The sequence below is a fragment of the Fringilla coelebs genome, assembly GCF_963513975.1.
Source record: "Fringilla coelebs genome assembly, chromosome: 3".
Lineage (NCBI taxonomy): Eukaryota > Metazoa > Chordata > Aves > Passeriformes > Fringillidae > Fringilla > Fringilla coelebs.
The window spans coordinates 72,468,340-72,539,672 of NC_140030.1; the positions used below are offsets into that span (position 1 = coordinate 72,468,340).

The 71,333-nt window shown below is 44.1% G+C and overlaps 2 protein-coding genes across 3 annotated transcripts; one reads left to right on the forward strand and one right to left on the reverse strand.

The window, feature by feature from the left end:
- Positions 1–5,630: 5,630 nt before the first annotated feature.
- TAF5L (TATA-box binding protein associated factor 5 like) lies at positions 5,631–25,142 on the reverse strand. Of its 2 annotated transcripts, none has more exons than XM_084203033.1 (5): positions 24,941–25,142; positions 20,709–20,853; positions 16,069–16,173; positions 12,610–13,334; positions 5,631–7,613 (listed from the first exon to the last, which is right to left on the reverse strand). In XM_084203033.1, the coding sequence occupies exons 2-5, from the start codon at positions 20,848–20,850 to the stop codon at positions 6,816–6,818; spliced, it is 1,770 nt and encodes a 589-aa protein (XP_084059159.1). In that variant the 5' UTR covers positions 20,851–20,853; positions 24,941–25,142; the 3' UTR covers positions 5,631–6,815. The 2 variants fall into 2 exon arrangements, with proteins under 2 accessions (XP_084059159.1, XP_084059160.1); XM_084203034.1 differs by lacking the exon at positions 24,941–25,142 and adding an exon at positions 24,650–24,839.
- Positions 25,143–25,566: 424 nt separating this feature from the next.
- On the forward strand, positions 25,567–41,868 carry URB2 (URB2 ribosome biogenesis homolog; the record flags this gene model as incomplete). Its single annotated transcript, XM_084201588.1, has 9 exons — positions 25,567–25,692; positions 26,862–27,038; positions 28,285–31,657; positions 33,054–33,214; positions 34,410–34,520; positions 35,440–35,682; positions 36,056–36,146; positions 37,735–37,874; positions 41,592–41,868. 9 exons carry the CDS (start codon positions 25,567–25,569, stop codon positions 41,787–41,789), a joined length of 4,620 nt encoding a protein of 1,539 aa, XP_084057714.1. The 3' UTR covers positions 41,790–41,868.
- Between the last annotated feature and the right edge of the window lie 29,465 nt (positions 41,869–71,333).

Sequence of the window (71,333 nt, forward strand, 5' to 3'; positions counted from 1 at the left end):
CCACCACTGTCCCCTACACCAGCCCCAGGGTGGCTGCCACCCATCTCGGAGGGCTGGGGATTAAATGGGGTCTGGGACACAGGACAGAGCAAACTTCAAACCTGGGTGTGATGCCAAGGGCCAGGGCCTTGCCAGACCTGCCGCAGCACTGGCCTGTATGGGGTGCTGGAAGGTGCAGAGGGGAAACCCAGTGAATACAGGGGAGGATACAGGTGAAAGCACCACAAGAAGGGCACACCCTTCTTGTTTGTGTCTTGCAGTGAAGCTTCAGGTGCTGTCAAACCTGTACTGTCCCCAGGTTATCTTATTGGGCGTATGAAAGTTGTTGGGGTTATATGTTGTAGATTAAACTGCAAACATTAAACATTAAAAGTTAAATTCTATTTAGTTGTTGCATGTTACTGAAATAGTTTTGTAGCCTCTCTGCATCTTCAGGGAGAGAAAAACAGGCACTTCAGGAGTCTTTGCATTGAGTGAAGCAAACAATACAAAAGCAACAGAGCATTGAAATCCCATAATACATGTTGTTTCAAAGTGCTGTTTAAAGGAAAATGAAACATTTCCATTGTGAAATTAAGCCTGAATGAAGCATACAGTTCTCAGTGTACCTGAGCAGTGAGGTGTGCAGAGTAGGGCTCCAGCATCTCTGCAGGTAGATGTCACTGAGATGTGCGATCTCTCTTGTGCAATAAAACTATCCATGAAGACACAAACAGTGCTTCAGAAAGGCAGGTTCTTGGCATTTGTGTCTATCCTATGCTGGTTGCAGGATGAGGGTTGTTGGAAAACCCAGGATGTTTTCTCTTGAGAGACTTTGGGGAAGTGAGACTTACGGATGAATAATTTCAAAAAGAAAAGAGAAAGCCAAGCACTTCCCTCCTCCTGCACGACAAGATCTGCCAAGCAAAGGCACCAGAAAGTTTAGGTGCAGCAGAGCTTTACACTCCAGTTTGGTTTAGGCTTTATTTTTGGGTTAAAAAATAATATCTAAAAACACAACCACCACCTCCAAACTCACAGATGGTTCCACAGTCATCCTAAATGGTCATGAAATATTTGCACTAATGGAGTGGAGTTGCCACGGGGGAAGAGAGTGCCTAAAATTCTGGCTATTCTTTTCCAGTCTGTTAACCGCATGCAGATTGCTCTGCTATTGCCTTAAGCAAAAATGGCAAAAAGCAGCAGCAGTCCTGCACATGTCTCCAGCTAAGCTAGTCACCAATTAAAAAAAAAAAAACAAAAAAAAAGCTGTACAAACATGCCTTGTTTCAACTGCAGTAAACAGTAACGGGCTGAAGTTGTGATGTGTTAACCTAAAATCCTACAAAGTGACATGTGCACTCATGATTCCAGTCCCTGGGAGCGAATGTTTAGGGCTTGGCGGATTCCTGGTGTTGAAGTACATGCAGCTCCGGAAGGATCTGTGCCAGTTCTAAAGGGCAACTTGTCAGTACATGAGTTTTGTTGTGCTTTTCTGGATGCCAGACAAATGGCCATTCTCCACATGCAGTTGGCACTAGCTTGTCTGGAGTTGTCTTACAGCATGACCCCAGTTTATCACTGCAGCAGCACACAGCAGCTTCTGCCCTTATTTGCCCTGTCCCTCTCCATGAACGACAAAGCATCAGTGGCTGTTGCAAAGCCAGGCGCAGGGCTGGCCTAAGGCAGACATCAGAGAGCACAGGTAATATCACTACTGTCCAGAGAACAAGAAACACCTTCTGGCAGGAGCAGTTTGTTATCCTGCAGCCTTTCTCCCCTTACTGTCCACCTGCCTCAGTTCCTTCCAGGAACTTCCCAAGATTCATGTGCCATCCAGCCTTTGGATATTTCAGTGGGGTATTGCTGTATCTACGAATAGAGCTACAGCACTCACTGCTGTCTAGGTAGACTGCTTGTCTAAGTGTAAAAATGGAGTCTGATCTGGCAGCTTCCAAATTAGGGGCAGGGGGTTCAAGATAGTCCTGAATATTCCAAAGAATATCCCATGATCAAAGGTTTCTTTCAGATGGAAACAGGCTACTTCTGTTAAATAATTTTAAGCCATAGGAAAAACAAACAAAACAATAAAAAAAAGAGGCAAATAAAAATCGAACAAACAAAAGAACAACGAACAAGAAACAACCCAAACCCCAGGCTTGATATTTACAGGCCACTTACAAGGAATGCAGGGTGATCATTTCAATTAGCTGCCTGAGCAGACCATCCCCACTGCTGCCCTACCAGGGCTGCTGGAGTAAGTGCTGATGCATGATGTGCAGCAGTGAACAGAAGCATCACTACTCCGTTGGGGAAAGGAGTGATAGCAAAGAAACAGAACTGGATACCATCATGCTCCTTGTCTTGCCCTGACACTCGTGGCTCCTGAGCTGCCTCCCATCCCATTCTCCAGAGCTGGGATAGCAATTCCAGCATACCTCCTCCCTTTGGCAGTCCGGTAGAGGGACTAGGATGCAGTTACTTCCTCCTGTTCTCAGGCAGTGTCAGAGGAGCACTGCCCATGTGTTTGTACAGCATCAAACACGATAAAGCCCTGCTGTTAGCTGATCTCCCATCTGTATATGCTAAAATATTGTTGTTACCAGGTTTGTCATAAACAGAAGACCACAACTTCAATGAAGATCATAAACCTGTGCAAAAAGAAGACAATTTTATCCTAAAAGGAACTGCAAAGACCTGGACTAGGTAGGAAATCAGGGCTACTGATAAAGCAGGCTTCTGAAATTGTCTCTTTCCTCCCCTAACCCTCAACTTAATGCAAGAGTAATGCTTATAATATCAAGTTATAGAAATAACTTCTACACCTTCAACAACTTCCTTGTCCCAAGAGACTGCTTCTTCAGGATAACACACAGTAGATAACACCTTGCCTTCAACTGTGCACTTAGAATGTATCACCACCTCTGTTCACCTGCTGCTCAGTGCTGTTGTATAGCAGTGTCCATGAAACAGAAAGCCAGACAGAGGTTCAAAATTGTTGCAAAAAATTACCCGTCCAGAGGAAGTTTTATTAGTATTTTGTACTTGAAGTATACTGAGCAGGGTGAACGTTGTTATTTCAGTCAGTTTGGGCTCCTATCCAGTACTTTTTTTAAAAAAACCCCACAGCTGATGTGCAACATGCCAGGAGAGTCTATTATGGCAAGGGACACCCAGGCACTTCATTTTACTGTCATATCGGTGTCTTGTAGTGATACAGTTTTAGAGCCTGGCTTACCATAAGCAACTAGACACCATTCAGAAGAAAGGCCATTTCAGGACTTTTTTTAAGAACCCACAGAGCCCAGAGGTCTAACAAAAGGCAGCCACTGTTGAAACAATGTTAACAACATGGCGTAAAGTCCTTTTTATTTTTCTTGGCGAACCTGAAGGACCTGTTAATGGAAATACCATTTCTGTAAAATGTTTTTAGGCCTAAAAACACTTTTAAGAGACAATCTTTTCACAAAGTGACAAGAATGGGGAGGAATAGGATGAACTTTACCATTTCAGGAATTAAGACATTTAGACTCAACAGGCACATACTGCTTGGGAGATGCCTGTGTTGAAAGTGAGAAGGGCAACTTTAGTATAGACCTGTGAATGGGTATAGCAATTTATTAGAGCATGTACCCTTTTCTTTCCTCAGTATTCAGTGACTAAGCATGGACTTCTTGCTGCAGCAAATTATGTGGAAGTATACAGCTGATTAATAAAAGAGATTAATCTATTTTAGATGAAAATAAGTGCATCAGCAGCTACATAGCATGCAGTGCCAGGGGTCTACTATGACAAACCCCAAACCCCAGCACACCTAACTGTGAGAAGACAGGATTCTGTAAACCTGGAAAGGACCGCTGTCCTTTTGTCATCTTCTTCTGAGCATCTCCTGACAGCCACTGGCTGGTACCATGCAGTGCCTCGTGCCCTGTGCATCATTCAGGAGGCACATGAAGTAAAAAGTTTGGCGGCGGAAGGAGGACCCAGTTACCCAACTGAGAACTATGTTACACATGGACACACAAACTGCAAGATCCTGCTATGATGTTTCTCAACATTTGAGTGCTTAACTATGTCAACTTAAGTGCTTTTGTGGTTTTTGGTATATATTTAGAATAGGAAGTGGTCCATGCAAGTATACTTATTTGTGAACTAGATAGCTAATAGAGCCTACAGTCCAAATTTTGCTAGACTTTATGGTATTCCTTCCTTCCACTCATACTTTCCACCCAATTCTGCCTTAGAATTCAGCCTGTCAATCAACTTCAGACATTTTTTATAGTTTAGATTATTTCCTAGCTTCCTTGAAAGAGCACCAAAAACTCTCCACACAGTACATTGCTGCTTATACGTTTGAAGCACGTAACTAATGACTGTTTTTCCAACAATTCAGGAATCACTTTTACATCTTTTAGCCTATGTGCATATAACAGGACTTGCTTCTGAAGTCTCTTTACCCTTGTCACTTCTACATGCAATACTTCAGAGCAACCCAAGTAGTAATAAGCCCAATTCTGCTGTAGAAGTAAGATGTTAAAGGGAAACTTCGTTCTCAGCCCATCTCATTCTTACTTCCGCCCCCTACTCTTTCCCCCTCCCTCCTCCCCTTCCCTTCCTCCCCTCCCCTTTTGGTTGTTGTTTGCTGTCCTTCAGGACCAAAAAACTCCAGCTGCTCTAAATCTAAACACTGCTCAGGACATATGGCAACAAACAGCAAAATGAGTTCCAGCGAGCACTGGTGGGCCATTATCCTTCCTGGGTATTCACATAGGCATTCAGCCAAAACAGTCATTTCACAATAAAATCTTTGGGCTAGAATCTAAAGAATCCAGCAAAACCACTCAAAACAATTAGAGGGATTACTGCAGGTTGAAAAATACCATGTGTTTGGTCTGGTGAGCAGTATTGACTCAACAGAGCTGAAGGAGGTCTCTCTAAAGACCTGCACAGCACAGAGCATCAGCAACACAACGGCCTTCCATACATTTTTCCTCAACATGCTCAATCCTGGTCTGGCATTAAGCAGTGCCATTCAACTCCAGGTATACAGAGGGGTTTCTGGTACTCCCAGCTGCAGCAAATGCCAGTGTTAATGTCAGAAAGGTCAAAGACTTTTCTGGTAAAAGATTTTTGTAGTTTACTGTTTTGTAAATAGACAATAAAATAAAATGGCAACTGTGAGTTGTTGTCTGAACTCTTAGATTGTTTAGACATTCAAGAGAATTTTCTCATGAAAATCCAGCAGGGCTGAGGGAAGCTGATGGGAATTATCATTTAATACCCACAGCCTGTCTAGAAGACATCTGCTTGAAAGAGGCATTTTGACAGATCAAACCACAAAGTAAAGGTCATGTAGTACTACAGAATGAGGCCTTCTGGTGCACAGTGTTAACCTCAGGGGGTACCTAGATCTTCCCCATATATATCAGCTGGCCTACAAAGCTGTATCAATATCCCACTCTATGACGTGTCCCATCAGCTCTGTGAAAAGCAAGTAAGGTGACATCAAAACAGCACCAAGTGAGCGAGACCACCATATTCAGCCTCCAAGTGTCTCATGCAGTGTAGAGGAAGCTGCTGCCCTCTGCTTCTCATACAAGTCAGAGTGAACTTCCCAGAAAGGGACCAAACAACTTTTATTTTTCTTTTTAAACTAAATGCTTTTAATAGAAAACAAAATACAAAATAACTCTTTCCAGAAAGCAGAAATATTTAATCTCTCCAAATGACAAACTAGAACGTGCTTTTTCTGCAGATCCTTGTAAATGCTGATGATTTATCTCACAAAATGTTCATGAAACCGGTATTGCAACATTTGAGAAAAATCCAACACTGGCAGAGCTGCCTCTGTGTACACACAATAATTTAGTAATACTATTTTTTCCCATGTCACTTTGTGTGTTTCTCCTCATCCCCCTCTCCCTAGACTGCCAATTTCCATTTATGGAAATCTTTCTGTGAGGTGCAGTGGTGGGTTGCCATGCCCTGTTTCCATTAGGAGTGCAAACTTGGCTGTTTCCATTCTATGGTGTGCTCCCTCCAGACAAGGCAAGTTGTTAGTTATTCTTAAAGCCACCACTCTGTCCCCACTGTCCTCCCATCCTCAAAACACAGTGCAACCAGAGTCAGAAAATTTCCTAATTAATGGAACATAAATACACATAATCACAGCTAGTACCAGGAACCAAACCCAAACAACAATGCAGAGATGGGCCCCAACTGAGGTCAGATTTCCTTGCCCTTACTGAAAAAGAACAAGGGTATTTTCTACTTATTTAGTCCAAAATATTCCGGAAGTGCTATAGGGAGCTGAAATACTTAAGACTACTAATATTGTAGAAAATACATTATGTTCTTTTAATAGAAGGGTCTTTAAAATGCTGGTCCTCTGCAATACCAGGAAAGCAAAAGCAAAACAAAACAAAAACCACTGGGCCAGTAGTTCTCCACACACTCAAGCCGAATTAACAGTAGATAAGATGTGCCCATCAATCAATGAAAGATATTTAAGTGCAGGTCACCAGCTTATCTGGTTGGCAGTTTCACTTGTCTGGGCCAGGCTTTCAGTTTCTTCAAGTTACTGTTTTTACTCCCCTTTTTCCCATTCCTAAAAGTACAAAATTAGAATGTGTATGCATTTTCATCAATCCTCCTTTTTTTCCTTATTCTGTTCAACAGCACAGGTGTTTTTGTGACATCTTAAAGCATTTGCATCACTCTGAACATGCCTTTCAAGGGGGCAGAGGAAGAGAAGTGTTTCACAGTCAGTAATCTTAGTCTGCAATGGACTCTGGCATACAAGACACCCACCCACTTCCCTAAGCCAAAAAGCAAAATTAATGTTCCTGATTTTCTTGTGCAATTCCAGTCACTAGAAGAAGATTACAGGCCATAAACTGTACGCTCAGTACATTATTCATCTGTCCGGTATATACACCAACCAGTTCACTGGAAGACCCATCTGCAGGGGCGTTGCAGTAAGTGTTCCGAATGTCCCACACTCGAACTGAATTGTCCATTGACGCTGAAGCAATTAAACTACTGTCAGGGCTAAAAGTAAGGCTGGTTATGTTGTCTGTGTGCCCCCTCAGTTCTTTGTAAAGAGTTCCTGATGCCAAGTCCCACAGCTTCAGCCGCTGGTCTTCACCTGCCGATGCCAGGTACTTACCGTTGGGGGAAAACGCGAGCGCCAGCACGGGGCCCCGGTGCCCGGTGAAAAGCCGCACCGAGCTGCCTTGCTGAGTGCTCCACAGGCGCACGGTTTTGTCCGTGGAGCCCGTCGCTAAGTAGTTGGAATTGGGGTGGAACTTGATGCAGTCCACGTCCGCCAAATGGCCCGCGTATATTCGCAGCGGGTACGTCCGATCAAACGACCAGAGCCGTGCGGTGCGATCGTGGGAACCGCTGGCAAAGTACAGGCTGCAGGGGCTAATATCCAAATCCCAGACAGGATAGGCATGTCCTTGGTACAACACAGTGTTTGTAAAGCTTCCGAGGTCCCAGTACCTGATGGACATGTCCTCAGAACAAGATAAGAGTCCTGAACTGTCTGAAAGGAACCTTGTGCTATACACAGGTCCACAGTGTCCTCTCAGGATCTTCATTTCTGTGCCTGCATTGTCATCCTCTTCCTCCTGGCCATAAAGAAGAAAGAAACAAGGAAGAAAAGCATGTTTATCTGTTCAACAAATATAAAAACCTCCACGAGAAAACCAGGAGGGTGTGAATACAGAAGAAGTTAGATTATTTACTTTAGATGTGGCACAATTTCTGCAACTCTGAGACACCAACATTGCTGGTACACTTGCTACAAGTGAATACTGAAAGAGATGGTAAGATAAGACTTTAATTTTGGTAGCTTTATGCTCAGTCCAGAGGCATCTTAACCTGAGACTGCAGGCACAGAGGGGAAAAAATATTTAATGATATTTTTCCTTTTGCTAAAAACATATGCATAGTCTCTACCCCCTCTACTACAAAAAACATTTTGGCTAAGATGTTGAAAGCAGATCTTGGCATCTACTCCTTTTGTGTGGTCATTGTTGGAAGTGAATCTCACTGTAGAGGGAAACAATCACAGATGTCTTAAACATAAGGCAGGAGATGGAAAGACAAAACATATTTGACAAGCTGTCTGCTTAACATTCTTTCTCAATCCCACATGTGAACAGAAAATGCAGCAAGGTTCTAACATCTATTTCTACCTCAGCTCCATCAGGATGCTTTTACATCCTCACCCTCCAAGAACAGCAAATATATGCAGCTTATTTAGACCAGTGTATCTATTTTGGCATAGGAGAAGATGAACAATCACAAAAATCATAGCACTGGATACATTTCTATCCTGTTATTCTCCAATTCAAGTACCAGGGCAGATAGTCAACAGGTAAAGGCTTTTGTGTTTAAAGATTATTCAGTGAGCTGAGCTAAAGGAATCTCCTAATGGATGGTAAGAGTCTCTAAAAGCCTACTCAGGTAGCACCTTTTGACACTCTAAGGCTACAGACTACACAGGTTTCAACAGATCTCAGAAGTGCCCTTGCCTGATAAGCTGGGGTCTCACTGACAGTACAGACAACCCTTGCTTGGGGTACAACTGCGTAATAGCCTGAGACCAGCCTTCCTCAGGGCTGTCAGGAAGACACTTTTCCTCAGTATTGAATCAGTAACACTCATTCACAATCTCTGCACATCAATTCAACATAACATCCTTTTGTTTGTGAGCAGCCCCTTTATCATTTATCATCTTGAACTGGCCTGTTTCCTGCAGAAGGAACACTTCCTGACCTGAGAGGAAACCCAATTCCCCAGGGCTGCTGGACTGTTGACAACCAGCAGAAGTCAGAGCAGCAGAAATCAGTGTGTTGTAAGCAGTGCTCTATCTCCCACACCTCAGGACCCACAGACAGTTTGGCTTCAGACTTATCAATAGCCGAGAAAGTGCTTCTCCTCCAGTGGTTCAAATTTCACGCTGGAGGTGAGCAAGCTCTGACTTGGCCATCTCCTTGCCTTTCTCCATCTCAACAGCACAGTACGTAGTAGGCAGCAAGACATCTTTAACAACGCCGCTTCTCTTCACAGTCAGTGCCCATGGGAGCTTTATGATGCGGCTGGAAGCCTCACCTCCTCTCTGCTATGGAGGTGAGGCAAAGAGAAACTGCAGGTTCTGGCATGCAAAGCACCATTCTTATTCAAATTGTTTTTCTACCTCAGATAGAGCATGGCTTACTGGAATCTACAGCATCTCTAGGCTGTGTGGCCACATTAAAGGAGAATGGCTGATACCTGCAGCATTTTGTACTATTTAATTATGACCGTAAGACTCCTGACAAGTTACCAGTGGAAGCCCATTCAAGATGCCTGTATTGTATTACAGTTTCTGCAAATTTTGCAAGTCCAGGTACCTAATTTTGTGCATTCAAATACAAGGCTACATGGGCTGTCTGCAAGCACCTCCTTTTCCCTCCTTGTATTACCGCACCAGGAGATTTGATAACACCTTCTACAGCATTGAAACTCATACTCCTACTATATGGTCACAGGTAGCAAATCTTATCTTTCTGTTTGACACTCACTTAACACAACTGCACACTCCTGTCACAGCTCACTGAAAACAGTACATCTATAATGCTTCTGAGTCACCACATTTTTCAGTTTCCTCCCTATCCAAGTTAGTCTGCTGACCAGATTAGCAAGGCAGCTGCAAGTGCAGCCACCAAGCCTCAAAAAGCAATAATGATAGCCTCAAAGAGAAACAAACCATAGGCTCAGTCCTCCCCCTTTTTTTTTTTCTAACCAGTAACAGGTTTTCCTGGGTGTCATAATCTCTCTCATCCTGCAGTGCTCTAAAGATGCCAAAAGGGAAGACCTCCTATCTGCCTGTAGCAGATACCCTAGCAGGGAACAATGAAGAAGGATGGCACACTTTGCAGGACATTTTTTACTGCTCCTTCCAGAATTCCCTCCCATCTGCCATCAAGATGCTGACACTGCAAGGTGTCAGCATCGTCCCCACTCATTATCACTTGAAGGACCACTGCCACTTAAAAACCTTAGAAGCAGAGCTAAATGGGGTCAAGTCTTAGTCTTCACAGGATTTAAAGGCTGGCACTGCTGTGGCTTGGAACAGAGCATTATTTTCCGATGTTGATTTATGGAGTAGCAGCAATGAGCAAGGTAAAATTGCAAAGAGACAAACAATACTTCCATTTGTACAGCTACAAAACTCCATTTTTATACTGGACCCAAAGTAAGAGAGACTATAAACTGGCATTTGTGAGATGCTACTATAAAGAAAACAGAATTACTGTATGCCAAAATAATAAGCCTCTCTCTTATTTGCAAGAAGCAAGACTACACTAGTGAAGTACACTGCAGCATGACACTGAGCAAAATTTAGTAAAACTGTACCTAGAAGATGATTTTGACCTTAGTGACACAAAGGCTTCACATGGACTAGGAAAAAACTGTTGTGCTAACACATTTGCTAAGTCTCAACCTGGTTTACATATACATACACACATGCCTTCACAAGAAGAATTAATAAACCCAACAGAGTACCTTTAGTACCACCCTGAACAACATCCACTGAAACTAGCATGATTTTAGACCTCTGTGACTGCTAAAAGGATCTGTTTCCTCACAGAAAATAAAAAAAACAGGCTGAAGACTAATTATTTAATGTATTACTATTTAAATACATTTTCCAAAGGTAATTATACAATACAGAAATCAACCAAACCGAATTTTAACATTCTCACAAGTTATTCCATAGAACTCACAGAAGTAATGTCAAAGCACATTCAGATTTTTGTTCTTTGTCAAAGTCTGAATCAGCTTTGAATCAGCATCTCTGTGAATTGCTACTGACCAGACTGCAGTGACAATCTGAAATACAGCCCCTGCTCACACTGAGCTGCAGCCCAGTCAAGGTAGTCTGGTTGGTCTTGGTATCTTTGGTTTCCTCTCCCATGGCACCCAAGAAATTGCTGGTCTGTTCCCACCTGCAATGCTGTGAGTGCCTGCGTATTTCCACTTAGGGCTCCCAGATAACTGAATTTATTTCCTTGTAGTCAAGGAGTTTTCATTTGCATTTGGTAACCAAATTTGTGTGTTGGGCTGGTATTGGTATCCTCTCTGAACTCCTGCTCAGGTGACTATTTGTTTTGTCAGTGGTGGAAATTATTCAGGGCAATGATGACTTTGATCTGTGCTGGTTTTTGACCAGTTTTTTGCTTCAGACCTGTGCACAAAACATCAAATAGCCTCCAAAAGCTATTTGCATTCAGGATTCCATGAATTCCAGGATTCCACGGCTGTCTCCTAATACATGTACAATAAGTAAGTGTATGACTACATGCCAAAAAAAGCTAATACACACACTCCTGATAACCTGGCAATATCTCACTTTTCCACAGTCCAGAGCCAAAGAAGGTGACCTGCTGATTTACCAAATTTTCCTCTGTTGCAGGTGCTGATATTTGGCTTCTATGATGGACAATACACAGTCACATGCCCTATGAACTCTTGCAGTTTACAATGAAAACAAGTCCATAACTCTATTTTGGGCTAGTCTGACCCACTTACCTGCTCACTCTGCAAAAAAGGTTAACCTGGGAAACAGTGAATATGCTGCTGTGCAGTTTCACCTTGATGCTTGCCTCTTTTCAAGCTGTTTAACAAAGCAATCCCTAATCACAGATCCCTAAATACCCCAAGCACTTGGCACTCTTCCAAAATAAATAGAACCTTGCCATTAAGTATTTTTTAGAAGAAAAAACAGTGGAAAAAAGGGTGTTTCTCCTGCTAAATACTCAACACAAGAACAAATGAGTTAGGTTTTTTTTAAGGAGAAGAGTGATTAAACAACAAAAGAGTCAAAATTTTGATCTCTAACCAGATATAAGTTGCTACTTGGGCAGTTGTGTGGAGAGGGGAGGAAAGGTGTGACTAGAAAGGAAAAAAAAAAAAAAGTCAAGTAAAAGATGCCACCTAGCACTGCATGTGAAGTAACAGTACACACATCCCTGTTGTTGTCTCCAGCATTCTGGAGTAGGAAAACTCAGAAGTTTCTATACTTCAGATTCCTGTTAACAGAGACATTTTGCACAATTTTTAACTCCTGAGCTCTGGTAAATTAAGGTGACACCTGAAATACAGTTTTGCACATAGGCATCTGATCAGACTTCTTTAGCTCTTTTCCTTACTTTGTCTATATTTTCCTCTTCCTGTGCCTCTGCCCTTCTCTCCACCCTTCTGCCTGGCTTTTCTGAGCTACTTCTCATCCCAAAGAAGGCTTCATGCTTCTCAGGGAAGAGAGCCTACTCTAGTCACCTGTCCTTTCTGGGTTGCCTGCCTACTGTCACCTGTTCAAGGACAGCTGGAGGAGGAGGACCAGCACCCAGGACTAAGAAAGATTGACTGAAGCCCAAACTGATTGCACCTGAGTTTACCACTTACAACCACTGCAGGGAAGAACAAGGATGACAGCAAGTTATCAAATCTGGGCATCAAGGCAGGCAGGTTGTGCAATGGCCTCAGAGTTCCCTAAGACATGACTACACACTCAACAATCCATGTTCAAAGCGAGCCAGTAGAAGGGGAAGAAGGGGGGAAAAAGGGTATCCAAACCTCCTCATCCAGGATGTCACAAGCCAAACGGATGCGGGACACATCAACAAGGTGGGGCTCAGATTTCAACTTCCTGGAGCGCAGGCTCCACAGCTTCACACATGAATTATCGAACCCAGCAGCGAGCAGCTTGCTATTTGGTGAAATCTCTGCAGTGTTCAGCAACTGCTCCGTGTTATAGAAGGCATAGAAACAGATGGTGGTTAAGGAAGGGGGCCCATCCTTGACACGTTTAATGCTGTCCTGCAGTAAATCCAGCGCTGCCTCATTCTGCAGAATGGAAGCTGGCACGTCGCTGGGTTCCAGGCCGTTGCTCTCGTTGCGCGAGGAGCTTCCACCGGCATAGAGCTGGTAGTCAGTCCTCTTGGCAGGCTGCACATCCAGGTGAATGTGCAAGGTCAGGACTTTGCACAGGGCGTTGTTGTTGTCACTTTGGAGGTAGCGAAGAAGGTAGTTGTAGCTGTCCTCTTGAAGGCGGATGACGTATTTGTTGTCCAGAAAAGCCCGGAGCTTCAAGTTGGACAGGATATCTTGAATAGTCATGGTAGTCTGCAACTGTTCAATGATATCCTTCTGGCTGGCATTCTGTAAGAACATGCCATGGAAGCGGCTGTAAAAACTGTCCACTGTGCTTTTTAGGCCATTCTGGACCATGTTCAGATGGAGGTAGACGAAGAGGGGATATAGAAGAGGCATCACTTCATGGCTGTGCTGAGAATCTGAATCTATATTAAAAAAACAACAACAAGCTTTGAATGACTTCTCAAACCACTTCCTACTGGGAATAAAATAGAGCAAGGACAACTACTGAGAAAGCCCTGACATCGGAAAGCAAGCAAAAAAGAGACACTTGCTGGCACATCTAAGCAAACTTCTGTCATCTAAAGGAGGTACAATAGAGATTGAAACATCAGTGAGGTACCTTGTCAGAACGAAATGCAGATATTTCAAAACCCTTTCCAGGTGTGGGACAACTAATAATATACCGCCTCATAAAATACATGATAGTTCAATTTTCCCATTTATTTCAAAAGTATGCTCTTTGTACCCTTTGCTCATTCTGATAACTGAACTTTAAAATGCATTAATTATATTTAAAAGAGTATTTTAAGTGTTTAAGCCAAAATTATTTACCTAGCTTGTCTGGCCTGAACTTTTTTTTTCTCTCAGCTTCTGTAAAATGGGACTGTGGTGCTTTGGATGGAACTGATTTGTCTTCAGGGGAAAGGAAGCTACAGTTTCCAAAATATACTGCAATATGCTGTGCTCCTGTTTTATTTCTGTGCCTGCTCAAGTACATGCTTTTCTCTCTCTGCCAAGGCAAATCCCAGCAGTAATTCCTAGTACACAGTGTAACGAACCCCGATTAGGCTGTGCTGTACCTTGCGGAGGCTGATCAGTGCAACAGCTCCACCCCTCCTTCCCCAGCTTCTCCGGGGCTGTTTGCCAGCTGCAGGGAGCTGTGAGAAGTGGAGCCTGCTGAACACCATAGCAACAAACAGGGCCACAATGAATTACTACCACAGGACCAAATGGTTCGAATTACTGGAAAACAAATAGACACTGCTGATCCTCAAACGTTTGCTGATTCTCAAAATGCAAAAAGCATTGCTGCTTTTCAACATGCTCTTCCCTCCTGCCACTCACCAATGCAAGATCTCTTTTCTCCCTTTCCATTAGGTTATTTTTCCTTTGTGTTGAGCACTCTTCCTGACTTTCTCTAGTCCATACTGTGCCTCTGCCTCATTTCTACAGGAGTAACTACAGAGTATGCATGGAGTGCAGTGTATACATACTTATTTGCATACTTGAGCATCACTCTTCTTCCTGTCCCACTGAAACTGGGCCAAAGCCAGTGAAAACAGTGGTCTGCATGTAGTAAAAGCTCTAAGCAGTCAGCAGGTCTCTTTTTTCTCCAGGTGCACTAGCCCAAAAATGAAACAAGAGTAAGGACTCACTTTGTAGAAGGGGAAAAAGGGAAGAGATGGGAAGTTGGCAGAAACAGCAACAAAGAAAATGTTCCCTAGGAACACATGAAGAGGTTACAGGAGCTGGATCTGTCTAGCCTGAAGAATAAGGGGGTATTCAACTGCTTGCCTTCAGTACCCAGTAGGACATTATACAGGAAAAGGAGCCAGCTCTGCTCAGAGGTGCTCAGTGGAGGAACAACAGGCAAGCTGCTGCAAGGGAAGTTCTCACTGAATTGCAGCAGGACCCCAGAGATGCACAGCAATCTCCAGAGTGTTTGATTTTCTAAACCTGACTGAAAAAGGTTCTGAGCAACCTGATCAAACACCCATCTTGCTCTGCTTTGAACAGGTGGTTGAACTAGAGACTACTTAGTTAAGTTACTCTGTGTCACTAATCTCCTTCCCACTCCTCAGTGGGGCAGGCAACCCAGAAATGGGAAGTGCCCTGCTGTGCCTTGTGGCTGGTTGGCAAGCTACTCCCTTGAACAGAGGTTAGTTCATCTGTGTAAGATATCAAACTAGAGCAAGAGGGACAAAAAAGATGAAAGCAGTCAACCTGAGTACCAAAACCTAGCACTTCATCAAGCATTAAGCAAGCACTTCACCAAGCACTGAAGAGAGCTATCATACTTGTAAAAATCTATTAAACCATAAGGATTTACTTCAAATACTAAAGTGCAAAGGTGTTGAACTGCTGTAGATGACAAGGCTCCAATAATTCATTATTTTCTGCTTTTGCCTTCCTGCTCCCTTCCTTTCCAAAACTATCAGAAATAATAATTCCAATGTTATGCACACTGGGATCAAATTCCTACACTGGACAAATACTGTGTGCAACAACTTCACTTTCCTTGGTACTATTCTTTAAAGATTCTGTCTGCTTTCTTCTTCCCATGTTGGGGGCTTATAGAAGAAATAAGGACATTCCCAAGAGTACTTGTTAAAAAAAAAATCTATAGAATAATTATAAAAAAATTAATAATTATATGACTTCTGCATCATTATGGAGTAAGATTTTTTTTTAGTTTGCTGTATTGCTCCAGTCTCAAAGCCAGTACAGCTAAATTTACGGGAACAAATTCTCCCTTAGAAATCCAGTCCATCATAAAAACAAGCCAATTATGGATAAAATTAAAAACCTTAAACTAGAATACAACAGAGAACTACAGCCATTTCTCATTACTTGCCTTTCACAAAAAACACTGATTTGCTTTCCTGGCCTATATAAATACGGCATTGTCTAGAAGATCTACAAAAGGCAAATGCTTGAACAGGAAAAGGCCAAGAGCCAGCTATCTACAAAACTTAAAGCTATTCAGCATACAGAAACCAACCAAAAAAGGAAAAATGAAATATTTTTATTTTAACAGAAATCTCAAAACTAGAAATCAAAACATTGTTAGAGACATGGTTTCAAATTTTACTATATCACCCTTTACTCATTGAAATGACACAAAAAGTCAGTTTTCTTCCATGTTTCCTGATTTACCTGTCAGAAAATTGCGTAATCGTCCAAACTGTACTTCATATTGCTGTGGCTCCGCCAGGCAGGGAGCTGCAGACACGACATTGGCACAACCAGACTCAGATTGGACTGTGAAATAGAAAAAGCAAAATTTATATAAGGATTGAAGGATTTTTACATGTGTGTCTGAAAACAAAGCTTCTCATAAAATTCAAGGTATGCAGCCACTCAGACGACATTTCATCTTTAAACCAGCCAGGTATGACATAGTCCAAAGCATCTAAACATGGCATTAACCACCTAGACAGATAATGAAGGAGAAAATACACTGAAAGCTAAAACCCACCCTAAAAATCTCAGCAATTCACCTGCCCCACCCAGAACACATTTTCAAGTTTTCAAATACAATAAATTCCCAAGAAGTTCAGTGTAACCACCATCAGAGACCCCTTAAATGTTTTACAACTGTGGTGTTACAACTTTACACTCAGAAAAGATGAGGAAAGCAACATATAACTTTCTCCAAAGTATGGTTTCTTTTTCAGTGAGTCCCACCAACCATCATGAACAGGTCTAAAGTGACACTATTCAGATTCTCAAATTTCTTGTCCTGGTCATTATAATTTACAACAAATTATTATCATTTATTAAGTCTCACAGAGGTGGTGGAGAAAACACTGAATGTCTAAGCAAACACTTTGTATTTTTTAACAAGATGCGCCCTCCTCCCTAAGGATTTTAGGTTAATGGGAAGCTGATAACTGACCACAAGCCCAGTTGTTACAGTCTCCTCAGACCATCCTAAACTCTTTTTCAGAACCAGATTCTGGAAAAAGTGGTTCCAAACTGTTTAGAAAGGGAATTGGCTTCTCCTTCTCTGGCACCAAACCTTTGCTGTTCTGCTAATGGCCTGGAATCTGCAGGAGATTTCGTGCAAGTTTACAGACATGCATCAAGAAACCCCAAGCACATGCAAATGCCACTGATCAGAAACCTAAGTTTTGCTGTTCTAAACAGAGTACAAGGAGTTTCACTATTTTCCTTTCAGTTTCTTTTCTTTTTTCTTCAAATCATAACCCCCCTTCCCTTCCAAACCCCCTATTTTTATTACTTTCACTTCAAGTTATTTTGGTCTTCCATGCCCTGCACCACTTTCCATTCTCTGCCTTTTTACTCCTGATTGACCGGGGGGCTTTTTGTTCCAGCTTTTGGCTCATGCACAGAGGCACAAGTCTGACAGCGCTGGAAGTCTATAAACAACATTATCAAATGTTCACACGCTAAAGAGAGATAGGCCAGCCTCCAGCTCATCTCAATGCCTCTAATTAGAAAGAGATCAGCACATGGTACACAGGCAGCCTGTCGCTATTCTTCCCCCACTCTTCTCTCTCTTTCTCTCTGGTAAGACACAGGTTTACCTTCCTTCAGCTTATGTAAATACAGGAGGTATGTTTGGCAAGCTGAATTCAGCTCTTGAAACAGATAGATGGGCTGTGCTCATCATCCTCTCTTGGGAAGGAAAAAAAAAACACCAAACCAAAACAAAACCAGATTCCAGCACCAATATGATATCATCTCTTAAATCAGTTCAGATATAAATGAATATAACTTGCTCTAAGGCACAGCTACACTGAGCTTTCTACAGCCTGGCTGCTTCAGAAACTCAAAGATGGTAAGAACTCCACGTTCACATACTGGTACTACTCAATACCTAAAGTAAAAGGCTCTGCTATTTGGATGTAAAACTGAATATAATCAATATTCAGCAAGAGAAGGTAAACTGCACGTATGCACACCTTCAAGAATACTTAGTGACAGTTTCCAATGTCACCCATACAACTCTTTGTAAAAGCCAAGAAATACAGAAATACGAGGGCCTGTCTCTTATGCTGTCTATCACAGGATTACATGTAACAGTCAACTCTTCACAGAGATCTGGTGGCCTCATTTCTGCAGGAATGGCAATGGCCTGCCACCTTGTTCATGCTATGCAAGCTCAACTCATTAGCCTAGACTTTATGAGATATTTTCTCCAGGGCACAACTTTCTCTGCATAAGCAACATAACTCCAAAATTATGGTGTATTTCACGCTTCAGAAAGTGGAGTATCATCTTTGTCTACCTGTCCTGAAACAGTCTGACTGGGCAACCATTATGGCCTATTCATTCAGTAATGATGCTAGAGCTCATTCCCATCCAGCAAATGGTAAATTAACTCTACATACCAGACAGTTCTAACAAATTCTAATTCTTTGCCTTCCCAAAACTTTCAACCAATGAGAACTGCAAAAAGGATCAAGAAGTCAACTGATTCCAAAACACAAGTAAAATTTCATGCACATTTTCCACCTGGTAGAAATAAAACACTGGCTGTATCTTTCTCATACATTAATAACCTACCACAGTTTCTTTTCCATCTTCCCCACTGGCCATAAGAACATCTACTGGAAATATCTGCTCTTCCACATTCAGTAAGTGTGGCCAGCTATGCAACCTGATAGGAAATTCAAAGGAGCTCACTCCTAACTCAGGAATATGGACAGTACCCTCCTGATCTCGTGTGTTGGTTACCAGAAGAATTGCTTCCAGCTAACAAATTTGGACTACGGTAAATGTTGTGTAACAGCAACTGATTCCTATTTTAGGTGAGTATGATGATGTATAATTGTACATTATTTCAGATACTTGTATGTGCTAACAGTGCTATGGGCAGTATTAGAGGAACCTGTTCCTTGTTCACTCACTCTGTCCTCAGACATTGTTCTTGTTTTCTAGAGAAATATGGGATAATCACAAGGAAGCTCTGTGCTATATTTTACTGCAGATATAATCAGACAGAATTCTGGATAATCTCATCTGGGCTCCCTCTCCCATGGAAAAGGTTGTACCAGATCATCTTCTGAGGTCCCCTCCAAGTCTCCCATTCACACAGGCTAGTTAATTTAAAAGTAAAACAATAGAGCTGAACATAAAAAATAAGGTGAGCTTTGCTAAGGAAGAAGCAAAAACATCTTCAGAAAAACACATTTGACCACCTTCCCCAAAATGAAGCACTGCAGGCTTTGCAATCTGCTCAGTTTTTTATTCAGTTTGCAAAACTAAGATGACTGCAGCAGAAAGTATTTTCAGCATCTGCTGTCAGATTAAGTAACAACTTGGGTTTACTTTTCTAACAGTCACTGCTGGAACTGCAAAATGCTCACTGACAGCTCACTGCAAGCACATCTGACAAGAAGGAGTAAGCAGCTGAACACATGAGAGCAGCCCATTTTCAGTTCTAATGAAAACTGATGACTAAATTTTCAATGACCATCTACAAAAACCATGCACTGGCAAGAGGATACAGACTAACATAAAATTTAGTAATAACATTTTGTGGAATATTTATTTTTTCAGTAAAAAAGAAAAACGTAAACACACACTCATTCACACTCTTTATTGATTTTTTTTTTTCATGAGGCCATGTGCTCATGCAAGGGGCTTGTAATCCAGTTCATCTCCACTACTACACTTCTGCGTCCTCCTCATATGGCTGGTATCCCATTCTGAGCATGTTTTGACACTGACCTTTCTACCCACTTCCCACAAAAATCTCCCATTGAAAAACAATTCAGCAGTTTACTTTGGTTTTATTCTTTCCCCATCTTCCCCGGTACTTTTTCAGGGATTGCAATAAACTTCTGCTAGTTAGGCTGAAAAAAAGCAAGGACATGAAAAGTACTACGACGTAAAGGTAAGGAATACCTTTAGAGTATTTTACCATAGTATTTTACCTGTTCCTGCATGCAGCCTTATCTAATCACAAACACAGTTAAATAGCTACTAATATTTTGTCAAATTAAGTCATATTACAAGTAACTCCACCACTCCCCTTTGTCTGAGATACTGTTATAATCTAAGCAGTTTCATTGAGAGAAAAAAGTTTCTCCTTGCTTTTTTACCCAAAATGTCAGCCCAGTATTTTCTACTACTTTTACAAGTAAATTTAATCTCTATAATGTCCCCATAGCTTTCATCCTTCCAATACTTCTATGTGCTCAAGCAGCAGCAGAGTTTGTTGAAACAATAATTACAATGACAACTGTCACAGACATAATTTGGAAAGCAAGCAGTGTGGCAGGATTCAAAAGTCTTTAAGAAAGAGAAGAAAGTTTATCTCCCTCCATGCCTTTTCTCATCCACTGAAGGTTTTGGGTTTTTTCCTCCAAATGACAAGAGCAGACCTCTCATAACTACAAAGCTGACTATGCCAGAAAAAGACACAGCCTTATAACTTTAATTTCACATGATATAACTCTGCTGGAGTACATAGGTACAACAGAATTTCCTGCTTCTACTTCCTTTCTCATCTAGGTTCTTCTCCCTTCCATTCCAAAGCACCACTACTCACCAGACTTCACGTTATTTGGGATAAAACATGTATTTTCCACTACCCTCACATGGTATTTCAGCCTGATATTCCACTGACAATGAACGTCACCTTGTTACACTTCCGCCCACATTTTCATTCTTCCAAAGTTCATAATTCACGTCAACTTAACAGTGAGAAATTTCTTAATTTCAAAAGGAGAAATGTCCCCATGTGCAGACAAATTCATATAGCTGCCAGCCCACTTGCTCGCAACTCTGCCAAGAAGTAGTAATGGAAAATATGATAGGATTACCTGTGAGATTAGCTGCCATCTCTTCAGCAGTCTGACACAGCCTCAGCCCTTGTTTTAGGGGACCTTCCGAGTCCACATACTGACGGCGCTTGAGGTAGCAGGACACTGCCATCTGAATCTGTTCTGTGCGTACGCGTTTCATGACCTCAAAAGGAAAGAAAGAGGTGATGACACTCTTACAGGGCAGGCTGAGATCAACCTAGACTGTAGCTGCATTGATACTGATAGAAAACAAACATATCTGTATTTTTGTTGCTGAGGTATGAAACAGAACCTTCAGGGATTTGCCTCTCAGTACTATGGTCCAGACATTTTGTAGATCCCTGAAGATATTTTGCTGCCTAATTGTACTGATTTCACAGAAGAATCAAAAATAGTTTTGAGGATTCTGGACTAAAACCACAATGGTGAACTGAAGCATTTTTTTTAAAAACAGCTCATAAAAAGGGAATATCTCTCCCCTCCTTGAGTTTTGACAGAAGCAGTTTGAGTAATCTTCAGTAATTTTCTGGTTCCTCTGCTTGACCAACCAACAAAAAAAAAACCAAAACTCCAGAAGATTCAGTGGAATGAGAAATTACCATACAAAGATGGAAATTTTGGAAACATAATGCTTTATATAGCAAATCTGTTTGGAGAGTCCAAGAAGCAAAAGCTTATTGGCTGAACTTAGAGCCCGATTTCTGGCACTTCACTCAGATGGTCCCCAGGAAAAAAAAGAGGGAAATTAAAAGCAAAGCCTTCTTTATCACTTGCCTTGACCTCCAGGCTTCCCTCTTACAAAAGTTTGAAACAGAAATAACCTTTGAAGGGTTTTTTTAATATACATTTAGGAACCCATCCTCACAAACACTGCTTGGAAGTACCTCAAAATCAAAATGAGCCCAACACTACCTTTTAGTCCCTGGCTTGTAATAAAGGAACCTCAGTAAGATGAATGCTATAGCTCCCTTGCTGTTTGGGTAATCACTGACTGCACCAATCCTTCACAATAGCCATCGACTTTACACAAAAGTTTAGATAACCTGAAAGGCTTGAAATAAAGCAGAACTAAGCCACAGGGCTTTTTTCCTATCACAACACCAGGTAAAGCCTGCCTGGAGATAGTTCAACACCTAACAGCCCCACTACCAATGACATGAATGTTTCCTGAGTGCTAGTGCTTCCTGGTTTGAGCAGATAAATCTGATGAAACTCAACTTCTCTGAGAGAGACGAGGATGCCCTTCCTCCTTTTGTAAGAATGATTATTTCTACCAAAAGGACAGCTTTAAAAATACATATGAGTTTTTTTTTCTAATACCCAGGCACACTTTAGTGCTTATTCCACTTGTTAGAAAAATAACTCTTCTGTGAAGTTAGGTACAAGTGGATGAGGATGCAAGGTTTCAGCAATAGTTCACTTTCAACAGATATGTGGAATTGCAAATCTACTGCTTGGGTGAAAACCTTAAAAAGATTCCCATTTGTTACTTAACCTGTCCCAACAGGTTAAGTAACTGTTGAGCGTGGGGAAGGGGCATCAACAGGTGGGAATTTTCAAAGCATTCTCAGCTAGACCCATTAAAATAAAAAATTTTCAACACTTTCTTTCACTCCAAAAGCAAACTCTCTTTTCATCTTCCCTGCAATAAAGGAATTTATATCTGAGACACTGTTGCACTGCTGCACAAAACTGTAGGAAAGACAGAACTCTTATCAAGACCACCAAGTAGAGTGGACCCAAGGATGGACCAGCAACGTAGCATCCTCCTAAAAAAAACCCCTTAACCAAGCTTCACAATGTTCTGTTACCATTCTGCATTTCAGCCAGCAGCATGGGCTCAGGTGATTTACCCAGGTCCACACCAAGGCATTTCTGCAATCTGTACTGTTTCTTGCTCCTCTATGTACTCCCCACTGCAGTCACAGTAGGGGATGTTAGCAGTATCTCAACGAGATTTTTATCCTTACTCCCAGGTGACACAACGGGAACTACCTTAAGGAAATGTGTCTTCATCAAGAAACACCCATTAGCATCAGACACAGCATCACCCATACTCTAATATCAGCTCTTTGCGTCTTCCTTCACTTTGCCTTAATACTTCACACTCAGCATTACAAAGAACAATGTCAACGAGGCAGGAAAAGCATTCATGAAAAGTGCAAGAGCAAAACCAACGCTCCTACAAATATTCTTTACTGAGCTTTTTATCAAAATTAAAGTGTAGCATAAAATAAACACAAGAATGGCCTTCCAAAATACTGTCAGCCTGGTTCAAAGTTCAAGCTGCACCAATTCACAACAGGTCAATAACGTAGAATTTAAAAACATAGAAGGACAAGCCTGCCATTTTTTACTTCAAATCAATTTTAAGATTCTAGCTCTCATAACTGAGGATAATCTCCAAAATATGTAACAAACTGAAAGCATATAGAGTTCCCTGTTCACAAAATGCATAAAGCTTGAAACAATTGTTCAGAAGTCCCAGCTTTCTCCTCAAACAGCCAAAGAGAATAAAAAATACTAATGCTGCTAACGAATTTTACTGATAAGCAAAATAGTTAAGGAAAGAGAGAGGAAAGATCACATTGTGAGAATGCAGAGCTACAATGCAGCATTTTCTGCAGTGCTCCGAACTGGAGCACTGAAAAAAGGTTAAGGTAATTTTTTTGAGGAACCAAAACCACTGGAAAAAAAACCAGAGCAGAGGCTAATAACACAAAACACACTGCAAATTCCTCCTTCCTGGTAAAGCTGGAAGTTAGTTGTGAACTAAGCATTAGGCCAAGGAAATTATTTTCCCGCCTAAGCTACATTTCAGGTACAGGTTTAGGCAGATTCCACGGCCTTGAAATAATCCTAGTACAGACATACTAAAAAGAACTTAAAAACTAGCACTGGAAACACTGCTTTTAAAGACTCTGTGTTCCTGTCCTGACACCGGGACAACAGTCTCTTTCTTCCAACAGATTGAGGAAAGACCTGTGAGCATCACAGAGCTAAGTTAAAAAACATCCAATCCCCAAACTAATAAAAGCATAAAACAAAAGCATCTTTCGAATATTCTGTAATAAGAACTCTGTCTCAAGCCTCAGTTGTGGACAGCAAAAAATAATCTTTTATCCTTTATCCCCGCAGGTGAAATGTGGGGCCTACGGACAATAATAGGTCTCAATTTTTAATTTTGTGACATTAGGATAATCTGACATTAGAATAATTTACAAAATTTCAGAATAAACGAGATAAGGATAAACTGATACGGAGATAACCATGAACTAAGAGCCAAGGGATGTCGACCATGCAGTAGCTGCAATACACAAAAACAGGCAAGTAAACATGACAAGTTGACTTGGAGAGCACGGTGGTAGCGCAAAATAGGAAAATAGGATAGCAGGAACTACGGAGAAGGCTTTTGCCTGAGCATTGGCATTCATGTGAAGAGGCAGAAAGGGAACAGCTGTGATTTTAAAAGAACATGAATCCATTTGCATTTGGACCGAGATCTGGCTCACCATCCACGAATTACGCTTTGCCAATTCCACATTGTTTCCCCCCGACCCCCCCGCGGCCCCAAGTCTGTGCCAAGCGGCGCTTCACCGATGTCCTCGGCAGGACCTGCGGGATACGCTTTCCTCCAACCCACTCCACACCACCTCGGCTCCGGCTCCGCCACCGCTGGGCCCTTGGTGGGCCGAGCGGAGCCGCGGGACCAGGCACTGCTCGCCTGTGGGCCCTGCCGGGGGACAGCGGGGCCGGGAGCCCTGGGGGCCCCGCGCCCGTCCTGGGGCTGCTCCGCGGGCCGAAGGGCGCTCGCTGAAGGGACGCCAAAGTTAAAGCCTCCTCCTGTCAATATAAAAAAAAAAAAAAAAAAAAAAAGGAAGAAAAAAAAAAAGGAGGAAAAAAAAAAGAAAAGGGAAGAGAGATGGCGCGATAAGAAGACGCTTATTAAACCCACGCACTTTCCAAGGGAAAGAAGGGTATCACGACCAGAGGCCCCGCCGCGACCTCCGGGCGCAGGGCACGCGCCCGGCCCCGTCCGCAGCCGGGGCTGCCTCAGGGCCGCGCCCGTGCCCGAGGTGCCCCCGCCGGCCTGCCGGGAGCTGCCGGGAGCCGCCGGCCGCGCCGGGCCTGCGGGCCTCCGCCACGAGGCGGCCCGCGGGACGCCCGGGCCCCGCTCCCGCCGCCGGCCCCGCCCCCCGCGCCCCCCCGTGCGGGCCCCGGGCCGTGGCCCCGGGCCGGTCCCCACTCACTGAGCATCGCAGGCGGCGGGAGGCGGCGGGAGGCAGGCGGGGGCCGGTGCGGCCGGGGGGCGCTGTCACTACACCCAGCGGAGCCGGGCGCTGCCGGCGGGCGCGCCGCCGCTGCCGCCTCCCCTGCGGGCCGGTGCCGGTGGCGCGGCCGGTGCTGCCCGGGGCCCGGCGGGCGGCGGCGGCCGCTCCATGGCCCGGCTGACACACGCCGGGGCGGGCGGGAGCGGGGCCGGGGCCGCGCAAGCGCCCTCTGGCCGCCAATGGGCGCGGGCTCGCCCCAGCGCGCCGCCTCCCGGGCTCGGCGCTCGGCTGGCGCGACTTGGCGGGGACGGAGGCAGGCGGGCAGGGCCCGGCCGTACCGGCAGCGGGGATCGGGCAGTGACGGCCCTGCGAGCGCAGCGGAAGGCGAGTGGGACCGGAGGCTGGTGGGGGAGAGGTGGGCGCTGGGGAGCGGGGCCGTGGGCGGCTGGCGGGCGGAGGGGCGCTTGGGCCCCGAGCGGTGCCACGTGCGGGAGTGCCGGGTGAGTGCCGGGTGCGGGGCCGCTGCACGTCCGACCGCCTTCTCCTTGCTCGGCGTTCTTTCCAGACGCGTGTCTGCCTCTTCGCTGTTCCCACGTGCCGCCCCCATGGCGGCCATCTACTCCGGGATTTACCTGAAGCTCAAAAGCGCCAAGACTTCTTGGGAGGACAAACTCAAACTAGCCCGGTTCGCGTGGATTTCTCACCAGTGCGTCCTGCCTAATAAGGAACAAGTGAGTACTTTTTAGTGGTGAACAGTGATACCGATGGCGGATTGCTGCTTTGGATGAATCAGTTCTTAAAATCCAGATCTAGCTAAGCGGTTAGTACTGTAAGTACAGCACTGGTTTAGGATTGTGATCAGCTCTTGATTTCTTTGTCGTTACAGGAAATGTTTTTGTTACAACATATTGAAGGTAGCTTCAGCACAAAGTCCTGCATTCGTGCAGGATGGAACAAACTTTCTTGTAGAGAGGGTAGTGCCTGTGTTCTGTCTCCCAGAGACACGAGAAATCATTGTCTTTAGAGATGTCATTGCCATTGGTGTTAGGTCCAGTACAGGATGCTCCGAATTCAGATGCTTTTGGGCATAGTTAAAAGCAAGAACTTGAGGAGGAGAGGACTGACTGAGGCTGTGTGTGGTTCTCTGGTGCTCAGAACTTGCTGTGCATGAGCAAAGAGCGCACAGTGTATTCATGGACTGCTACTTGAAAGGTGATTTGGTTTTCTCTTTATGGAACCCACAATCTCCTAAGTCTTTTGTTTTGACCCTGTTTGTTGAAGGTCTGTGCAGTGTTTCCCTGGGTTAGGAGTGTCTTGTCCTATTCCTTCAGCCCTGGTAGTACTTTCAGGCCTAGGGTTTGCACATCTGAGGTCTGTGGTTTGGGTTCTTGTTATTTCAGTTACTTAAAATATTAAACTTAGCCATACACCACAACTTCAGTTTTAAAACAGTATCAATCTTTTCCAGTTTGCACCCATCTAAATTCCTAGGCCTGAATTTCTGGGTAGTGAATTTAAACATATGAAGAGAAGGATGTAAGTGGAATTGCAACTGTCAGAAAGTGAAAACCAGCTGATTCTCTGAGCACTGATTTAAGAGACTGCATTTGCAACCAGCATCAACTGTTAGAAGTAGAATGTTGTCAGAGTAAAGATGTTCACTCCTGAAAGCTGTTTTGGGATGGTACATGCGAGCACAGGTCCAACATTTGGTATAGAGTGTAAGCTCCTAGGAATTGAAACCTTTGGGACCAGACTTCTTTGCTCACTCAGAGGCTGTTCTGCATGGGTGTAGCACAGTTCTCAAGGTACAAATGCTGTAACTGTGAGGAGGTACTGCTTTTGTCCTGTTTTTGCTTGGGAGTTGTTAAAGATTTCTTGTTTTCCCTTTTGTTAACAGGTTTTGCTCGATTGGGTAAGCCAAGCATTGGTTTCCAACTACAACAAGAAACATGAACTGGAGGATGAAGTTGTTGAAAAACTCTGGGCATATCTTGACAATGTTATCCGTAGTAAAAGACTACAGGATCTCTTAAAGAGTGGAAAGACAGTTGGTCTCAGTTTTTCAATTGCAGAGGTAACTATGACTGTGGATATCTGGTAAATTCTGGATAGCAATATGCATGTCTTACAGTACTTGACTCTTCCTCACAGTGTCAGATGTTGCATGAAATATGTATTAATCTGATAGTTTGCAGGACCTGAAACAGAAAGTTTCTCTATTTCTGTCCTGCAATACATTTTGTATTTGTGCAGTGCTGAGGTTAAAAATGGCAGAATTAGTGAATGGCTGCAAAGGCAGTGAAAATGACTGGGAAAATGATCCTTTTAGTTTTGATCAGATTGGAAGGAAGTAAGAAAAGATTGTCTGTACATGTAGAAATTGAACTGTGAAGAGTGGAGAATTGGTTGGATGAAATCTGGTCTTCAGAGATGTTAAGCAGAAAGTGTGGCAAATTTAAATGTAGTCTATGTGTGAAAACCTGTCTGGATGAAGATCAGGTCAGAGGTACAGGTCTCAGGGTACCCTGAACACCAAGGACAGAGGTGGTAGAGGGTCCAGTCGGAAGAATTTATGGGTCTGTTTTAGTCTATCACCGTTGCAGCTGAGGAGATGAACCACCCACAATAAGGTGTAAGGAGACAGGAAAGGTTTTAACAAAATAGGTGCAGATTTGTAAATTGTTACTGAGTTTGTTTGCAGACGTTATCTGAAGGTGAGAAAAGGGAATGAGTGAAAAGTGAATTGAAGGAGAAAAAGCAGGGAAATACACAAAAAGTTTGAGAAAAGGAAGAGAAATGCAACTTAATTTCTCTAGAAATGTTATCCCTCAAAGAGAAGAGAATAGTCCTTCACATTCCAGGTATCAGGATCAGAAACTGTCTCATTTTCAAATATGAAGATGATATTTAGTCATGGACATTCTTACTAAATAAGCTCCCTGTATCAGAGCAGGGATGTGTATTGTGTGTAGGTTTGTTGTTGGGAGTGTAATTTTGGGGACCATTCAAGAAGGGAAGAAATTTACCCCTACTCCATTTCTGCAGGATCAGCTACTAGTATCAGGTATGGATAATCTTATGCTGTTGCCCGTAGCATGCATGAGGGCTTCCTTACTCATCTGGGGCTGCAAGCAAATGCAAGGACAGTGGAGCTTCTGGTTTGAAGCCTGTGATGTGAGAGGCCCAGCAGCAGCTGTTGGCATGTCCCCCTTGCTTGCAGCCACAGCTCACAGAAGGTGTTGTTGGTGCATTGTGATGGGCTTTATCTTTGTATGCTAAATTGACTGGTTTTTAGGGTTTGTTTTTGTTTCTTTTTTCAGATCATAAACAAAAGGTTATCAGAGGCCTATTCTGATAAAACACAGCAGAACATTGGCACTGTGCTGAGCTGCTCCAGTGGCATCCTTTCTACTCCTTCGCTGTCCATAATTTACACAGCAAAGTGTGAGCTTTTGGTTGATCTCCTCAGCAAGCTGTCCATGCTGGCATGTCAGCAGCTGGCTTCTGATGATGCTGTGGGCTCCCAGTTGTTCAATGTCCTCCAGCTTACCTTTGCTCAGTACCTCCTGATCCAGAGGCAGCAAGCCAACCCAAACCGTGTGTTTGGGCGAGTGACAAGTCACTTGCTCCAGCCATGTTTGCTCTTGAGGCACTTGCTAACTGTGAGGAGCTGGACACAAGCTGATGATAACTATGTGTGTCAGCACCTGAGCAGAGAAATACGAAGCCAAATAGAGACTTTGCTGCAGGCTGGGTTATTTCAGCCTGAGCTTTTCTCATCCTACAAAGAAGAGCTGCTGTCAGAACAGGAATCCCAGGAAAAGAAGAAAGGAGCTTGGAAAACTCTTTTGCTACCCGTCAACACAGTGCAGACCAAGCTGGGCAGTGACTTGTGTGAACCTGCCCTCCACGGAGCGGTTGTGGCTGGTTCGGTGTCCCTGCTATATAAGCTCTTTCTGGACTCATACTGTAAGGCAGAAAACCACCTTGTATGTTTCCACATGCTCAGCAGGCTTTTTGGCTGTCTCAGACTCTCTGACCTGCAAGAGGATGGGAAGAGTGATACGCTTTTCCCTGTGGACTGGAGCATGGAACTGCTTGCTTTGGAGCAGCTTCTGAACTTGGTGCTCAGCAATGATATCTATAATGTCGCCAGTGACCGTATCCGGCACAAGGAGGTGCAGTTTGGGTTTTACAGGAAGCTAGCACAGATACTGCTGACACACTCCCAAGCTTCCATCCCTGCTTGGTTCAGGTGTCTCAAACTCCTGATGTCATTAAACCACCTTATAGTAGAGCCAGACCTGGATGACTTGGTGTCGTCAGCTTGGATTGATGCAGAAGCCTCTGAGCCACGTACAAAGAAGCCACAGGAGACTCTCATCAGCACCATATTCCAGATTTACTCCAAGCTGAGGCAGTTCCCACGGCTCTTTGAAGAGGTGCTGACAGTGATTTGCCGGCCAGCTGTTGATGAACTGAGGCCGTCTGTCTTCTCTGCTGGCCTGACAGCAAAGCTTCGTGAGTGCCTTCTTGAACTACCACCCAACCAGATTCTGGACATTCTGTGTCTCTTTGTGGAGAAATGCCAGACCCTTATCATTCCAGCTGTTGAAGGATCAGTGGACATGGCCTTGAAGCTGATGTCAGTGTGCTCGGTGCTGCATGCTTTTCTGTTCAACATGAGGAGCCTAGATGATGTCACTCCTTCCCCCGTGGTGCTTCGCACTCAGCGTTTGATGGCAAACATACAAAAGGGAATAATTCAGCCACTGATGGAGCTGCTGCAGGCTCCTAGGAGAGAGGAAGAAAAGTCAGAGCTTTGGCTAAGAAAGGCCAGTGATGCTGCTCTCCTCCTTGTTTACACTTGGGTTGAGGTAGACGCTCTGTTTGGTGTTAGCTGCAGTAAATACGTGTCTCCAGTAGCTGAAACTGCTGTTACTGAACCTGCTGCAAGGCACTGGGGCATTTCAGCTTTTCTGCCTGGTGTGAAGGAGCAGTGTTGGAGGAGAGTTATGGAACTTGCAAGTACTTTTGCATCCACTAGTAAATACTGCTTGGAACTGCTCACACTTCAGAAAATGAAGATGATGTTAATGCAGACCAAAGCTGACCTACAGGCCTTGCAGCATGCTGCAGCTTTCATCCTGCAGTCTGGGAGATCCACCATGAGCAGAGGAGAATCTGAACCGTGGGATGGAGATATCAGTGCGATAACTGAACTTAGCTACCCCACAGCACACTGGCACCTCGTCATGTCCAACCTGACCATCCTGTTGCCATATATTTCCTTAGAAGATGTAGAGTACATTGCAAATGTGCTTCTAGAAACATTGATGTTGGCTGAAGCTCAGGAAGCTGCCATGGACCAGGAGCCTTCCATCAGCATTGCAAAGATATCCCTTGGTTTGATCCACAGCTCTCTTCTACCAGAAATGAGGGTCCTGCACTGTGCTTTTCTGACCCATCTTATTCATCAGTTTGCTATGGTGCTGCCCACTGCTGCCAGGGATTCAGTAGATCTGCCGCTGCAGCAGCTGTCTGTGACCAATATTCCTTGGCATGAAGAAGTTCTGGCTTCTTGCAAAAGTGTTGACCCATTGGAAGTACCATCAGAAAACAAAGTGCAGAAGGATGAGCTGAGCTTGTCTTGGAAAACACTGGAGAAAGTTGCCCAATGTATAGTATTGTTAGCAAAAAATGGCTGTCCTGTCACCCTGAAAGAACGTCAGCTACAAAGATGCCTGCGTTTGCTAGAAATTGTTTCTCTCCTGAAATTAGACAGTTTTCTTCCCTCTGACTGTACTCGGTGTTTTCTGGTGCTGCTGTCCCTGCTAGTTAATACCAGGGCTAGTGTCTCTTGCAGCAAGTTGTTATTGCTGAAGGTTTTAAGTACTTGCCTCCACCTCCTGAGGTGCCTGCAAGCTGGCAGGAACTCCAACTCTGTTCTTAAGGTGTTACATGCCAGTGATGTTCTTGAGGCTGTCATGACCTCCCAGCTTACAGCTTGCAGATTCTTCACTGATGTCTTGACTGTTCCTGTTTGGGCACAGTATGTCCAGGAAGTTCAAGAGTTTTTGGAAAACTTTCTTCAGATGATTATTGAAAGAAGACAAAGTGTGAAGCTCAACTTGGAAAAGTTCATGTCTTTCCTGGTGAGCTGCAGGCCTGACACAGGTGCAGCCAAAAGCATAGACTGGAAAAACTGGAATCCCGCAGCTGAGCAGTTGCTGCTCACAGCATTCACCACACTCTGTCATGTTGTCACACTGCACCTCCAGCAGCTGCCAGAAAAGAAGCTGCATTCTGTGGATGTGCTGTGTGCTCTGTTGGAACCAGTGGTTCTGCAGATGGTCAGAACTGTTGAACACGGTCTTCAGAGTAACACCCCAAACCAGCCTTTGCCTGTGGCATTCATACCATCTGTCACTACTCTCCTCAAAGCAGATCTGAGCCATCCTGTCAAGAAGGACTGGCAGAAGGAGCCCAGTGGGTTTTTGAAGCAGCCCCGTGTTAAACTGTATCAACAGTTTTACTCTCAGATACTGAAAGAGCTGCCCTGTGCAGGGAGTAATCTGCAGTTCCTTCAGCTTGCATTGCAGTTCCTGGCTGTCTTCTGCTCTGTGCCAGAGCTGTATCCTGAAAAAGAAACTGCAGTCATGGTTGTTTTTGCTATAAAAAAGCTTCTCTCTGGTATGAAAACTCTCTCTCCACCTCCTTTGCTTATTTTGCAAGTTAAAAGCCATTTAGCAAAGTGTACAGCTTCTGTAAAAGTCTGCATTTGTTTACTTGTGTTAAAACAGCAGGCCATCCTTTGTTAAATGCATAACAGGAAAATTTTCAAGGAGGCACTATTGTGGTACCTGGACCACAGCCACCATCTAGTTTGGTAATGAAGTTCTGATAGATGTTAACATCTTTAAATAAAGTTGAGGTCCTGAGTTACTCATCCTTGGTAGAACATTTTGAAAGTAACTGGAATATGGTAATATTTCTGGAGGTAGGGCTGAAGTGCAGTGTCCTGCTTGTGTAATGGGTATAGCAGGCAGCACTGAAGCAGCTGATCTGCACCAGGCCAGATCTTAGAGTAAAATACTCATCTGCTTTTGTATCTGATATGTGAATTTACAGAACAGTGGAAGTTACCTAATTGTTATGGATGATGAACACCATGTGGTAATTCTGATAAATTCTGTGGTATATTGACAGGTTGATTCCTTCCAAATATAGAGCCAGGGCTGGAAATTACATGAAAACCCTCTGCTGCCAGCTGTGGGACCTAATGGCTCCGTTATATTGTCTCATTCAGAAAGAGAGATGAACACAGAGCAGGCATAACTGTTCTCTTTGACTTCTTCAAACGGCAGGAATTTCGACCATTACTGGCATGGTCTGGTGCAGTGGTCTCAAAACATTTTTGATTGCACACACCTATCATTAAAAAAACCTAAGAAATTGAACACACAGCCTGAGTATAGCTTACTTATAAATTATACATGTGCTACTCCACTATGTACATTATAAAGCAGACATACAGAAAATGTTTAAAAAGCATGAGATAAAGATGAAGTAAACACTTTTTAAAATACCTTTTGGTATTAAAGATATTTTACTTATAATTCCCACAACCAAATGAATTGTCTTGCCCTAGGGTGTGCACACCCTGCTTTGGAGACTACTGTTCAAGTGAAGCGCAGTTGTGATGTCAGTGTTTGTATTGTCATTAAGTAGTCGTAGAAAAAGCTTTATGCTTTTATGATTTATGATGGATCTCTGGCCACCATATTTGTAGAAAAGACCTGTGGCTTCTTTAGCCTGCTCCCTTGGCTTGTGCAGCTGCTTTGGTGTAGTCTTTTTGTATTATTGAAGACTTTTTATTGGTATGATGACTGCTCTCAACCTGAGGGTAGGATATACTTGAGATCATCAAGTTATTGCACGAGTGGGGAGAAAGGTAAAGTATCAAGCCCTCGATGTATTTGAGTGTTAAAAAGGTACCCCCAGAACTGTTTTATTTTCAGTTTGCCCTGTTCTTACCTGTGGAAGTCTTGTCTTGGGAATTGATTGCTTTTGTCTCTTGAATATGCAGGTCCTGCAATTACAACCCAGGTTATCCGAAGTATGGAGATGGAGCTGACAGAGGTGCTTGTCCAGGTGCTGGGAAACTGCTCTGATGAGGAGTTTTATGCCATAATGAGGCTGGTGCTGCAGGGACTGGAAGTGAGGAATATTTGGCAGCAGAAGGCAAAAGTAAGGCATGAACTTAATGTCTGCGGTCTGCTGTATCTTGAAAAAAAGGTTGTTGGCTGAATGACATTTGTTAAATACTTTTTTGTTCTTCCTGCCTTATGTTCAGTGATCAGATCAAATTAATTTACATGGATAAGGGCTTTCTGGGTGTACTTTGTTCTCTCTGTATGTATATTGAGAGGTGAAAAGCTCATGGAGACCTACTCAAAAAACTCTGTCCATCTTAAGGACTCAGCAGTCTCGAGTCCATGTATTGTCAATAGGAATCACACAGCTGTGGGGTTATAGGCCATGCTGAAAGCTCTTTCCTACTTGCTGCTCAGAGCTCTTGCGCAACAGATACCAGCAGTCAGTGTTTGTCTGTGGCTCTTTTTTTACAAAGTTAAAGGCAGTTTTTGAAGTGCCTGCATTTTAAAGTAAAACCAAAACTGCACCTGTGCTTTTGGTACTTGTTGCTCTAAAGGCTACTCAAGAATACCCAGATAGCATTCACTATCTTTTTAAATTACGTGCCCTTCTTCAGAGCATCTTAAGCACCAGTGGTGATGTATGGAACACTTTTGGCAAAAAAAAGTCTATTGTATGCTCCATAGGAAGACCAGTGATTTGAGAATGACAGTTGGATTAAATTTGTGGGATTATCCAGCCCTGTCTTATTTGTCAGAAGAGAGGCGGATGTGCTGCATCAATTCTTGATGCATCTTTTTGAAAGTGTATCTGGAATTCCTGAACTGCACGGATAATTCCTGCCACCTGAATGTAGCTTGCAATATGCTTCTTGTATCAGTTTGTATAAACAACTAGCAATTAAAAAAGCCCTGCTGCCAAAAGCAGCATTCTTAATTTATAGTGTACCGGTATTCTTGTATTGCCTCTGCCTCCCTCTGTTATCTAGTGGCAGTTGTATGAGGAGGCTTTCCTTTCTTAAAAGTCATGTAAGCTTTTTTGTACAGTAAGTTGATTGTGAAGCAAATGTGGCGTAAAGTACATTTGGGTCAGTGCTGCTCAGTGCATTGAATTCTGTTGAGCTGCTGCTTTCTTCACAATTTCCAGAGAGGTATTGGTGGGAGGCCTTTCATGTGTCAAGGCTCTGGTAATGCTCAAAAGTACCACTGACCTTGAAAGAGCTCTTCTGTACTTGAAAGGAGCCAGTGTGCCTTGTACCCCTGACTGATGATCTGTCTGCTTTCTGCAGGAAGTATTGTCAGCTGTTACGCTAACCAAATTGTTGCTCAGCTGCCCATTCAGTGGAGACAAAGGGAAAGCTTTCTGGTTTGCCAGCCCACAGATAATCACAGCTTTAGCTGTAAGTATCTCTTTATTGTGACTTCATTACCTGCTCTCTATCTCTTAGACTCTCTAATGGATACAGCTAATGTGCACAGAGGCACACAGGAACAAAAACGAAACAAATCCATGCCAGATTCATCTGAATGTTTTTGTGTAGACTCTTTTTCTCCTCTTTCCTCAAGTAAATCTCCTGTGAGTGCAGTGTGCAGGTTATCCATTTCTTATGCTCAGTAGTTTTGTGGAACTACACTGTGTAATATGGAGCTTGGGAGAAACTTGTTAGACTGCAGAGCAGAGAGTCTGTCTCTTGTCCTTCCTCCTGTCCAAAGGAAAAGATACCCATCAGCCATGTGTTGCAGCAGAAGGCAACAGCAGCAAAACAAAACAAGTGCTTATAGAAAAAAGTAATTATATAATTCACTGAATTATGAAAGGGAAACTTAACTGAAACTAATCAAACCCAAGTTTCCTGCCCTTCATTTGTACAGCATATAAACCTAGCGATGTAGGTTTTTCTTCTCTTGGGATGATATCTTTCGGCAAGAATTTATCAGCGGCTGGTTCTGCAGTGCCTGGGAATCATAAGCTTGCAGTTTCTGCCGCTTTTGATAGGTCTGCATGCATGTAAAGGAGTGAACTGCATCACTGGATTTGTGTGAAGAGATGCAAAGACGTGCTGGTTTTCAGGAGTCTGGGGAATAGTTGCCATTTCAGTTGCCATTCCAATGTTCGCAGCAGTGTTTGTTTGAAATGCATCAATTCTCACACAGGACACAAGTGCATGAAAATGGATCAGGTGCAGGAGTCTCCCTGCCTGTCCAGCTAGCACAAGTCTTGTTCCATTGACTCCAGTCAGAGCGTTAGGGTTCTCTGGTGTTCCAACACTAATGGTAAGTGGCTAATGCATTTCTCATTGTCTGTTTCATGTCTTGTAGCTGCAAACCAAAGAGGCCTGTCAGGACCAGGCACTGATTTCCATCATAGTTATACCTATTCTAGAGACTGTAGCAGCTCTCCTAAGGCAGGGAGAAGGGATTCTCATGAATCCACACCACGTTTCATTGGCATTCAGCATTCTTCTAACAGTCCCTCTGGATCATCTGAAGACAGAAGACTATCATGGTGTCTTCCTGGGGGTCCATGAAGTGCTCTTCTCTATTGTGCAGTGTCATCCAAAGGTATATCTGTGATGGGGTGGGAGAAAGGGAAAGGTTTGAAAGAGAAAGCATATTAGTGATAGAACTTTTTTATATGATTTTGAAATATTTTGTCTTGATAGTATGAAAGCGCATCATACTGCTTGTCATTTAAAAGGCTGGGAATCTCAAAATCACATAGTTTCAGTTACTCTCCTGCTTTGCTTGTGCCTGCACTGTTGGCAGTGGATTGCTTATGAGCATCTGATGCTACATTAGGAGAAAACGCTTTGTTTTTCTGTGGTTGATTCTAGAAGCACAAATGGCTCAGGATGCAGAATGAGAAGATAATTCCTATCCTCTCCACTCCCTCTACTATGTGTTCTCATGTGTTTTTATTTCATGTGTTTTTCAGGTGCTGTTGAAAGCAGCACCATCCTTTCTGAGCAGTTTCCATCGTCTGGTTGTTTCTGTCATGCATGAAGGACGTCAGAAAGGAGACAGAGGTACCATATCTTTTCCACCTTTGCTTTATATATATACTTTGGAAGAGGAGATGCTGAGCAAGACAAAGTTCTCAAAACCTAGCTGTGGCATTAAAACTGTCATCCCTACCTGTCCTTTATGAAAAACTGGGGATGAGCTTTGTGGTTGTAGGCTTAGGAAGATAACTGGGGTTCCTGGAGTGCTGCAAGCAGGCAGCGTTGCTTTTGGTGAATAAGTTATTCTTCACTGACTGGCTGGCAAGTAGACAGGAAGCAGTAAGGCCTGCTGTGCCCAATTTCTGCTCTTCCTATCAAGCCCTGTGTCTACAAGCATGGTGGCTGTGAGCTCCAGTGATTCATCCTAATATGTGTGACTTATAATCCCAAATGGGTGCTACTAAATGGAATTTTTTGAGATTGGAACTATGTTTACTACAGAGCTGAGCTGTCAAAATTCTATGCTAAGTAGAAGAACTCTATGTGTATCTGAAGCATCAGTTGGGATTAGATGATATATCTGTATGGCCAAGGATTTGGAATAAGGGTAATTAAATGTCCTAAGAAGACAGGGAAAAAACAGGCTTATTACTGGGAGTTATTAAAGAGTTTACGTAGTCAAAGTAGACAAGTCAGAGATGTCCACAATGATTAAGATGGTCAGGACCCAGATACCCTGTCATTAATAGTGGAGTTTTGAGAGAAGTTGACTTCATGGCCTGAAACTGATTGTATCCCAGCTTTCTGCTGATGTTCTACAGCCTGTGCCATGTTCAGATTTATCTCAGCTGATGTGTTGCCCACAACTGTGGGCAAATATAAGTGTATGTATTCTTTGTAGAGTTGTATATTAGCTGAGGCTCAGTGATAGAGGAGAAGGTGTGCTAAACTGGTGCCAGATTTGGAGAATTTTCTTGCTTCTGCAATATGTTTGCATAAGCTAATCATCACATGAAGCTTACAGGTACATGGCATCCTCAAGCTGAAAATGATGCTGTTTATTTTTGCATGATTGTTCTGTTTTTGTAACAGATAACAGGGAAGTAATTTCTGGATTTCCCTTTTCCCTTGTTTGTACTGGCTCTCTTAATTCTCTGCCTACTGAGTTAATTGTCAGCTGATCTCACCAGTCTCACTTTAGATACCTCCAGTGATGCAGCTTTTGCTGCTATATTCCACATAATAGATCTCATCAAAGAGGTTTCTTACTACGCTGTTTCTAAGAAACATCTTCTGATTTTCTCTAGGCAGGGAATACAATCTTCTTGTCTCCTCATTCTCTCCTCCACAGTGCTAGTTGGGACTGAATTGTGGAAGGGACTGCAACTGCTGTTGTGAGCACTTCAACATCTATAATAAGTAATTTTTGTCTTGCAGTGCACATGAAATTGGAATCAGTATGCTCTTAAAAAGTAGCCACTCTAAGAGATGTAGTTTGTGTATTTGTGGGAGGCCTCTAGCTGTGGCTTGATAAGAAAAGATGATAAAATAGGCAAGCTGTCCTTGGCCTCATGTTGTTCAAGGATCATGGAAGACTGAATGATTTTTTGGGGTTTTTTTCCTAATGTTTTTAAGCCTCAAATGCCAGGCTGTGTCTCAATTTGTGTTTTAGGCAACATGGATGAGTTTGAAATGATACTGAAGTGTGCACACTTGGTGGAACGGATGTATACTTATATTGCTGCAGAAATGGAGGACTTCACCGTGTTTTCTGCCTTCATCGTGGCCCACTATGTGACTGAATTGCAGAAGGTATGTTCTCATTCATCTTGAAAATGCCACAGTATTGTGCTAGCTTTGGAGTTTCTGTTCCAAAGGCAACTCTGTTAAATTTGGGAAGTTACAATTGTTATACCTCATGGAGATGCAGGTTTGATCCAGGCTTTTGCTCCAGAGTTTGTGAGAATCTTTCTTACCAAACTCCTGGAGAATTTTCTAAAGGTATGGGCTGTGGCTTTTTTCTTTTCAGGTAATACAATGCAGTGCCCAGGTACAAAGCTGTTTTAATTTAGTGCTATATTTGGTGTAGCTTTTCTTCACAGAATCATAGAATGGTTTGGGTTAAAAGGTTGAAAGATAACATTTAAAGGTCATCTAGTCCAGCTTCTCTACAATGGGCAGGGACATCTTGAAATAGATCAGGTTGCTCATAGCCACATCCAGCCTGGCCTTGAATGTTTCCATGGATGAGATATCCACCACCTCTCTGGACAACATGTTCCAGAGTTTTGCCGCTATCACTGTTAAAAATGTCTTCCTTAAACATCTGGTAGTTAAGTTTATCTCCCAAATAGTCTCAGTTGTCCGGGACTGATGGCAGTTAAATCTGGCAAAGTAATGGTGGAAGATTGTCCTGGAAAAAATCTTTCAATATAGTGTAAATGATTAAGTGAATTAAAAAAATGTTGCCAAGGCAAGAATTGTTAGCTTTTCAGTAATTCTCCTTCTGTACCAAAGATATCATTCTGATCCTTACTGAAAGCAATTACTTCTACTCTTATGGATGCCAGAGCCAGATCAGTGTTTTCTCTCATCCAGAGGTAGCTTCAGCTTGTCATTTTCTTCAGCCCAATCAATGTAGATTTCACCAGGGTTTGAATGCTGCTTGTGGTGCAAGTACCTGCAAACTGATTATTTGTGGTTGTGGCCTGGGCATGGGCTGAAATACAGAAAGGAAATGTAGTCTTTGTTTTTAGGCCCTCTTACAAAAAGAAAATCCTAACTGGTGCTGTGTTTCTGAAGGATTGTGGTGTAACCAGTGTAACTAACCATGAAGGTTATTACAGAGGTTAAACTTCTCTGCCTTCTCTGTTGTCTGTCTTTATTCTTTTTTTTTTTTTTTTGGTGGGGGGTAAAATGGGGGAGCAAAACAGTGGGAGATGTCAGATTTTAGCCATATTATTTACTGTTCCTGGTTAGTTGGTTATTGTTTACATAGTGAAAGTAGTAGTACAGCAAAGGGAAAATTGCTGTTAAGGCAACTGCTGTTCCCTTTAGCCATCTGTGAATTCTGTAATCTGGTCATCACTGAATGTAAGTCTGAAAGCCTGACTTGAGTTGTCAAACGACCTTTTTAAGTTGAAAGGACACTTGTCTCACTACTAGCAGGAGTAACAGTCTCATGAGATGTCTAGGAAAGTTTTGTGCAAGATGTTCACTGGGAAATGGAAAGTGATGGATGATAGCTGAAACCACAGATCAGTAATGTATGCACGGAACCTTTGGGTGTGGAAGGGGAAATTGGTGTAGTGAGCCTCTAGACACTGTGGCAAAGGAGTGTTTTCTGTCTGACAGAATAGATAGATCACAAGTAGGTGATGATTTATTTGCTCATTAGACTGCTGAGAATTGATGGATATCAGAGGAAAGAGGGCCCTCAGATGCCTGTCTTAAAGGGGCATGTACACATCTTTCATGTTGCTCTGCAGAGGGAGAGAAAAGCTCTTTTAACCGTTCATCTCTTCCGGGTCAGGATCAGTGGCTTTCTCCCTGTGATATGAAGATCCTGTGGGTCCATCAAAGATAACTGAGAAAAACATGTTAGTAGATTTAAGTCTTTCTGTAGGCATCTGCACACTTACTGGAACCCTTTTAAGGGTCTGTGAACTAGAACTGATGAAAGCTACTGGCCCAAGCAGTCACTTACCCCTAAAGTGGTTGTGTAACAGCTCCCTCAGTGCTTCCTCTTTATACCATAGATTATTTTGTATTAATCTAGAAAGATTCCTTACTGGAGTGGGTGGCATCTCTCATTCTGTTGCCAGTGCTTTCTGCTTGTTGCCTATGAGCTGTTGCTTAATTCAGCAATAGTGGAATACCTCTTCACACATTTAATGTCTCACATCAAGAGCTCTGTAATGCTTGACAAATTGGTTGTGCTAACTGTATAGACCATAAACCACTTACAAGTATAATTAACTGCCAGCCAGTAGTGGCAGCTGTTTAAATCTTTGGCTCTGCTTCCCATGGTGTTATTGGTGTTTATAGGAAACTGCAAACCAAGAATGGCCCAAATAAGGCTTGGATCCAGATGAATTTGTGATGTGAGGGATGCAGTTCCATTAACTGCAGCTCTGAGATAGCTGCTTATCCCAAGTGGGCCATCTGGTCCATATTGTCAATAGCTGTGGGTTTTCCTGTCCTTGTTCTCTGCAGTCATTCCTCTGCCCTAGGAAGGGAGAATCCAGCCCAGTGCATTCACTGGGAGCTGTGATGCTCAGCTGTTCTCCAATTGTATTGTACAGTGTAGGGAGAAATAGCATGTGTTGTAAACAAACCAACTGATCAACTGACAGAGAAGGAAAAAATTACAACCTCTTGCATGTGCAAACTCTCTAGGGTCACAGATCTAAAGGAAGTCTTACGTGCCTTAATGCCTGCTATATGTTTTTCCCTGCTATAGTAGTGGATCTAACAAAGCATATTAGCTGTTCCACATTTAGGGCAGAAAGAGAGCGGGAGCCTGTCACGGTGATGAGGAGTGCACTTCATTAGCAGAAAGTTTATTAGTTGCCTAAGGAAGAAAGAGGCCTGAATTTTAATGACAGCTTTTTATGTGATTTTCATTAGGCCTGGATGCAGAGGCTCACATCTGGAGGCATAAAGCTAATTTTGGGATTCAGCAAAGATAAGACATGGTTCTGCAGCAAAAATAACGCAATGATGCCAGAGGCCAGCGCTGTCTTGGGCAGTGAAGTATTTAGCAAGTGATTTGTGGGCACACGACAAATTTCAATTAGCCTAGAGCAGCAGAGGGCTCCAGAGTCAGTGCTGATGTTCCTGGTTGTTAGTGGCAGTTCTGCTGGTTGTGGGGTTGAGCAGAGGTAATGTCAGGAGCAGGGTGCTGGGTCCTGACTCATTTCTTATATTCCTCCAACTTCCTTCATGACTTCAGGCAAGGTACCTGATTCTTGGTGTTAAAACAGATTAAGGAAATGTACATTTCTGAGATTTTTGAAGGCTTCTTTTATTAAGGCATGCACATTGAAGTACACAGAAAAAAATTGTTAGATAAATATGAAATTGTTAAGTGATAAGTTAAAATTGTTTCTACCCAATGTAAATGAAGTGCTCACTTGAAACTGACATAATAATATACAGCCTATACAAGACATACAGAATCTACTGAAATGTGTAATCCAAGGCAAGTATTTGAGGGTTTTTTAATTAGAGCTGTTGCGCTGAGGACTGTCCATGTGATTCCAGGATCATTAGTGTGTTTGCCACCTCAGCAATGTGTATAGTACTCCTGTGGATTTTACTGCAAGGGCTGTGCCTGTTTTGCAAAACATGTTTGCAAAATTCAGGAAAATACTGCACAAGTCAAAATCTTGGATTTTATCTAATGGGCTGTTCCAGATGGTCTGATGAAAAGGATAATGTTGTCAGCATTAATGTATACTGACTGTGGAAATGGTGTTGTCTTGCCTTTCTGTCTTCAAATTTAAGGCAATTTTGTTCTTCTTGCAGGTGACTTTGCATCCAGCTGTGAAGACACATCTCACAGAAGGAATATATCACATCCTTGACCTTTGCATTGAACGGGACATCAAGTTCTTAAATGCATCGCTCCCAGCAGGCGTGAGGCAGGTCTTCAAGGATCTGTATAATGATTACAACCACTACCACAAAGCAAAGAAGCAGGGGGAGGAAAAGTACACTGCATGATGAATCCTGCCTGGCGCTGCGTGATCAGCTATGAATTGATCTTGCAGCGCTCAGAACTCAGTGCTCAGTTGCTGTTTGGCTTGGGATAATGAGTAAGATTGAACCTGAAGAGGGTCCTGAACATGGATTGCATTTATCCCTATACAGCCAGCTTTCATAATGGGGAAAAAGGGAACTGGGGAGGGAGGGAGGATGTGCTGTGCTGTTCTTGTCCTGTGTTGTGCCACAAATGGCAGAACTGCTGTGCCCCTGCTGGCCCCTGGTGAACTCTCGGGGAGCCTGGGGGAGCTCACTGCAATTTGGCAGCAGATGTCAGGCTCTGGGCTATGGCATGTCGTGGTGCTTTCCTGTGGAAGCAATAGTCTGGTCTAAAAGCCAGTGAGGGATATAACCCCTGGTTTTGCTTACATGGTAAGCAGAATTAAAGCAGTTAAAGTGCTTATTTTTGTACCCTTAGTTTACATTTTGTAACTGAAGAACTTTGTTATTTTACATTTTGTAACTGAAGAACTTTGTCAATTTTATACAGCCATACAGTAGGTTACTGTACAAACCTTCAGAAGCAAAAGTAAAAAATTTGGAAGATTGTATCTCTTTACTTGATTGGTTTTGCTGTCCAGCCAGCCCTGGGCAATCTGGTCTGACCTACTGAATTTCCTCCCCAGCTGTATTATCCTCTGATCTCATGATAATCAAAAAGACTGACTACCTGGAGCTCTGTTCGATTTACTGTCATTAAGCAGTTACACTTAGTCACCTGAGCTGTGGTCACTCTCAGTGCACTCGCTGTTTAGCTTGTGACAAATGTTAATTACCAGTGTTACTATCTGAGACTCTTCTTGGTCTAAGCTGAGCCTTGTTGCTTTGTATTCACGCTAGGTAAAGAGTAAGCCCTTGACTTCTTGCAGCTCAGCTCAGCTTCTGACAGGAAGCTTTATCAAGTTTTATCAAATAACTCCCTTTCATTAGCTAAATGACAGAAGTTTATTTTTTTATGATACATACTAAAGATCTACTTTTTATGTAAGTGGTAAAACAGTCTTGACATGTACATGTAGGTAGTAGGAAGAACTCAATACTCTCATGTGATGATTTGCTTCAATCTGTAAATAGGGGGTGGGCAGAAGGAGACTGGAATGTGGCTTAGCACTTTTCTGGGTCCATCTGCCTCCAAAGCAAGGTCCAAAGAGTGAAGTTTGTCTGGAGCAAGGAACTTGTGTGGCTCAGATGAGGGAGGTGAACAGGGCTCACTAAACTTCATCCTTTGGACTGGAGACAACCCTCCTCTCATCCTGGAAAAGCATCTTGGAGAGCTTTGGTACTGTGGAAGCGCTGTTCAGAAGTAATAGTGCTATGTTATTAACACTTTTCCAGCCACAAATGCAAACCACAATGGCATATAAGCTGCCATGAAGCAAGTTAACTCTGTCCAAGCTGGATCCTGTGCACCACTGGGCCACTTCTGTATTTTATTTCGTGTGGGCCAGCGATGGGGAGTTACTTCTGCCCCACCAGGAAGTGGGGCAGTGACATAGGTCCCAGAAGGGAACATGTAGGAGCTGGCGGCATCCAAAGGGGCACCAAAGAGGGGAGGTCTCCAGGGTGGAGACCTTAATACACTGGAAAACGAAGGAAGGTTTTGAGCACTAGGAGAGGATGTGGAAAGAACAGCAGAAAAAAAAAGAGCTGGCTTTGGAGCGGGGGAGGAAGGAAGTGAGGGAGGAAGGAAGTGAGGTAGCATCTCTGGCATGTGAGTGTCAGGGCTCCCCTGATGCAGCCATATGGTGCAAGCCACACACACAGCTCAAAAGCTTCTGAGTGCAGACCACAGTAAATAGCACTTGCCAGAGGAGGTAAACTGGTTGAGTTGAGATCAGTTTTATTTCATTAATGCTAACTTCTAAATTGTTAGCAATTTTAACCTCTTATTTTGGAAGTGAAAATGTGTAACTGACTTAGATGTACAGGGGTGATGGAATTAACAAGCCCCCACTATCAAAAGGGCACAGTGCTTGAATGAATGAAAATCTGAAATCCTGCCACAATTAAACCTTTATTTCAAACACCCTGTGCTACTGCCACTTATCCCACATTCCCCCTCCTGCTCCATGCAAGCAATGGAGTTCTGAAGCACAAAGCAGCATTTCTGTGTAGAAGTGGCAAAGGGGTTAAAAGGAAGGCTGTCTTTCACTTGCTAATCCCAGGTCTTTGTCCAAGAACTGCTCCGGATTTTTTTTTTTTTTTTTTCGCTAGAATAAATTAAATCACTGGCAGAGGACCACCTGCTGAGAAAGCAGGCTTTGTACTCCCGAGTGCATTCCCGCGTGGGTGCAGTTTCCTCTGTTGTCACACGATGGGGCCATCCTGCAAGGGTACAAAGCACCGTCTGAAATCAGCTTTGGAGCCCTTCCTCCCAGGCTGGGTTAGTTTACGAGCTCTGAGCATCAGGAAGGTAAAGAAAGGGTGTGGAAGAAACACCGTCTGGGGTAAAGGCCAGGAATCACAACGTGAGTGTTGCTTTGTGCACGTGAATCTCCAGGCCTTACAGCTTCTGCAACACATATTCTTGGCCAGGTTTCCAATTGTTGATGCAGCACATCTCCTCTTTTCTTGCTGCAGCATGGACAGAAATTCCTCCCGTAGGCAGAACTGGGAGGCTGGGATCTCAGGGTCCTGCTGGCTGTGCCACTGGCTCAGCCTGTAACTCTGTGTGTGGTGTTTTTCCTGGTGCATGGGCAGTGCCCAAGTCTGCTGTGCCAAAACTGGCTCAAATAGCAAGAAACAGGAAAGGCAAGAAGAACAGTCAAGACCAACAAAAATCATGCTGGGTTTATTTACCCCTTATTTTTGTGTAGCTGCTGTGAAAGTCAGCTGATTTTTCTACTTGCCTGGCTGTGGAGCTTAATACTTGATTTACCTTGAAATTGTGGATAGAAATGTCAACAAAGATGATGGTTTAAGATGTTAGAAATTGTGTTACTTATTCAAAAATTGTTTTTCCTGATCATACCTTTTTGAAAGAGGCTATGTACTGACTATGTACTTTCCTTTAAGCTTGCAATGAATCAGTAGTTTCCTATTTGTTTACTTGATGCAGTTTTGGAGCTTCTGGATAACAGAAGGCTCCTTCCAAAGTCACTTTTGTGGATTAAAACATAATAATATGAATAAAGGAGTTCTTTGAGAGATTTCTACACCATTATTACTGAACCATTAAAAGTCTCCAGTGACACAGTTTGCTGATGATACTGAACTGAGTGGGGGAGTGAACACTTGGGACAGGAGAGCCAAGCTGCAAGAAGACCTGGATTGGCTGGAAGGCTGGGCTAACAAAACCTCGTGAAGTTCAACAAAGTCACACATAGGGTCTTGCACCTGGGAAAACATAATCCAAGAGTCCAGCACAGGCTGGGATCTGCCCATGTGGGGAGCAGCAGAGGAAAGAAGTCATCAATCCCATCAACAAGGGCATCACCACAGAGGAAAGAAGTCATTATCCCACTCTATTCAGTGCTTGTCAGGCCATACTAGGAATAATTTTAATTCCCCACTATGCAAAAGAGATGTGGACAGGCTGGAGAAGGTCCAGGGAAGGGCTACAATCTGATCAAAGGACAGGGAAGATTTCCGTGTGAGGAAAAGCTGAGACAACTATGTTTGTTTAGCCTTGAGAAAATAAGGTTTAGAGGGAGACCTTATCACTGTGTTCCTGTGTTTAAAGGGAGGCTACAAAGAAGATGAAGACTCCCTTTTTGCAAGCAATCACATGGAAAACACAAAGGGTAATGGTAAAACTGGGGACATTCCAATTGGACACAAGAGGAAAATTTTTCACAGAGAGAACAATTGGCCATTGGAGTAATCTCCCCGGGGAAATGGTGGATTCCTCAACATAGAACAATTTTTTTTTCCAGCTAAATGACTGCTTGATTTTTTTTCAATGAGAAACATGCAAAAGTGCCATTGTAGGCAATACTGACATTTGCTGCTGAATGATCAGTGATGTATTCTGCAAGCAGTCAAAATTTCCAGAAAGGAAGGCTCCTGGGGAAGTGAAACCTGACTTGCTATGGAGCAGTACTGATTTGTATTCACGTATCTTTTTTAAAAAATCTGAAAGTTTTTTTTGTTTTTTTAATTGACTTTAAAATCTGGAAAATTTGGGAAAGAAAGTGTGTCCCTGTGACCTTCTCAGAAGTTTTAGTCTAGGAGAGCCCTCCAGCAAACCTGTTGGCAGTTCAAGAGAATCTGGGAAGAATAAATAAATGCCCTCCAAGTGACTGAGCTGTGTTGCCATCCCTTTACTTCCAGAGAAGGATACTCACATTTTTGTACCCAAATCTGAAGATGGTAGCAAACAAAAATGACCAAAGCAGTTCTGTCTTTTGTAGGAATCTTCTAATGCAAGAGTAGAGTGGCAAGAGGTACAGGCCTGCCGTGGCTTTCAAGTGGTGACTGCTTGGTCCTTTCTAGCTGTAGACTTGTTTATTTCAGGAGAGCTTCATTCTGACATGTGCTTTTGGGGCTTCTTTTTTACAATTGGTGGAGACCAATTTCTCCCTCAAAGCAGTTGTCATTATTTCAATTACATTTTGTAGAAGCTGGATTCAGAATTGCTTCTTGGAAGAAGTTCCACAGATGATCTGAATTAGATGTCTCCTTGTGGAGGCTGCTGCAGGGCCTGGGTCCTCTTTCCAGCTGGGAAGTCACTGTAATGCCTTTTGAGATTCTTCCCCACGACCAGAAGACAGGGTGTTTTTGCTGATAGCTGGCAGAGAGGATTTGGAAAGGAAACAAAGAGTAAAAGGAGAGGAAAACTTGGGACAAGTCCCCTGTTAATTCATCCATTCAAGTTTTCTGTTAGGTTCAGGTGTCCCTGCTTTTATTTTTACAGCCTCTGCTTGAGGGATTGGTTCTCCAGGCTTTCACAGAGCTGTGCTGGGGCTGCTCAGGAAGGCGCACAAAGCTGACACATTACTGTCCTAAGGATGACAAGCATGGGCTGCTTCTGCTGTAGGAAGGGAGAGAAGGAAAAGAGCAAGAATGGAGGTCTAGGATGCATCCAGTCTATTATCAAGACTCTGCTGAGATGGCTCGATTAGGAATCAGCAGCTTACAAGGCAGAAGGAGGTTTCTGGTAGCTGAAAGCAGAGCAGCTTTTAAAACCAGGCTGTTCCTGATTTTCAGTGCATCTTAAACATCCACTGCTTTATTTGGTCTGCTCCAAGCACCTAGAAATCTTTCTGGGCAACAGGCCACCACGTGTGCAGTAGTGTGAACTGTGAGCAGGCACTCGCTGTCCCAACACACTGCCAGGTGTGAGAGACGGTGGGTGGGAGAAGAAACAACATTGTAGGAAGAAGTGATTGATTTGTGTTTAGTTTTTTATGCCAGTTTTAGAGCAGCATGTGGGAGTTCCCTCCAATAACCCCAGGGAAGAGTATTCTTGGGTTTGGGGATTGTTAATATTCCAGGAAAAGAAAGGAAGAGTAAAGGACTGTGTTACCAAAAAAAAAAAATAAATTCATGTTGGAGCATAAGAGACAAATCCAAAACAGACAATTTGATCAATAGTGCCATCGGTAAATTATGTGGTCTTTGCAAACAAAGCCTCAGCTTTATCAGAGAGTGTATTAACTCATGGAAGGAAGGCTGATTTATCACTCTTCATCCAGTAATTGTCAGCCCATAATCCTCTGAAGGGAAAGTAGCCGTCCGTGTTTATCGCTTGAGGAGAGACACTAGAACAAACAGATGCTGATTTTAGCCTGGCAAAAAACCACTGCCACTTGAGCACAGCTGCTCTGCCCTAATGCAAGTGGCTGCTGCTTGCTCCTGCTCCCGAGGCTCAGGAGTGCACCTGATTTGGGCACCCATGGCTGGGAGTAAAGCTCGGGGCTTCCTGGTGGCTTTGGTGTGGCACCTGTGCAGTCACCTGTGTGCTTTGCTTGCTGAGGCCCTGCCTTCTTTGGCCTTTGACACAGACAGGAGTCTTCCCCCTAAGGGATTTGTGAAGTTTGCAGAATTTTTAATGCTCTGTGGGTATCTAAGGGAGCTGAGATGTTTTTTTAAACTGCTACAGAAATGAGTGATACAGCATTATTTAGCTGATCCACAGTATCCCCAGCGATGACCAGAAAATATGTTGACTGACTGCATAATTTCTGCCCCTTTTGTCTTCTCACAAAATGTAAGTGAATCTTACTGTTGTTTTAGTGTGCATTTTACTCTCTTTTCTAGGCTTTGTTGAGATTATTCACTGTTTTCAGGAGACAGCTATGCAAATGTCAGCTGGTAGTACCTGATTCCTTCGAACTGAAATTTAAAATATGCTCATGAAAGTTTTCATAACCTAAGCCCATAATACTGAGAGCCTAGAGTATGTGCCTCCTGGTACTGCATGCAAAGGAAGTGTGACTAAGAAACCTGTTATTAGCAGCTTGTATTTTGTTTGTGCAGTGACATCTAAGGGGCTTTCTAAGCAACTTATTTTCCCTTGCTGTAAAGGAAGATTTCTTACTGCAGCAAGAGGCAAATCTGTTCTTCAGATCTCAGCCTGTGCTGTATTGTCTGGATGAGGAGAAACCTGTGGAGCAGAAATAGTTTTGTTTCTGAGCCATGGAAACTTCACCAGCTGGAAAGCTCCTTTGACCCACATGCCTTTTCCCTGCAATAGCAGCACTCCCCTGATCCTGTTTTTGGAGGAGATTGTGTAGCTGTGTTGTCTAAATGCAGGCAGTATCTGGGAACATGGGCTCACCTCTGCATCCAGGTCTGGGATGTTGAGGAGGAGTTGAGGTACATGCATCTTTTTTGCTGCCACACTCTAGCAGTGGCAATGTTTAGAGTGAGTTCTGCACATGATTCCTAGGGACTTCAGAGGGCAAAGATTTGCCCTTAGAGCTCCCAGCACTTTTCATCTTCAAAGGGCATTAGAATCATTAATACATTAATTAGGCATTCTCCCCTTCCATCCTGCTAACTAGGTTTATTAAGCTGAATGTATTTATCTTTGGGCAGCTTCTACCAGCAATTGAATGAATAATTTTCCTAATAACTTTAAGAGCAAAGACATAAAAAGAACAGGGAGATGAGAACAGGAGACCAAGGCAAATTAAGCTGTGCTGTGAAAGGAGAGGAACAATTTGATTCTAGGTGTAACTCCACCTCCCCTGCAATTCCCAGCTGACAGCTGTGCAGGCTTTCTTGCTTCTCTCTTCCCTAACCTATATGGAATTGCACATCTATGTAACATTTATGCTAGCACCCGTAAATGCAAAAAAAAAAAAAAAAAAAAAAAAAAAAAAAAAAAATAAAAGGAGGTCATGGATGACTGAGATCTGCAGAAAAGGAGAACATGAATTGCAAGGTGAAGAAAGTCTATGTGAATGTTTGACTTTTACATATGCTTTATCTTAGGTGTCTTTATGAGAACTGGTACAATCTAGCAGTATTGCACAGCAGGTGAGTTGCAGGGGTGGAGGAAGGTCATGAAAGGCTGTGTCAGGGAGTTTAAGGTGTTGAAAGCTGTCATCTAAAGCAAATGGAATCCTTCTCCATCTTTATCCTTCAAGCATTGTTGCTCTTAAAGCACACACAAATGCATGATGTGTGGTTGCTATCCTACACATGCAGTTTTGCTCATACTCTTACAGTAAATGTTGGTGGAAGGACGTAAAAGGTTTTCTCTGAAAAAGTACATGCTCCTGAAAAAGTTCAGAGACTCGGTGACTTAGTGGCTGGGACGCTGCACTGTGGATTTAGTGATTTTTTTGCAGTGCTCTGCCATTTGCCAAGTGATTTCACCTCTGTCTTCTTCCTGTCTTGTTTATTTAGATTCACAAGCTTAAGACCAGGAGGGACTACTACATCATCTTGCCAGACCTCTTGCGTATCACATCACAGTCGATTGAGCTTGATGTAGTTACTGCTGTAGTGAACCCAATAACCTGTGGGTGGTTGCAACATATCTTCCATGAAGCCAAATTTTTGACATTAAGCTCTTCAGGGCAGGAGTTGTGTTCTATCCGTGCTTTAATTAGAGATTCTCAGCAGTGCTATTAAACCAGTATCAACACCAAGAAAAATAACACCAATGGTAATACCAATAATGTTAAATATCATAAAATCTATTAATATTTTATTGGTTAAGCTTGTTAGGTTGATTGTGTTGTTTTGAATTTTCTTTTTGACTGTGAATCCAGCCACTGTATATGAACCGTAGCTTTCAGAAAGGAGACTAAGAGTTGGCTTTTCAATTCTGGTATGCAAATACTTTTGCAGAGCAGCAGACCAGTTATTGTAAGGGCTCTTTAATGCAGTGGACGAGGTTGTAAAAAAAACCCCAAGCCAGCATAGCCAGGAGCTGCTCTCCAGCAATGCAGATTGTGAGTGTGTTGACCTCCATACAGCAGTAAGGGAGTAAAATGTTACTGCAAATGGCATGCAGGAAAAATGCTCTGAGTCTCAAATGTAGATTTTAATAAACATGGAGAGTCAGCCCCATTCTTCTAGCTCTTAATTCCCAATTTAAGGATCAAGAATTCTGCCTGTGCCATTTTGATGACAAGCAGCTGGCCAAGTGGAGAAAGTTGGGGTTTTTGGAAAGAATTCTTTCAGCTAATGTGGATTTGACACGCCCACAGCTTTGCTCAGACTCTGTCAGACCAGGGAGATGTTTGTCAGCATCCTCTTTTACTGGAAGAGCTAACCTAGTCTGAAATCTTGAAGGAATAAAACCTTGACTTAAAATAGAAGTGTTTGTGACAGGACAGGGTGATGGGAATGGAAGGATCCTTCCTAACCACCTGCCTGGCTGTCAGAGGAGCTCATTTCTTCCCCTTGCTGCCTTTGGCTGTCTAGAATTTGCCATGGACTGCAGGCAGGCTGCAAAGGGACTGGGTGAGATGAACATGTGCACTGAGAAGTGACCTGAGTTTATTTGTTGTGACAGGAATGGTGCCCCCCTCCACCATCGCAATTGCTTCCTACAGCCCTGGGATGGAGAAGCTTCAGCTGGTTTAACCAAAGCAGTGCAGGGCTGTATCAATCCCTCTGCACCCAGTTGGAGGTTACTTTCCCCATGGCAGCATCAGTGGAGCAAAGCTGTGGTCTTGTCTCAGACCCTGCAGCTCCAGGCCTGATCTATTACCCCAAAGCCCTGGAGAGGACGGTGAAAAATAAAATGCTGAGTTGCAGAGAAGGTAACACACTTCTGCTCCCTCTGTCCCTGCTGTGGGACAGTTGTCTTTGGCTCACAGGCAGGACAAACACAGCTGGTGAAACTCAAGGCAGTACCTGAAGGAGATGCAGCTGGGTCAATGCAACCAACAGGAGCTGCCTCTGGAATGCCAGGGCACTGCTGGTCCTGCGTGCTCCGGGTGGAGCTCGGCCCCGTCACACCTCCCACTCTGCCCCACGCTATGTGTGTGCTGCAGATGGAGGCACTCACAGCACCAGCAGGCAAACTAGCCCTTGGCTGTTTCTCCACAGATGCCAAAGCTCAAAAGTGAAGCTTCAATGCTGGCCACTAATTGCCTTGGAGGTTATGGGAGTGCTGTCTTCCCTTTAGCTCTCATTACCCTGGCACCTCAGGGACTGCCATCACAAACACTTTGTTTAACGCTGGCCAAAGGATAGCCAGATGTACTGTACACCTTTGGTGGCAAAACAAATATGCCTTGGCTTTAAAGCCTTGCCTTGGGCTCCCCACCAGAATGGATTCTCTTTCTTAGAGCAACATGGGAGTTGTTCTGTTGCAAAAGAGAAATAAGGGAGTGAAACTGCACCAGAGCAAAATAAGGTTTATGGTTGAAGGGCTTGTAATGGAGTTTCCCTCTGTAGCTAGAACTGAGCTTTAAGCCTTGTTCAGTGAATGAGATAAACCACTAAGGCTTCATTACTTCAAGGTTCAGTGATGATACCCTCATTGTTTAGGAACCAGACAGCTTGGGATTCCATCCTTTTGGGACAACTTTAAAAGGAAACATTCACAAGTTCAGATGTGGGTCTGCTTCAGGATTTTGTTTCCAAGCTAGTAGGAAATGTTAAAGTCAAAAGCTCCCTGGAAGAAATCACCAGTGCAACTCAGTTCAAATCAAGGTCTGCCCTGCTGTTTCTATTCATAGTACTTCAAGAATGTGTTTATTTTGTTTTTTCAAAGACAGCTGGGATGGGAATTTCAGTATGGAATGGGAAAGGTTAAGGCTAAAAAGCTAAAACAAAAAAGCCCTGCCATGGCAGCCCTGTCTTCCCTTTTGGAGCCAATGTAGGCTGCAGGTGAGCAGGGCCACAGTGAGACTAATTTCTTGCAGCTGACAGATGATAGCTGGAGTGGTGCCCTTCCAGAGCTTTGAAGAGCAGCTCTTGAACACTGTGTGGCATACGTTACAGTATGGGTGGTTGCATTCTCCTTGCCTTGGATTCCCACGGGATGTGGCACTTTTCCCTCTCAAGGTGTTGAGCACTCGAGGGGAGCCCCACCCAGTTGTGGCTGCACAAGCTGGGATGTGGTGTGCGCTCCTGGTGCTGTAGCCTTTGTTACAGGCAATGCCTTCCACTGCTCCCTGACCCAGCAAAGGTTGAGGTGGCTCTGTGCTCAGCTCCTGTGGATGGCTCCGCTCCTGAGCCTTCATCCTGCCCAGGTGCTGATCTTCAGTCCTGGGCAGGGCCACCCCTGTCAGGCAGCTTGTCCTCCTTCCCAAGAGCCACGTCCCAGCATCTGCCGTGTTTCACCCCTTCGTGCACTTCCTCTGTTTGCACAGTGGTTACAGAAATAATTTTTGCCTGCACAACAGCATTCCTTAGGTTCCAGAAATGCGGGCTGTTATTGTGGTTGTTAAATTAAAGTGAAGCTGCAGCTCAGTACTGAGGGTGAAATATTCCCCCAGCCAGATGTGGTAACTATGTCCATAACTCTCAGTCTTCTGAGAACTTAAATTGGTCTGAGAAATGAATGTGGTGTGTAAGACAACTTGAGGTGAAGCCAGCCTCTATACCAAACTTCTGAGCAGCTTCACCTGCTCTGAACGTTTCCACTTTTTAAACTCATTTTCAATGTGCATCTTCCAAAATGCCATCTCTTTCCCCGATTCTGCTGACAACAGCTTCTAGGGGTCTTCTGCAGTGGTATGAAAAATACAAGCTCTGCCATTTGCCAGTCTGATGATGGGCCATCTGCATCAAGCCAGATGCTACTGCGTTCATCCTTTAGCTCCTCCGGTCTTGGGTCGGGTATTTTCCCAGCTAAGAGTTGATCGGATGCGCTCATCTGCATTTTGTGAGCCAAGGAAAGATTCTCAACATCTGCAAGAGCTCTGCCCTGCCCTTATGGGGAGGGTGGGGAACCCCAGCATTTTGTAACCATATGGTTTTGGCTGATTTCTGGCTTTAATAATTTCCTCTTGGCAGAGGACTATCCAGCTCTCTGTGCTCTCTACCAGAAACTGACTCATGGAAATGGAGTTTTCCCTTGTTGCATTGTGAGAGCGATTATCTATGTGTCTTTGAAGAAGCTAGTGAGGTAGTGTGCAGGTGATGAAGATTTCTAAGTGTTGGGGAAAACCCCATATTTGGCTGTTTTAAATTAAGCTTCTTGTTTTATGCATCAGCCATTTGGAGATTCACCAATTCTAAACTAGAGATTTGTCTCCCTCATTGCTCGCAAACTGTAAAGCTGAGTGTTGTTGCTTTACAGAGGTAAGTGATAGCAGGGAGTGGATGGAGCTGATCAGATACCATGGAGATAAGCCTGATATAAAATCCAAACCTTAGTCTTGCTGTCAGCTCTGTGCCCTCTGTTAGTACATCATGGCCTTAGGCATCATCATCATCTGGGCTTGAATTTGGGATTTGTGGATCTAAAAGCACAACCTGCTATGAGCTGGAGGCTCAGGCTGATGAGTGCACTGTGACCAAACCTGAGGTGAGGCATGTTTGCATAAGCCACAGTGAAATAGATTTAAGCAAATACGTTTGTATCTCCCTTTTGTGATAGGCTAAGTGTGCGTGCAGTGTGCTGCTGCAGCTTGGCTGATAAGCAGTGTCTTCCTGAGCCGCAGCAGCTAATCAAGTGTCTGAACTCTGAGTGGAGGGCACATCGTTGTCACCATGCCACCGAACAGTCTCAGTGGTAATTGACATCCAGTCACAAGGAGACAGAGCTGCAGTAGGCAGAGGTTCAGAATATTTGATGGAAGTCCAGTCCAGTTAACGGGAATCCAGGCATTTGTGTATCTAGGGGTCTCACAGATGGATGTCTCTGTTACATCAGAAGCATCTTGGCAGACCAAAGTCTTTAAATTACATGGTGTGTCACCTGTTCTGTCAAAACTTGGGAGTTTTTGCATGCTGTTTGTTTTCTGTCACAGGATTAACTACTCCAAAACCAGGGCTTTCTCAGTATCCTCAGGAAGTTATTTCCTGCCTTTAAAGATTATTGTCATGGGAAATTTTGTTTGATCTCAGGCCTGAGTCCATCGGTACAATTTTATCCTCTTATTTCTGGATGAAAGGAACAATGGCAGGAGAAGTAGTATTTCTTGCATGGAGGTTTGGAGGCATGGTACCACCGTTCCCCCTGCTGTGGAGGAGTTGTGGATGGACAGTCTTCAAAGCAGTGATGCCTTGCCCTTACAAGCAGGAAATCTGCTGCCTTTCAGATGTGTCGTTTGTTGACCTCCTGACTGATCTTTGATGTTTTTATTTTGAGATGCATCCCAGTGTATCAGATACATGTGCAGCTACAGCCCTGGAAGATTATCTGTACACTGTTGCATGTGGACAGGCTGTGCCCAAGGCTAAATCCCATATTAGCTGACAAGCAGGTGATGTGCAGGGAAAAAATGGGGAGTACAGAGGGTGTTTGTTTGGCTCCCAGGGCCGAAGGAATGGTGATCTGTGCTCAGGAACAAAGACAATTTGCATTTAATTTCTCTGGGCTGCAGTGCTGGCAACAATGGTGGATGTTCATGTGTAGCACGAGAGGCCTACCAAAGGCTGAATGGCCACCTTTGTTCGGGGCTGGGGCAGCAGGAGCGCTGCAGCCTGGACTGCAGCTCCGTGTCACACAGCCTGGGCTGCAGCTCCGTGTCACACAGCCTGGGCTGCAGCTCCATGTCACACAGCCTGGACTGCAGCTCCATGTCACACAGCCTGGACTGCAGCTCCGTGTCACACAGCCTGGGCTGCAGCTCCGTGTCACACAGCCTGGCCACCCAGGGGAGGTGTGGAGAGACAGGAATTGTGTGCTGGTAAAGCTGCCCCATGTCCCCTCCTGCCCAAGGGAGGTGTTTGGCAGCCTTGGGGGATCCTAAAGGGAAAACAGTGCCATCCTCCAGTGGCTGCCCTGCGGGGGTGAGGCTGGTGCCTGTCCATGCTGGTGTTCACTTCTTCTCTGCACTGACAAGGGGACAAGGGGTTGGCTACAGCTCTTCCCAGAGAACTACGGCCAGGGGTCATTCAGGAGTGAGCCAGGGCAAGCACAAGCTGCATCCTGCTCCTGCAGCTACTTGGGCTCCGCTCAAGGGATTGAAGAGTCCTAAATCTGACCTGCCTGGGAGATGGTCTGCTCCTCTCCTCCCTTCAGAAGGTGGTGAAGGATGGCAGGGGTGGAGACAGAATGTCAAGTGTGGCGCAGAGGCTTGTTCCTTTAGCAGACACCTGAGTTCAGCCAGGTGTTAAGTGGTGGATGCTGCCCCAAACTGGGGGCTTGGCTCTGCTTTAGCAGGCAGCTAACCTGTCATGCAGCTTGGAAAGTCCCTCCCAGGGACTCCAGGCACCTCTGGATTGTGAAAAGCACACGCCCTCAGACTGGTGGCTCGCAGCCACAGAACACGTTGCTGTATCCATCAGCAGTGCTCTGTTCCCCACAGCCCCAGAAGTCCGAACTCCTTGCAGTAGCTGACTGTCTGACAAGGACCCCAGTGGTGGGAGTTTGTCTGAGACCACCACCAGGCAGCAGGTGAGAGGCTTCTGGCTTCTTACCAGGAGCGATTTGAAGACTACTGTTTTCTGCAGTAGGTGGGAGGAAAGTGTGGGATGTAGGATCCTGTTCTCTAGCTCCACAAGGAAATGGTGTTTGGCTTGGGGATTGACCGTGCAAAACTCTGACTTGGAAACCTGAGCTTCTCCTGCCTCACCTACCCCATCGTGCCGCGCTCACCATGCCAGCTGAATAAGACGTGGTGTTAATTGCTCTGTGTGCTCCTAAGCTTCTTTCCATGGCTTTCAGGAAGCTGATTAAAAGAGTGAAAGTAAAGTGGGGATTAATGGGATCCTGGTGGAGGCTTGGGGGGGAAAAAAAAGGAAATTCCTTGGAGGGGAAAAAGAGGGATCTGAACAGCTGACAGCAAGCCTCTGCAAACAAACCGGGAGAGTTAGGCAGCAGATGGACTAACACTCTCTGGGCTTGTGCCAATGCATCAGATTGATTTTAAAGATGAAGCACCCACTGCCTGGGAAAGCAAGCCCTTCGAGTAGGAGCTCTTCCTGGCAGCTGTTCAAACACTAGCTGCTTTACAGTTCACTTTCGGTGCACCAAGGGGCAGTGAGAGGCACTGGGGACTTGGGATACGAAATATGACCAGTGGGAACTATGGACCAATAAAGGGGGTATTTTTGTAGGGAGGATTGCATGGAAAATAATGTCCAGTTGCTCAGAAACACATAGTGTGCAAATTAAGAACCGGGAGAGATCTAAGGCCCACCAAGGCAAACTCTGTGCCTCCCAGCATGGTGAGTGCTAAATCTTTCAAGCAAAGGTGAAGATTTCTCTGGAGTCCAGTTCCAGAGGGGAATTATTTTTCTGGGCCTCAGCTTTAGACCTTGCTGTAGATCAGTCTATGTCATAAGGTAGGACTGCTGTCCTAACTAGCTGTATTACTGACATCTCCCCTGATGTGTCTGAATTGACTCACAGGGTGCCTTGGTGATGGGCTTGGATAAGTACAAATGCCTCCTTCTCCCACACCATCCTTTTCCTTCTACAGAAATGATATGAACCAGAGTGCTTTTTTTCCTCCCTCCTGCCTTTTTTCTCAAAATTAGTTAAAAACCTTCCTGTTTGTGAAAAAAACCTACTGAATAGTAAAACATGTGAAGACTCCTAGGTGAAATAAGCATTTTCACAGCAGTTCGTTCCATCAGATTATATATTACATATATGTAGTATAGCCCAATGGACCACCTAACTTATGGAGGCTGTTTCATGGTTCTCCCTCTTAATTTCCCATTATATATTATTTGGTTCTCTTTTAAGTCTGCCATACTCTGTTTTTATGGTATGCATATCAAGGAGACACAGTCTCAGACCCTGATCTGGTGCCAGCTTCCACATCTTGAATTGCCCCTTGAACATAAGCTTATACAAAAGTTAATCAGTTTTTAGGCTGATTGTACAGCATGTGCAGTTGTGATTAGAGACTATATTTAAGACTTGGCTGCCAAAAAGACTTCAGCAATGACAAGCTTACAAGTATTTCATCAAAAGGCCGACACAAATGTGGGGTGGGCTGGGAGTGCCACACAATTTATACTCTGCCCTGAGGAAATGTCACCCCCCACCCTGGCACAGCACCTTCCTCCTCCTCTGTTGGTGTTGCAGCAAAGGGTACTTGTGTTTGTCATCCTGCCTCCTCCTCCATCCCAGGGTTTCTGATGCAATAGGACCAGAGTGAGAAAACAAGTATGATGCAGCAGGCCTGGCAAAGCACAGCTGTGGCAGAAGGAAGAAGTACTCGGGGGCTGGCAGCAGGTCTGATATCAGGGATTTCAGGGGCGCAGAGATGCAGACAGGTAAAGAGAGGGCAGCATCAGCTGCTAATTCCCATTGATGAAGAGTTCCCTGTTCCCCTCACTGTGCTGCAGAGTGCTTGCAGCCAGAGTAATTTGGAGAAAACCAATATCCAGCTGTCGCTCAGAGGTCGGACGGGCTGTGTCTTGATGTGTGCGATAGCGTGTCTTGACTTTCGAGCAGCCGGGGTCCTGCTGAAGCGAGAGAACCTGATCAGAGAGGATTTGCAGTCTGATTTTCGGCTGTAAGTTAAGACAAACTCATTTCTGTTCTCTTGGCTGACAACCGTGAGCGAGTCTGGGAGCTGGTGGCCTTTCAGTGCCGGGGTGTTTGTTCAATGCGCTCCACACAAACAGCGTGACGGGGGCTGACAGGCTCCACCAGCTGCTTGGGCATTTATGACATCGTGTGAAATAGACGTGGTGCTCCCTAGAAAGCCAGAAGGAATTTGGCACAACTACCACCAGGCTCAGATGAATATCACACAAGCGTTCACTAAATGGGCATAGATCAAGATTTATCCAGTTGAATGAGAGGTTTGAGTGTTCCCAAAATAGCATCCCGTCAACCAAAGCTCTCTCGTTCTGTTTTGCTACCAGACTATTGATAAATATTAAAATAAAAGTTATTTCCCCCCCCGGAATCTTCTGTTGTAACCTGCCAGTTTTACACCCCTGACTTCAGTGCAGCACCACTGGCATGGAGCTGTGACATTTTGATGGTGAATCTAGTCCTGCATTTGCTTTAGCAAACTAATTGAATGGATTTATAGAAGTGGAAATGTCATAGTAACTGACAAGAAATGCATCAGGTAAACAGGTAAGAACTGACAGGTTTCATGACTGATAGCCAGGCATGTTAAAGATGTGGATATTTACTTGGCAGGGATTGTTGCTAGAACAAAGCATTTTATGTTTCATGTAAAATAAATGCAAACATAAAACTATTTTGTTTTACTTTCTCCTCTGCCAGTCACTGAGGACACTTGATTTCAAATGCTGCCTTCCTGCTCAGAGAACAGAAATGTTTTCTGGACAGACCCTGGGGCTAGGAACAGCAATGTCAACCTGGAGTCACGCCTCAGTGCGGTCCGCAGAATTCCTTTGCATTTACACCGGAGCTGTAGATGAGTTTCTGGCTCACGAAAGCAATCAGAGCTAATCGATGTGGCTAGAATTTGAAATTTCAGATGGTTCTGTTGAATGGTTCATGAGCAATCTACAAGCTTGGAGTTATTTGCAGAAAGTATCCAGCAGTTAATTTCAAATCCCATATACATTTGAGATGTTCATAAGCTACTTGCAGACAATTTGCAAACAGAAAAAGAGGATAAAATTCATCAAAATAAATGATCTGCCATGAATTATTCATTTGGTTCCCATCAGTCATGCCAACTCTCTCCCTTGTTGTTCGTTTCTGCAAAGAGATCAGGGATTGAATTTAGCTTGGAGACAGAAGCGTGCGCTCACCCCAGAGGTGCTTCGGCAGAGCAGACCTGCGGCATGTAGGTGATGAGAATAAGAAAGCTTCTGTGGCACACAATATTGCATTCTGTGGATAAACAGCAGATTTTAGCCAGCAGGGCTGTCAAGCAGGCTGCTTCCGCGAGGACTGTGTTTAAACAGAAAACCCCGGCTACCAAACAAACCCTGAACTTGAAGGGGAGATGAAAAGAGAGGGCTGGGGGTATCTGATGTTGCCAGGAGAGGTGTCTTTCCGCCTGAACTACCAGCAGGATGAGGGTAGCTTTGCCTTTTAAGGCGGGAGGGAAGAGCACGAGTGAAGCGAAGCCCGGATCACTGAGAAGCAAAAGCAGGTATCGCTTCACCTGAGAATGTTTCAGGCACCAGCCTGAAACACTTCTGAAACCACTTCCTTCCTTGCATACATAATTGATTTACAGTCATGGGAGTTCTCCCATACTGAGCTGAAAACGGACAGAGGAGCTAAGTGGTGTCTGTGCAACGTCTTGGAGAGAGTGGGAAGGCTCTGTGTACCTTGATTAATATAGTGGAAACTTTATCCAGATGCAGGGTTTTTTTAGGGAAAAAAGGCAGATAATTAAAAGGATTTCTAGAATCTGTTTCGTTCAGGCCGACAGTAGAGAAATACAGCTGACACCAACTGCATTTTGATAAATGGCACTGGCATAGCACAAATAAGAGCACTAAGAGTAAATGAACTGTCTTACATTAAAAAAAAAAAAAGAAAAAAGGTTGAGTTTAATTCAAGAACAATATGTGCAGCACCATAAGCCCTCAGCACTCAACGGGCCCTCATATGAGGCTCTTATAACCTGGATTTAGTTGCAGCATGGATGTATTATCCTTGTTCTTTCAGTAAAGGCATTGCCATGCTGCATGCGCAGCAACAAGCCAGACCCAACTCTCCAAAGCCTCAGCCCAGTGCCTGAGGTGCTATGTTACAGCTTTTGCTATTCAGAAAATGGAAATAAATGGGGCATAATAGAGTTTAGGGAACCGAAATGTCACGTAGCTGAAAAAGGGCGTCTAGCAGCACAACTGATAAGAACGTCTGTTGAAGCACTCTCTCTGCACTTCAATTTACATCTTACACTTTGCTGCGAGCCCTTTCCTTGGGAACCACTCAGCAACATTTAATTTAGACAAGTGTACCTGTCATCTTTGGCCTGTTGCTTCTGATGCTGCTATAGCACAGACGTGGGGGTGAGTGGGAGAGTCTGGGAGAGCTGGGGCTGCTGGCAGCTGGCAGCTGCCTCCCAGCACATGCATGGCTTCTCATTTGAGTCCTGGTTTGGAGAGGAAGGTCTTGTATGTCTCCCAGAAGGAATGGCAAGGGTCTCAAAGAAAGGTCATCTGGAAGAAATGCTGATTTAATTTTTAATTTTTAATTTTTAATAATCTTGCCTTCCTTCCAGCAGGTTAGGAACAGGCTCATACAGCCAGGTAGTTGTACTGGAGTTTATTTCCCTCTATTTTAAGCTTTTACTTCAGTCTATCTGACCTAAAAATTATCCTAATCTGCCACATACAGAACACCATGTTTTATTTTATAGTATATTATGTGCACACAGCTTCAAGATGTTAACAATCTCTTGTCACCTGCCCAAGGCAAGCTAAGGGGAGGGCTCAACAGGGAGCGGGTCCCGCTGATGGCATTGGGGTCACGAGGGAGGAGGCAGCTCCTGTTTTTATGGGGCTACCTGCCCCTGTCTGCCCTGTCCTGTCACCCCTTTCCAGAAAGGTTGCCTGGCCCCAGAGGCCAGGTACAAGCAGGGGTTTGGCTGTGAATGCAGCAGTCAGAGAGAGGGAGAGAGAGGAGTAAATCCCATTACAGAGTTCATTCAACCAGGGATTCAACAGGAGTCGAAAATGCTCCATTTTTAAGATTGCCAAAAACTGCAGGAAGGGATTATTCAAGTCAGCACAGCTGGATCAAGACACAAGCCTGAACCACGTGGGAGTAGACACATTTCTCTTGCCTGCCCTTGCAGACCTGTGACCCAGGTGCTGCTCCCTGGCCACGGCTGCCCGGACAATGGCCCCAGTGCTAAAATCTGGGCGGTCACGTTGCACCTTTTGGCAAAGGTGTGGGGCACGCTGAAGAGTTGGTGATGCTAAATTGCTTTGCCATTAATGTCACAGACTCTGTCACCCCAGTCACCTCATGTTTCATTTTAAATACATTTGCTTGCAGGCGGCAGTTTCGCGGTCTTACTTACATTGCCATAGAAACAATCTTCCGCATTCCTCTGTTTGCTGTGCATTTTTGTTAAAGGCTCTTTCTTCTTCACTTATCCACTCCATCTCTTCATTTGCCAACGCTTTCTTCATTATGTCCTTCCAATTCCCTCACCTTCTAGCTTGCCATGCTGCAGCTAAGTGCTTTTCTTGGTAAAGATGCCCAGCTCACTGCCTCTGCCTCCATAGGTGTCGAGATCCAGCGGTGATACGCCACATGGATAAGGAAAGTGTGTCCAAGTGGAGCTGTACCTGTGGCCACAAGTGTTGGGATGAGGAGAGGAGTAGGAAGTGGGAAGAAGTGTGATATTCTGGCATCAGACCAGTTGCCCTTGACAGTAATGAAACCAATTTAAACTTCTGCTTTGTGACCGGGGAATGAGGCTGCCCATCCGATAAGGGGCTGTGGGTCTTAAAGGGTTGTTTCACTTGGTTCAGTGCTCTTGGGAAAGAGCACTGCTAAAACCTCTGTGCTCCATGTAATTATAAGAGGACAAAAGTCTTTTTGGGGCATTCTGATTAGACAGAGAGATTTTATTATGAATCACACTCCCCGGTGGATAGCATTTGATTGTTTGCTTCAGAAGAGAAAAGGAAGAAAAAAGGAAAAGGAAGATGTTTAGGGCTTTTCTGATTACAAAGGGTGACATTTGCTAGCACTCAGATTATACCTTGTTTCTCTCCTCCTTTGCTCTTGTAGGCAGGAAGTACCCAAGAAGAAATAAGAGCTATTTATGAGAAAAAAAGAAAAAAAAAGCAGCAAATATATTCAATGACTGATCACATAAAAACAAATACGTCTTTTTTCCCTCCATTCCTCATGGGAGGCTGCTCCACTGCTGGCAAAGAGACAGGCAATGATGCATCCAGAATCACCTTGCAAGTGCTGGGCAGGGCCAAGGACAGAGTGTCATCTCTTTGAACACAGGGGAGGGCTTTCTGTGCCAGGCTGGACACTTCTCCTGAGCTGCTGGAAAAGCTCCCAGCAGTGAGCCATGTCACCAGCTGCAGAATTTGCTCCTCTGTCCAGCCTTTGCTGTGATATGCAGTGAGTGAGAGGGTGGAGGTTGTTACCTGGGCTTCTGTGTTGTCACTGCCTATTTTCCTTTCTCTTTTGTTAGATTTTGGGTTTGAGAGCTTTACATTTACTCTTCAATGATACCCCTTATTTAAATTCCTCTTCCTTAGAGATGCAGCTGTTCTGTATGTCCAGGATATGAAACTGTGACAAGTGGCTGGAGTACATAGGAAAAGCCCTAAAATCCTTCTTGTCTTGCATGAGAAGATAATCAAACCCCAGAATTTCTTCTCTAAACAGGGCATGAGAAGAAGAACTAACAGCTGTAAGAGTGTTTGGTTTTAACATCAGGGAGACACATGCAGCACAGATTGAGTTCCTTCTATCCCTGGCCTTAGCAAATCCTTTAGGAGTATCCTAATTCAGTGATGATGAGATGGATGAAAGGGGGAAAGCAGAACAAGATTTAACTGGATTCTTCCCACCCTTCAAAGTGCTCAGGGTGTGCAAAAGGGGAACATACTCAGGAGAGCTTTTGATTCTTGCTGGGCTGCTCCTCATTTTTTCCCCTTGGAAGCAGCCGTGCACCAAAATCTGTTTATAGTATGTAGTTATTAAGATCAAATGTAGCAGTAATAGCATGTGACAGTCTTCTCTTTTCTGAATCAATTTGTACCATATATGAGTCTTAGTTCTGTCAGATGAAGTGAACTGTGACAATGTCTATCCATCCATCAACACAAATCAAGCTATTCATACATTTACTCTGAGAGCATCTTAGTGCATTTAACATTTTTTCCTGTGGCAGCATTTCCCAGTTTTGTAATGCCAAATGTAAGAACTGTGGGGTCACCAAGTCCTTCAAGATTAGTGAGAACTACAATGGCCATGTTAATATCACCTAATCACTTGTGTTTCCTGTATGTGTTCTCCTTCCAATATTGCTTTCTTCTTCACTGTTTTTTTCCTCTTAATTTCATATACAGGGAACTTCTTTCCTCATGTCACATATGGATGCCATGCACAAACCCACAGCTGACCCATAAAGATGTTCCAAGTGCTATTAGCTAATGGCAGCTATTAGTGCTGCTGGCTTGCTGGTGTGGAAAAGCCAGGGCTTTTAGAATAGAAATGCAGACTTTTTCAGTCTGGTGATGCTGCAGTGCAAGTTCCTTATTAGAATTGAGTTACTCTAGTGGGAAACTGCTTGAAAGAGAGGCCCCAGAAGTTTTGCTTGGAGGGTCTGAAACATGTGTTAGTGCTAGGGCAGAACACCTTTGCCCTTCCAGGGAGAGCAGGACCAGCCATGGGCTGCTGTATCCAGTATATTCTCAGCAGAACTTGTAATGTATAAAGATATGTCCAAAGGCAAAACTATATTTCTCCCAAAGGTAAAATTTCTCCCTTTTATAACTCCATTTGAAGTAGCAGTTGCCCAAATCTGACTTCCAGGTGACTATTTATGTATGAACAAAATTTTTCTACAAGGGAAGCTCATGGTGTTTATTATTCCATCACTCTGAATTCATAAGACTCTTCAGAACCTCAGCTGCAGCTATTGTTACTTTTCATTTCTGAAGTTATTTTTCCTCCCTTATCATCTCCAGAGACTTAATTAAACAAGAAGAACCTATATGAAGGATCAATAACTGACTTGCAGCAAATGATGCTTCCACATGGCAGCACAGTGGCTATCTGTGCTTTCTGGTACTCAGACCATTAGGGCAGCATGCTGACCCACTCTGACTCCATTTCCAATTGCACTGGGCTCTTCCACAGCATGCTGCCTTGTCAATAGGCTTATCATATGGTGAACTACAAATTCCTCCTGCTTTAGGCATCCTTCCCTACAATGAGCACTGACACACCCTGTAAGGTGATGCTGTTGCTGTAGGAGAGAGCTTTTTCCTGGTATCACACTGACCCAAGAAATGCTAAGGGCTGTCTGCACTCAGCAGCCAAACAGGCTTGGCTGGACAGAACAGAGCACAATAAATCCCTTCAATGAGATCCCAAGTGGTGGGTGTCACGTTGCTGCTCAAGTCCTATGACAAAGTTTTGTTTTCACACCACTTTGACTGTCTTAGGGCAGCTGTAGGGAGCTATTGCTCCTTCAGAGGTAAGCAATGTTTTGGTAGCAGAGTAAATGGATAGTTCTTTTGCACCTCCCTGCTGCAGAAATGGCTCTGCTGGAGAGGGAAGAAATTACTTCAGTTTTTAGCTGAATATTTGTTATTTTTTTAGTAAGAGAGGTTCCACTGCTCAGGCCAAAGATACTACGTGACACATGGCAATGATGCCTTCACTGACACAGACACACTGCTGCCCTTGAAGGACCTAGCCATGTAACCAGAGACTGCTGAGTGAAGCCTTTCCTTCTCTGAGCAGACTTAGTGGGGATGCCATGGACCTCATGGAAATAATGACTATGGTCTGGGAAATAATGACTCTGGTCTTTTCTGGTCAGAGAAGATTGGGTGTGCTGTTAACTACTGTGATGTGTAGGGAGAGACTGTAGGCTCCATCTCCTGCTCTCACTCACTTTAAGTGTTCTCCTCTAACTAAGCAATAAGCTGTGGTAAATCACCCTCTTATACCCTGATGCTTTGGTTATAATGTTTCATTAAACAGCTCTAATTGAATGTCTGGAGAAGCTTACATCTCCCACAAATCCTCCTCTGCTAATGGAAAAGTCATGTAAACAAGAATCACTTTATTACATCCATTGTTCCAATAATGCCCCTTCCAAATGGGAAAGACTTCAATCAGAGCAATTTAGCCCTTGTCTCAGTGCAGTTTCTCTTCTGGTCAGTTTTACTGGGAGGAAAAATAGAAGGCACACAGAAAACACGTTAGTGTGAGAAATGGCTGCGGCTTGCCAGCTCCCTGCTCTCGGGAAGCCATGTTGAATGGCACATTTAAAAACCATTTGCAGAGCACACATCTCCTCCCGGGGCTGACACAGCCACTGAACTTTCTGCCCCAGTGCCTGCCGTGCCGGAGCAGGGCTGGCGCGCGGGCATCGATCAGCGCCCCAAAGCCATGCCAGGCAAGCAGAGCCTGAACTGCCTCCCAGCACTCAGGGCACTGCGGCATCCACAGGGTCCTTCCTAATCTGCCCTGACTTGTGAGCTGTTTCAGGCCTGTAGTTTGGGTCCATGTATTCAGGGGCAGCCAAAGTTAACCCCATAAGGTAAAAAAGGCAGGAGTCTCTCATTGCATGAAAGCTTGTAGAGAGGGTAATTTATAATCACAAAAAACCCGTGTCCCCATTACATTCCTTATTCCTGGTAGATTCGTGCAGTGGTTCTCCTCTGTTCCTAGCAATGGATCCTCCTGGGACTGGGGACACACTGGCACACAGGTTTTCACCATACAGAACTCAAATCCTTTCTGGTCTGAGCTTTCCACAGCATAACTTTCAGCTCCCTGGTGAGGAAAGTCCTCCAGCCCAAATGGTGCTGTTTCTCTGATGCTTTTGTTCCAGCCTTTGCTGCAGGGTAACGCTGGTCCAGCTTGCACCTCCAGTGGGGGATTCTTTACCACCTCATCATTAAAGCTACACTGGGACAGCAGGACCTGTGCCAGGACCAAGTGCACAAGTCCTTTATTACCTTGTAAAGAGAGGCTGAAAGGCTTCAGCAAGCATTACTTTCCCTTCAGCCATCCGAACTGTAAAACTTGCAGGCAAGTCCCTGGTGGGGCCTTGAACTCAGAGCTTTAAAACTCCATCCCCCCCTCCTCTGTTTGGTTTTCTCAACAACCTTGCATGAATCATTCAGCTACCTGGATCCTCAAGTAACCTTACTGTAAAAGCAGCAACAACATGACCCTGCAAGAATGGTGTCCTGGCATCGCAGCTGCATCCTACATGTGTCCCCTGTTTGCTGTAGAGCACTAGGCAAGACTTCCAAAAGACAGCGTGAGCACTCCTTTCCCTGTCTTTGATCATCAGGTGCTGTATTGCATGGGATACTTTGAATTCTCTAGTCTATTTTGGGGGAGGAAGGAGGAAAATGAGATCAAGGCAGTTACTGAAGGCAAGTCAGGCTCAGACTATAACTGTGCTATGTTTAAAATATTTAATTCCACAGTATGAGTCACTATGACTTGGCTGCTATTGACCTGGGTAACCTGAGTCAATATTGCATAAAAGGCCCTCTCATTTTGTCACTATAAATAAAATCTGTGATTATTCATAGCGAATGCTAAGTTTCTATTACCATAAGCAGCCTTGCAAGAGCATTATGCTCCAAGATGTGGCTGTGTCACTGCTTGTGGGTCATCTGGAGCTGCCTTCATGGGTGACTGGCTTGAAAGGGGCAGTGCTTCTGCCCTCCAGCATTTCTGCCCCTGCCTGGCAGAAGGGGAAGCCTGCTTTCATCAAGAACAAAAACCTCTGAAAAAATTGTGCAGTGATTGCAATAACAAGAAAAGAAGCTGAGGGAGAAAAAGTGAAAGAAGCTAAACATAGGAAAAGGAAACGAAAGAAAATGAAGTTGTCTCCCCCTTCCTGCCTCCCTCAGGGCTAATTTTCATTATTAGCTGCTGTTTTATGGCACCATCCCCTCCTACTCCATGTGTTGTAATTGGGCTGGCACATGCTCTGCACATCCTAAAGGGACATGGCAATTATTTGTTGGAGAACCAGAAAGTCCGTGCAGGGGTGTGTTTGCGAGGAGCCCTGCGGTGCCATCTGGTCCTGCCTGTGACCAGTCCCATGCCAAACCCACTGGTGATCCCAGCCCGTCCCACAGAGCCTTCTTCCTCCTCCAAGGGTTTATAAAAGCTCAGTGGATGGCTCCAGGTGCCTCTGAAGGGGCATGAGTTGGCTGAGCTGCCTCATCATGCACTTGGGGGGCAGATTTATTTCAGGGAGCCCAGCAGGGATGGGGGCTGTCACCTGTGCCGGTGGCTGTGCAGACCAGGCTCAGACCTGGAGCAGCTCCAGCCAGTGGAGGATGGTGTGAGTAAGGTTCTGTGCTCTAACATCGAGGGTGACACCTTGGACAAGGAGAGGGTAAAACAGGGGGGTTGGTGTACTGTTTGGATGTGTTAGAGCTGTCCTTTCCAGGGTTGTATTCCTGCATTTCCTGACTAAAGCACCATGGATGAGAAGGGCAATTAGATGGTGAAGTGTGGCCGCTTGATTTTGTTTGAGACAGTCCTTAATTGTCTCTTTGACTGCCAGGGGAACAGCACTAATCTGCTCCCCTCACCCTGGGAGACACAGGAGAGACTTCACCATCCTGCAAGGGGATCAGCTGAGAGCAGCCATGGGTAGAGAGATCTTTAGGGGTTGGATTGTGGTGCTTGCATTGCAGCTTTGACAGGGCAGTCTGTCATGGAGACATTTTAATGTTGATCTGTGCTTTAATAGTATTGAAACACGAGAGTGACGTCCTTCAACACAAACTTCTGCCTCCCTATTGCATGCCCTACCCTGTATCAGGTCTTCTCCCAAGCCCCAGTGCTGGTGCTGCAGAGAGAGGGTCTGTTTCCACCACCACATCTCACCCACCTCACCTTTTTGTCCCACCCAGCACAGCAGATGTCCCACTGACCCGTGGTGCCTTTCAGCAGCAGCCTTCTGTCTGCAGCTGACTCAGTTTGCTGTATAAATCACTCTATCAGGTATCTCAGCTGCTCAACTTGATCCTCACACTAGGTCCTCACACAGATGGCAAAGTCTGTGGCAGGCAAAAAGGTCTTCCTCATTAATTACTTCATTCTAGTGAAGCCCTGTACTGCAGACATCTCTATGCACAAGCCAGGTAAGTAGATACTGTTGGCTTATTTTATATCTGGGAAAATTAGGTCCATGGGGTGATCAGCATGGTTTAAATAGAAAGAGACAGATGTTAAATGACTTTCCTAGAACATTAAGGTGCTCACTGTCCCCAGAGTCCTTGGCTTAAATTCACTAGCAGAGACCATTTTTATAATAGATTGGCAGTGGGTTGCTTTTAAAAGGTTTTCATGTTTGAATTGAAAGATTCACCTTAAAGAAAAACCTGACTATGTGTGTGTCATGACAAATACAAGCACAGAAGTTACCAGCTTCTGAGCACTGAGCTGGAAAACTCAGTGAATAAATAACCAGAGATTTTGGAACTGGGACTAAAATATGGGACAGACCAGTCACTGCATTTTTTGCATCCATACAAGTTTTACTGTACATGTTAATTGTCACCAAAGTTACTATTTTTCCTGAATGCATTGGAGGCTCTGTGAAGTTTTGAGGCCTGAGTAGCCAAAGGAAATTTGCTAAGGCAATATGGCACTACTAGACAGATAATTTTGCTGGAAGCTCAGATAGAGTTGGCATTCCCCTCTGCCGCTTGCACAGTCCCAGATAAGCTCTGTTGAATTGGCATCTTCCCCTGCATTGCTCATCTGCTAGATTTGTAACTCACCTTTGGACTCAAATATTTTTACACCAAATACTCCACTGTACTCAGCAAGCATTTACACAGCACCTGCATGGCTGATGCTCCAGTGTACACTGAGCCGTCTGTAGGGGGACAGGTTTTCAAAAGTGTGTGTTGAGTATGTGTTTAAAGAGAGAAGAAATACCATAAATACCATAAAACTGGGAGCAGTTTCAGGTTTGAGAGGGGCAGTAAGCCCTTGGCAATGCTTAGACTGGAGGAGGAGGGTTTTGGAAGAGCAGGCTGCTGACCCCAGTGCTTACAGGGTCTGACTGAGGGGTTTTCTCAAGGCAAGGTAGAATCACAGAGTATCTTGCATTTGCGTTAGTAAGCTACAGCTATTGTTTCCTACCATTTTTTTTCCTAGGAAGTTTTCTAACAAACAGAAGTCCTATCAATAAGGAGGAACTTTTTCATAATGAAAATTAAAGAGTTTTTTCCAGTTTCCCTTCTCACTTGATTTATAATGGTTACTTTAGAAATACTCAATCTTCATATGAGACCAAAAGCAAACTCCATCCCGGAATAAACAAATTCATATTCATATGTATGTACATCCCTATGTACATATATATTCCTAAACACATAAAAAACCAAGTGCATGGCATTACTTGGAGTTATGTGGATGGTTTTGGATGCCTATTTTATTTATTGTACTTCTATTTGAGAGGAAAATTGGATTTGGGCCCATATATCTCTGGGGGTGAATTTTTCGAGTTTTAATCTACATCAGACTATAACAAAGCCCATCACATATCACAGCTTCTGCTACCTCTGATACAAACTCTGTATTTCAAGAATATTTATGCACACAGGATTATTTAGTTTGGTGGCAAAGGTGTTGCATTGTGCACTTTTATTCTGAAGAGTATTACCAGTGTTTACTGTTTGAATTGACTGTTCACATCAATTCCATTCTATGGAATGGGTGGATATGCATACGGGCTGGTGAATAATGACAGACCCAGTAAACAAAGGGGTTAACTTTGCATGTCTTTTCCTCTGCTGGGGAAAAGCTGCCAGGGATGGAAAGAGGAAATGGAGGGTCCTTCTCCACTTTTGAGGAAGGGATGAGACCCAGCAAGGAGGGATTCCTAGGTGGTGTGCTCCTGACAGTTGCTAGTTTCTGCTATGACACAAATGAGAGGAAGGACAATAAAATCTGCCTTGCATGACTGAGTATGTATTTATATATCTGCACTGGACTGGTCCCATTTCAACAAGGACTTGTCTAAAACTTTTCTATTCAACCATGTAATTTTTCCACTTGTCTCCCTAAGCCCAGCTCCTGCACATACTTCGACCCATCTTGGGCTTTAAAAGGAAGATCAGAAGTGCTGAGCTCTCTCAAATTCCCCTGAGGGCAGCTTTTTCTCCCCTGTGCCCTAGACAGTCATGTCAGCTGCTGTGCTCCAGTGACAGGATGGCTGCATTTCACAGCAAACGAGACGCTTTATTAGCACGCGGCTGTAAAATACTTTGAAACTCTAGTAGATGAATAATGTTGTATCATAAATATAAAATGAATATTGGTTTATGGTTCCTGAAATATTAATTGGTGCATGGAGTCACTCTTGGAATGTTTTTTTTACTAAATGTAAAGATCTTTTTGAGTTCTGAACGTCCTTGCTTTGGTTTTTATTATTAATATTCCCTCCAGGAGACATTGACTTTCACTTCCCCTAGACATGCTGACTCCTGCCTGCCAGAGTGATTCAGCAGCTTGCCACTCACTTTCACAGAAGGAAAGTTTTCTCCTGGCTCCTTCCATTGGCCTGGTGTGACATTGGCTGCAATCGAGGGACATATTAGTGTGGCTGGTTGACTCTTCACACTGACTTGCTGCTGAGCAGCTGGGCAGCTCTGAGCTCTCTCTCTGGCTCATAGCTGTGTCCCTTATGCAAGGAAGAGGGTCCCCATGGAGAGCATCAGAGCTCTCTGCCTCACAGCTTTCCCTTTTCCAGGCAGGATCATGTTAAATTTCCAAAAGTTATTTATAATTGAGGCTGGCTTCTGACTATCTGTCACACTCATCCAGGTCTAGAGAGGAAAATTTTTCTACAGAAAAATGCTGGTTTTTGTTTAACTGTAACAAATGCCCATAAAATTGCAAAGGATAGGAGGTGATTAACCCCTTTCCTTTCCTTTCCTTTCCTTTCCTTTCCTTTCCTTTCCTTTCCTTTCCTTTCCTTTCCTTTCCTTTCCTTTCCTTTCCTTTCCTTTCCTTTCCTTTCCTTTCCTTTCCTTTCCTTTCCTTTCCTTTCCTTTCCTTTCCTTTCCTTTCCTTTCCTTTCCCTTTCCCTTTCCCTTTCCCTTTCCCTTTCCCTTTCCCTTTCCCTTTCCCTTTCCCTTTCCCTTTCCCTTTCCCTTTCCCTTTCCCTTTCCCTTTCCCTTTCCCTTTCCCTTTCCCTTTCCCTTTCCCTTTCCCTTTCCCTTTCCCTTTCCCTTTCCCTTTCCCTTTCCCTTTCCCTTTCCCTTTCCCTTTCCCTTTCCCTTTCCCTTTCCCTTTCCCTTTCCCTTTCCCTTTCCCTTTCCCTTTCCCTTTCCCTTTCCCTCTTGCTCTCTTTCCTTCCTCATGCAAAA

What these genes read in the sequence shown, in the direction of transcription:
- TAF5L (XM_084203033.1), bottom strand. Translation starts at nt 20,850, where the DNA reads ATGAAACGCGTACGCACAGAACAGATTCAGATGGCAGTGTCCTGCTAC. An exon ending in ATTACGCAATTTTCTGACAG is followed by an intron (nt 13,335 to 16,068) that starts GTAAATCAGGAA and finishes TTTTTAATATAG; the next exon opens with ATTCAGATTCTCAGCACAGC. An exon ending in GTGACATCCTGGATGAGGAG is followed by an intron (nt 7,614 to 12,609) that starts GTTTGGATACCC and finishes CTTTATGGCCAG; the next exon opens with GAGGAAGAGGATGACAATGC.